We start from the raw sequence: 72,089 nt of genomic DNA on the forward strand, positions 1-72,089 counted from the left end.
ACAAAATTTATTTTTTTCACTGGCTGGCCAAATTCCTTAGGGAAGTTGACTTCTTGCATAGAATGAAAAAAGCAGAGAGGGCAAGACAGAGCTGATAAACTGCTGCTTTCAACAAAAGATAAATGACCACAATGGTCTGGCTTCCACATTCATGAGTGGAGAGTCTGCTTCACCTTAATGAGGAATGCAGTTTTTACATTTCTGTTTTCAGCTTTATTTTCATAGAATCTGATTTTCCTTTTGAACAATTAAGACTTAGATAAAACTAAACATACAAAAAGGATTAATTTCTAGAATTTTCTATTTTTTTTTCCGGTAATCCACAGCACATCTTATTGCGTAATATTTAATTTGAACAGCCATATTCATTGTAATGTTCCAAATTCCATGGGGTAAAAGATTTTAATTTATGTTTTACTTGTAGCCTCCTATAATACATCTTGATTTGCAGGACCACTTTCAGAAAAGATGGTCCAAAAAAGTGGACCAAAATATACAATGTTTCCCAGTAAGGAATCATAACAAGAGAGAAGTTTAGAGTGAATGAGAAGAGTTAAATACTAGTTCAGATCTCAAGACTGGCATTGCATAGTTAACAACCACTTCCATTACTGTAGTAGCTTCCACTTCAGCACATTAACAAGGGAGTCTCTGATATCCCAGGCTCCATTTCACACTCTTTAACACCTCCGTCCAGTCATCATTAGGATTCATTATAGAACAGTTTAAACCTATTCAGAAATTTTCTGTGTTAAAATGATCCATTTTGACTTTGTGGCTTCATTTGAGAACTGACTCCAGATTTGTCTGGACAGCCCCAAGGTAGGCCCAGAGCAAGTTATAAGAATGTGAAAGGAAATACCTGAATTTGCCCTTCATGGTCTTCTCTGGCCATGGGTAGACTCCTTTCCTTTTTTCAAACCAGACCTCCTTTACCATATGCCTGAAAACCTCTTCTCAGCTGCTGCCAAGTGTATGATGTACTTTGGTTCTGTTTCCTTGGGTTTTGCTCAGGTGAGTCCTGCTCTTCAGTCAGGTGAGCACTGTGGGATGTGAGCTTGAGCTCTGTCACCCTACTTTGCTTGATGGTTTTCTGGCCACAACTCCTGCCTCCCAGAGCTGCTGTGTCTGAATTACAAGCTTTCCCCACTGTTTTTCTTTTCTTTTCTTTTTTTCTTTTTTTTCCCCTCAGCCTGAACTCACACATGGTGCACACATTCTTTTTCTCTAATCTGACTTACCAAAAGGTCTATGAGCCTGAAATAGATTAGGCTGAAATGCAAGTTTGTCTCGATAAACCAAGATCAGGTTCATGGACGACTGTGTTCCTAGTTTGAAAAAATGCATAAAAGATGATTGCTCTTGTTCAGGTCCCAGAAGAAATCCAGTCTCCTGGATTACCTTCATGTATTGGCCACTTCTATAATTCTTAAACTTGTATACGAAGAAAACCAGTTAAGTATACAAGGTAAAATATTTACTGAGTTAACAGAAGGGTAAAACTGAATTTGCAGTTTTGTGAGTAGGAAAATAATCCTGTTTTTATTGTTATTACTACTGGGTGACTGAATATATTGGGTTTTAGAGAAATGACAGTTCATATTTAGTGCCTTGTTTGATACTAACATGATTATAGTTAGGACCACTTTATTGTAGTAATGTCAAAAGGGTCTCCTCAGGACAGAACAGGCCTTCCAGCTTAAAATTCTCTGTTGACAAAATATAAGGATAGTATGACTTCTAAAATAAAAAGAGAACCCTATGTGTGAATTGCAATTGTTTTGCCATGCTCCCACACCTCCCTGCTTTTCAGACTAAAGTGTTTGGATATCTGGAGCCATCAAAAAGGGAGTGGGGGGTAAAGTAATTTGGGAAATTAAGTCAATAAGTACCTGAATCCCCACCCTACTGGACTAATAGCTGAATCCTGGGTGGTAATAGAAAAGATTATCTTAAAAAAGTCCAGGGTTGCATTGTTGTCAATCACTGTTCACTATAGCTACAGTTCAAGGAATTATTGTACTGCAGTAAGAATTCAAGTGGATTATAATAGATAATTATAGTGTTTGTAAGTACCATTGTTATAAAATGTTATAATACTTTCTACCCTTCATACTCTGCACATGCATTGCTTTAGGTAATAGATACCAGGAGAACAAAGAATGGAGAAGAGAAAAATGTTGCACATGAAAAACACACACATCTGCACAGAGAATTTTTGCTAAGGTGGAAGCAGGAGAGAGGATTTTTTTCAGCTTAGCATTCTCTCCCGCTAGCCTTCCTTCCTCTCTAAATAGAACAAAAAGGAATAGATAAGAAAAGTTAGTTTGCTTCTCCCAGAGAGAAAAATAAACTTTGACTTGGAAAGATTATGTTTGTCTATGTAAGCCAGCCTGTTTGCAAATTAAACTTTGTTCTTCAGGCTGGATCCACGACTTTCATGTTTCTCTTTCTAGCTGGTATGGAATAAGAGTACACCCAATACTCCTTGTGGGATCTCTAAGCTCAAAAGGCTTCATGTACTTTTCCAGGATAGAATAGTTGCTTTCTTCTCACTTTTAGGTCTTCTGTAATTGAATGCAGATCTCACCAAAAACACTTCTATCTACTTGGACACGACAGCAAATTGTTCTCTAGTCCTGTTCTTCTTCAGTAAAAATGGCTTGAAATAAGGAAGTGATTTATCTATAGTAGATACCTGTAGGGATCTTCCAAGTACTTGCCTTCACACAGAAGACATCTTTATATCAATCATGGTGACACTACCATTATGAAGTAACCCCCTTCAGTTAGCATACCAAAGGGGCTACCCACACGACCTGGTATTTGCTGATGTACTGTCTTCAGGGTACTTTTAGAAAAGATGCCTGTCAAGACAGTAAGCAATACATATACTGTCTCAGAAGCAGAATGAATAGGGAAGAAGTACTTGACTTACCCACAGGCTTCTGTACATTACTTTGTTTGGGAAATCTTTCTTTGTCAGTAGTATGGTGTCCCTAAGCAACTTGCCACAAAAAAAGAAAAAAAAGAAGGAAAACGGATAGGTATGATCCATCTAGCACAGAATGCTTTTAATGAAAGTATTGTGCCTCTAAACGAGTGCTATCCATTATCTACTTTTTTAAACGGATGAAAAATCATGTTGCTCTCACCCAATATGTGCCAAACAAAAGGCATAATAAAAATGGCATTGAAATATATGAGCTCTTTGACAATAGTATTAGTCACATCTTATAACCTGACCTTTCTGCTGGCAGGGACATTCAGTAAGGTGTTATAAGAGGGCAAGCATTTTCAGTAGTAAGAAAATTCATTATATCAGTCATGCACTAAACAAGCATCATTCTCTCCTGACTGACAATTTTTCTTCTCCCCACATTATCTTCGGTGTTTATGTTTGCTCTGAAATGTTAAAGAATATTCCAAAAACTTTCTACGGTGCTGAAAGAATTGCTGAGATGAATACAAACTGGTAATTATACCACATGGCCACTGGTGGTCATACCACCATGGGTCTGTACTTACAGACAGTGCTTGATGAAATTTAAAAGCTCTATCACTCAGATCATAGCTTTAGGAGGCATTGGATTTAAGAAATATACTTCAGGAACACAAACCTCTTTCTCTTGCTGAGATGACTGCAGCAGCTGCAGTTTGTTATTGACCTGTGTTACTTCTAGATAATATTTCCTAAATTAACTGGATGGGTTTGTTGCTGCAAACAACCCAGCCAATCTAAGCCAAGCCAAGGTGATCCACAAAACAGGGGAAAAAGTAGTATGGCAGTGTCCACTTCTGCTTGCATCTTTAATAGGGAGTTAATATGGCTTCTGTAAACTCTCACACCAGGTGCTGGAGGTCCATATTGTGTTTGCACATGTGTGCATGTGAATTTGTAAAACAGAAAGAGAAAACTGAAGTGTGGGGGCGTATCCTGCTATATGAAATACAGAAAAGGTATCCTCAATGATCAGAGGTAGTGATTGAAGACAATGTTCCAGATAGTGTTTTCTGACATCAGAGTCACTATGGTCAGTACAATTTTTTTTGCACAACACTCAAAAAACTGAATAGCACAGGGGTTAGATTCTTTTTACTTGGTTCTCAATGTGTACCTTGAAATATCCTTGATATTATAGCTCCAGTTTATTTGAGTTGGGACTCTAGTCAAATCACATTTCGCTATTTAATTTTGGTTTGGTCTACTAACCATGTATCGTAATGGTCACTCTTTAAGGAATAAAGTAGAAGAGGGATTAGATTAGTTCTTGCCCAAGAATCAAAAATCCTCTTCTGGTTGCATTAAAGATGGATAAAGAGAAGAAAGTTCCACACAGTGCTAGTATTTCAAAGAGCTGATTTTTCAAGAATAAAGAAAAGCACTATTGAAATTCATTGGAAAGTAAACATAAATGTGACTAGAAATGCGAGTTTTAACATTTTTATCACAAAGAAAGATGATAACTGTGAGTAAAAGCCCAGTCTGAGGAAGAAATTAAATGAAAGCAACAATATATATTTTTAACAAACAGACAAAAAAGGAAGTAGGTGGTACCAAAAAGAAAATTAGAAGTTGCTAAGTGTAGGGAATTTATGTGGAAGGAAAAGGTAGCTGTGAAAAAAGGAGAATCAATGACTGGCAGCATTAGCACTGTACAAAGGAGTCTATACATGAGGAAAAAAATTTCTTAAAATAATTCTGGAGAAATGGGTATTAAAATTGTTCATAATGATACAGAAAAAAGGTTTTCAGTAAATGGTTTTTATTTGTGTCACATGGCTATTACCTTTTCTAAACCATACCCAGATAAGACATTAAGCACTACAAAGGGCATCCTGTTTCATATAGGAGCCTTTCACAACTTAAACCTAGAGTTCCTGTACACTAATACATTTGGATACTAAACTCACTGGAGTCAGTTTTTAGTACATTAAAGATGGCAATGAAATTCTGGAATAATTGAAGGATACAGAAGTTGCAGGCATAAATTTATGCAAAGGAAAACGAGAGGGCAAAGGAACAGAAGATAAGGGTGTAGAGGGAATATATTTTCAACTCTGTTCCCAACCATAGCAGCACCTGCAATGGCCCCTGCCTTGTATCAAGCAAGCTAATCCAGCCACATCATAGCAATATTAAGGGTTGAATTGCTTTTCTTGAATATTGTACCAGCATTCAGAAGGAATATAAATAACGGAAAAACTAAATTAGCCTGACATTAATTCTGAGTACCACATAGCCACCAATTCAAAGTACTGTTTCTCTGTCAGCTGACAATCAACTACTACATAGAAAATAAGCCTCGTCAAAAAAGGCCTAATTTTCTTCTTAGAGGATATTAAGAGGGCTTTAGCTGTGCAGTGGGTAATTTCAACATCAGTCATCATATTCCGTGACAGTATATTTTCTAGTTAGAAAATCTCCGCATAAGCTTGAATACTGTTAGTTGTAATTACCAGCTGGATGTGCATGTGGGTAGAATACTTCATAAATAGAATACTGTATAAAACTCAAATAATTTGCTACATGAACAACTTGTAATGAAAATCAGAATGACAGAGCTCTACTGGGACACAAATTTATCAATCAGCAAATTTTCAGATTGCTCAAGCCAGGCAATGTTCTTCAGTTCTTCCAGAGGTTCAGTGTTAACACTAACATAAGTGGACTAACAATTCCTTTAAACACATTTAAAACAACCCATTTAAAATAAACTTCCATTAAGCTACAAAGGAGACTGATATAAGTGTACAGCATAAGATTCAAAGAATTCGTAACATTTCTATAGAATATGAGATGGTCTATTGTAGGTAGGTACCAAAGAGTGGTCGTCTGTATGCAGATATTTCCCCTGTGTACTCAAAAACTGGGGTCTTTCTATCAACCCACAGAGCATAGTTCTTTGCCTTGTAGCTGCAGTGCAGCCTCCCAAATGAGACATAGGGCTGTTCATAATGTCAAGCTGCAAAACCAGGAGAGAAATGCACTTCAAATTTTCTTCTTCCATGAAAGATCCAACTGAACCAGTTAAGCTTGAGTGTGTCTCAAGTGTAATGCAGATTTCTTTGCTTCGAAGAAGTTTATCAGTATTCCTAGAAATTGGTTATAACTATTCTATGGGAAATATCACTATATGCTATTAGAAATTGTAACATGATCAAGGTCGTTTATTCCTCTTCACTATGATTTTTTTTTATCTTTTTCTCTGCATTTGTCTTACTACCTAATTAATTCAGATTTGACTGTCATCAGTGTATCTGTACACATCATGTATACTGCTAGATAGGCATGTTAAAATTATCTCATACACTAATCACAGATGTGGGATTAATTGAGAAATACTAAGTTTTTTGAGAAAGACTGAAAAATCACCTAATAAAGTAACTTGAGTGCAAGTACTGTATGACTTTCTCAAACATGAGTTAAAAATAACATCAAGCACTGTTTTATGCTATTGATTTTAAAATCTTATAGTTTTGTCTTTTACCTATCTAACCACCCAATGACAGAAAATACTGGCATATTATGTGATATTTTTAAACTAAAGGTAGATCTCCAGGCATCATAAAATATGAGCTTAAAATCACCATACCTGTGGCCTAAAGTCGAAGCAATTGATCTCAAAACTATTATCTTCCAGCAGCAGTGGAATTACAGCTGCTCTGAGGTAAGGATAGCATCTAATTCTCCAGCATTAATGCACACATTCTTTATACTACACAGATTACACGGGGCTGTCGGGACTGCAGGAAAACTACAGCAGGCCAGATTTATGCCATGCTAAGTTGTAAACAGAGTGTATGAACTTTCATATATCTCTTTGAATGCCCACCTGTGCACTGTTTTTGGCTGCAAATAAGTCCTTTTATAAAGGAAATAAATGTTCCAGGTGGTATTTCCATCACTTAAATCAACAGTCCTACAATGTAAGTTGGAAAAGTTGCATTAACTTTTGTCAGGTTGTTCAGAAATTCATCATCCTAAACTGAAAAGACTTTAAGTGCTGAACATACCATGCTTCACAACTCAAAGGCCAGCAAAGGATCAGAAATTCTAGCCAGACAGCTGTGAGTTCCCGAAAGGGTGATTTTGCTTTTACAGTGTATTCTCCCTTCCTGTCTGCATTTCAAGCTCTGATGGATGTCTCTGCAGGTTTTGGACCAGGTGGAGCATTAGCTGATATAAACTGATCTGTGTGTTTATAATACTGTTTACAGGTACATGCATATATACATGTATGAAAATAAACTACTTACAAATTTGCCATCAAAAGAAAAGAGAAAAAACAGTTTTCTTCAAAATCTCCAGTGAATTGTGATCTTTATGATGAGAAATAATTAATGACATAAACCTAGGAGAAACCACAAAAACCTAGGAGAAAAAAAGAAAAATTCTTGGCCTTCACAGAATGCTATAACATTTAAAACAAGGTCCCCCTGACATAACTGCAGAGCTGTTGATTTAAAATTCTTATGATTTTGAAGTAATATAATGAGCATCCAAGCTCCACAATGTATGAATGCTTATGCCATGGTACTATCTCTGAGATCCTGCAGTCAGTATCAAGGTTCACATATGAGCAGAATCTTCCAACATTAAAGGTCATAGTAAGAAGAAAGGCAGAAAACCTCTATTTATTGGTAGAGAATATAACCAGAAAGTGTTCAAGATAGCCAAATAATATCAACTATTTGAGAATTTGAAAAAAAAACCCCATCTTTTTTAAAGAGTGAAAATTGAATTTCCCTTTAAGGTAACATTATTTAGGGAAAAAACATCTGTGATTGCCTGAGTGTTGTGTGTGAAACAAAAATGAAGGCATAAGAACCATAGAAGTACTACTGAGAGCTCCAAAATATTTCTATAGCTGTTTTAACAGAGTATTGGTTGACATGAATTAAACGTTTAAGATGCTTACTAGCAAGCAATGAAAACAATCAGATAAGTAATAACCCAACTGCAGGAAAATTCTCCAAAAGCAGTCCTGTTTGAAGACACTGATTGCCGTAATTCATCATCATACAAGACTGGTCATTTCTAATTCAATGTTTAACCTAGTGTGGCTTTCTCTGTCAAAGACTATTCAATTTTTATCCACCTTTTTAGTTATCCCAGTAACTTGACTAAAACATCTCCCTCAGAAGAGAAATCTATCGGTTCTTGAAGAGTTCAAGGGAACTGAGAGTTGACTAGCTCAGATTATTCCACGGAATAATCATTATTAAATTTTTCACTTCTCAGCTAAAGCAAATATTGGCTACCTGTTGGCTTAAATATAGTACTGCACAGACTAGAATTATGGAGTAGGAATATATGTCAGCCACTATTTACTAAGGACATCTATGCAATGAAACTAGGGCATCTGTTGGACTCCAGCTCAAAAGAAGAAAGTTAAGCCTATGTGAAAAGAACAAATGTTTAAAGTGCAATTTAGAAAAAAGCTCATTTCTATTCAAACCTTTGACAAATTCATTCTTGCACAAAGCGCTACTCTCAATAAGCAGAAGATGACTATTTTATCCTATCATCCATGTATGATCAAATTCAGTCTCTGAAACTTACATAGGTAAAGCAGCTGGGTCACTTTTGTACTGATACCAGAGGAAAAGAATTACTAGGTTTCCATACTAGCAGCAGCTTGATGTCCAGGCGATAAATACTGTTAGCAAGCTGCCATTAGTAGTCCCTCTGTTAACTCTAAACCACAACTATCAGCCCCAGAACATAACAAAGTACACTGCTTATGATGAGATGTCACAAAAATTTCACACAAAGACTTCTGCACCAAGATTTGTGCTATTCAGATTCTATTTTTATTACAGAACACTTTGTCTTTCCCTCTTTTGCCTGAAGAAACCAGCAGCATCTCCAGAGATGAATAATCTGGAGGGCCCTATCAATTACAGGAAAGAAAGAGAGGGTAAAGAAAGGGAAAGAAGAGTAGGATTCCTTAAAAAGTTATTTAAGTATAATTTATTGCAAATATCCAGATAGATGTTCTTGGGGTTTCAAGCCCTGAGAAAGTAATATATTCAATTGTCTTCTACCAAAGTCAAAAACTACCTGATATCTGGAGGTAATTTAGACTTGGAAAAGGAAAATCCAATTGATTAAGGATAATTAATTTTAATTAGAGTATTTGCCCTTAATAAAATCAAGTTCAAAAAAAGTTCAAAATATAATTTTAAATGTCAATTGCAGAAAACTAATATTTATTTATGTAATAGGAATTTTCAAAAGAGGTATAATTTGTGATTTGGACATTGTTTTTAACTATTCAGATTCTTCCTTTTTTCTGTATTTCCATTTCTCTTCATGTAACTGTTAGATATGTATAGGGAAATCTTCCTGTAAAGGAAAGTTTTCACTAAAAATATTTCTTCATAGTCTTAAAATGACTGCCAGAAAATAGAACTGGCTTAGAGCCTAGCAAATTCGATGGGACAGTCTCACAGCAGTCTTTCACATATTTGTCACACAAAATATCCTGATACATTTCTTTAATACTTTTATATTGCCTGAAGTTGCACTGGCTTGCTTGTTTATATATATAGTCTTGCTTGGTTGTAATGCAAGGATCTAACTTGAAAGGGCAAGACAAGCCATGAACATTTTACCTGCAGACTGCATGTGTTCCCGACCCATGATTTCTCCATAGTTCTTGATAAAACATTTGGTTTCACATTGCTTCCTTCTTCCAATGCCTATCACCCTGCCTGTTATGAAAGTCCTGCAGAATTAGTCTAGGAAATTCATAGAACCCTTTTGCCATTTGCCAACATTTCTTGTCATTGTCCAATAATTAGACTCAGTATTCACCTGGTATTGTCTCTAAATTGCTGCTTCAGAGCAGTCTTTCCCCTACATTACAGATTTTTGTCACATACGGAGTTAAAAGCTTCTATTAGAGGCTTCTTTACTTCCAGCTTCAGCAGTTCTGTAAAATAATTTAACTTTCTTGTCAATATGCTTATTCCACCAGGGTCGTGCTGAATGCCAGTCTAGCCCCAGGAAGCCTTCAAATTTATTAGGTTTGAAACTGTGTGATCATCAGTGTTCTTAATGCACTTTTTAATTTAAGATAGAGTAGGCAAGACTCGGCTAACACATTTGGTATTGCTTTGTGTTAATTGAAGCACAATTACAACTTACAACACAAAAAAGGAAGCCATAAAAGCCAGCTGATGTTTAAAAAGGACAATGACAAACACCAGGCACGCCTAGTCACTCATTATGGGCAGCTGAAAGAGTATGACCTTAAAACCCTTTGAAAGCAAAAGTGAAAAAGAGAGAGATGACAATTTGTGCTCTAATGCTTATACTTCTTGTTTACACAAATCCGTCTGAAAGTGAATAAAATGAAATTTGAAAGTAATAGTATAGCAATATTTTTCCATTAAAAGAAACACTCCAGGGCTCTTTCCTTATCAGATAATTTGCCAAGACCAGTATGTAACAGTAACACAATTAGTGCTTGAGACTGATCTCAGTGAGTCTCACAGACTTTGAACAATGACAGAAAAGAAAGACACAGCTTCCTCAAATATTTCATCTATGTTTCATCTTCACTGTTCCATAGGGAAAACATTTTGACCACACTTTGCACACTTCATTCTAGAGTTTCTACCAGTTATGGTCTGTACTTCTGCAGCATTGCTGAGAGTTTTATTCTACTATCACATACATGATGTTTGCCTCTCACATTTTCTCAAATGAGAAACTTGTGCAAAATCTCTCTGCTGCATTTAAACAGCTCTGTGACTGCTTTTTCTTAACACTGGCTAAAGGATAACAGCCATAGCATCAGACACAGCAAAGGTCAGATTCAGATAGCCAGAAGGGCCTCCTGAATCTACATCAGTGACTTTATTCTCCCCGTCAGCATTTCAGGATCACCAAAGGCCATGTCCAAACAATTTCACTGTCCAAGACTGGAGCTGCATAACTAAATTTGGACAAAGTTCACTATATAAGCTTAAGGGTGCCTTATCAACTTCCACTAATACTAAGGGTTGAACTCTATACTAACAGATTGTTTTGAATATCCTCAGAGGGAAAAAAAAAGTCTCTGTCCCTTTTTTCAGACAAATCTTTGTATTAAGTAATGGCACCACTCCATCAGCTCTACCTATGTTACACAAACGATTAAATCTAGTAGATATTTTCAGAGCTTGCCTAACAACAGAAGTTCTCTACAAAATGCAGTGACAGCCACCATTTTCTGTTCAATCCAGCAAAAAGTGAGTGGTGAAAAGACAGTGATGTCAGTCATGCTTCAGACCAGCTAATAGCAAGTTAGTGGTGTTGGTAAGAATTAAATTTAATATGAGTCTAGCACAAAATCTAATAGATGTTTTTGTAAGTTTCAGTATTGGAAAGGTAACAGTGAAGCTTTTCCCAGAATTATGGGTGGTTTTCTTCACAATTTTAAGAAAGGGTGAAACTGTGAAAACAAAACAAAACAAAAACCACGAACACAGTGTGCCAGACTTTTTGAGTACCATTTCATTTTTAAAATAACTTATGTATATGCTACTATTCACAAATAGAATCACAGAATCATAGAATAGTTTGGGTTGGAAGGGACCTTTAAAGGTCATCTAGTCCAACCCCCCTGCAATGAGCAGGGACATCTTCAACTAGATCAGGTTGCCCAGAGCCCCGTCCAACCTGACCTTGAATGTTTCCAGGGATGGGGCATCTACAACCTCTCTGGACAACTTGTTCTAGTGTTTCACCACTCTCATTGTAAAAATGTCTTCCTTGTATCTAGTCTAAATCTACCTTCTTTTAGTTTAAAACCATTTCCCCTTGTCCTATTGCAACAGGCCCTGATAAAAAGTTTGTCCCCATATCTCTTATAAGCCCCCTTTAAGTACTGAAAGGCTGCAATAAGGTCTTCCCGGAGCCTTCTCTTCTCTAAGCTGAATAATCCCAACTCTCTCAGCCTTTCTTCATAGGAGAAGCATTCCATCCCTCTGATCGTTTTTGTGGCCCTCCTCTGGACCTGCTCCAACAGGTCCATGTCTTTCCTGTGCTGAGGGCTCCAGAGCTGGACGCAGTACTCCAGGTGGGGTCTCACCAGAGCAGAGTAGAGGGGCAGAATCACCTCCCGTGACCTGCTGGCCACTCCTCTTTTGATGTAGCCCAGGATATGGTTGGCTTTCTGGGCTGCAAGCGCACATTGTCTGCTCACGTCCAGCTTTTCATCCGCCAGTACCCCGAAGTCCTTCTCCACAGGGCTGCTCTCAATCCCTTCATCCCCCAGTCTATATTGATAAAAGGGGTTGCCCTGACCCAGGTGCAGAATCCTCATGAGGTTCACAGGGGCCCACTTCTTGAGCTTGTCCAGGTCCCTCTGGATGGCATCCTGTCCCTCAGGCATGTCAACCGCACCACTCAGCTTGGTGTTGTCTGCAAACTTGCTGAGGGTGCACTCGATCCCACTGTCTATGTCATTGATGAAGATATTAAACAGTACTGGTCCCTATACAGACCCCTAAGGGACAATGAGAATACTCACACCTTGACTCAAGAGAGATTAGCATACTTGAAGAATTACCATACAGCACCTAATCTGGCACGTCTGGCCCTTGCAAGTTAGATCCTAGCACTACATCCAAGCGAAGTTATATACAGCCAGTGATACAGTGCAGCTTCAGGCATACAAGACTGCATGTGTGTATTAAAGCAATACTACATTCAAGCTGATGAGTATTCCTCCCAGCAGCTATTTTGCACAGTAATATCATCAGAGTCCTCTTTACAAAAGAGAACGTTACTATCCTATGCTCCGTTACACACTATAGAAAAACTCAAAAAGTCTCTTACTCCTGTAATACAGAGCTCATTTCTGTTGCAAATATAGATGTGCTCAAAATATTTACATGAAGCATGAGGTACAGTGGGATAAAATTTTTAACAGATCTTCCCTAACGTTGAAAACCATATGCAGGGCAAAGTAGAATAAGTAACTATGAGCCATACATTTGGCAGATCTCTGCACACACTGAGACCTGTCACACAGGGAAAGACTGTGCATTTCAAAATGCTCACTAACTTTAAAGCAGAAGTGATGGCCAAACATAGTTGACACTGACTCTTCCTAAATGATGAGTAGGAAACTGGAAAGATTTCTTCACATTTTTAAGTCCTGCAGGAAGAAATGAAGCGTCTGAGAAATTTTGCTGTTCTGTTTGCATAGCTACAAGAAAGAAAGGGCATTACAGTTATGGACATGTAGTGTCACAATTTGATTGACAGATCCTCAGATTTAGTCATTATTTAATCCCATCTAATACATAAACTTTTTACTTATAATCTAGAGACATATCAGAAAAACCCTGAAGTCTGTTGTGACAAACTCAGTGTAGCTTCCCACATTATTTATAAGATCTTATTTACAAAGCTTGTAAAAAACTTAGCAGCCTTTGAAATAAATTTAATGGCATAGCATTGAAGAGTAGAAAATTAAAATACAGAATTACAGTATACAAGTTTAATTATCTTATCTGGATGTATTTTAAACAATTCTATCTGATCAAGTTAAGCAATGAAAAAGTCGCTTATGCTAAACTGAGACCTATACTGTTATAGTTCTTAATATGACCATTTGTATTTCTTTGGCTCATATATGCCCACAACAGAAAACTTGTCTGAATTGAAAGAAACCCCAAAGCCTAGACATCTTCCAAGTCTTGTTCAGCTATATATCAATCTTAACAACTATTTTGAAAAAATAATGTAGCCAACCCTAGTATTAGTTTCTGTCAAACACAACGGTGTTAAGAGTAATGAGGTTTTTGTCAGACTATTTTAGTGTAGGAGGCTTGACAAAACTTACATGTGAAGGCATTTTTTTCAGCTTGACAATAGAATTTCTGTCAATCTAGACAGTGGGAATAGAACTTCTTGTCAGGCAATAGAAAATAGCTCTGAGATAAGAACATTCAAAAGCCATACAGAAGATATTTGTTTGAGCTCTGTTCAGATTCTGGCCTTGATTGACACAGTTCTCACCATCTGGGTGTCCTGGTCCACCAATTGGCTACTGCAGGTCAGAGTTCTGCCAAACCTTTTACAGTCTAGGTAGTAACTATGCACTGGATAATGGAATTTAACCTAGGTTTTACTAGCTCAGTTGTGTGCCATTACCAAACTATGCAGAGTATTCACTGGGCCAAAAGACTGAAAAACTCTCAACACTACTCTCATACATGTCAAAATATTCAACAGTCTATGTGTTGTCTCAGGGTTTACGAGACCAAATTCAAGTTTATATCAAACAAAACAGGAATAAGCAATTTGAATTTCTAAGATATCTTCTACATGCCAGAGGAATACCCCAGATCAGAACATTTGCTCTCATAAATAGAGTAGGATAGGATAGGATAGAATAGAATAGAATAGAATAGGACTATTTCAGTTGGAAGGGACCTATAATGATCATCTAGTCCAACTGCCTGACCACTTCAAGGCTGACCAAAAGCTAAAGCATGCTGTTAAGGGCATTGTCCAAATGCCTCTTAAACACTGATAGGCTTGGCGCATCAACCACCTCTCTAGGAAGCCTGTTCCAGTTTTTGACCACCCTCTCGGTAAAGAAATGCTTCCTTTGAACCATTCCCATGCATCCTATCACTAGATACGAGGGAGAAGAGATCAGCACCTCCCCCTCCACTTCCCCTCCTCGGGAAGCTGTAGAGAGCAATGAGGTCGCCCCTCAGCTTCCTTTTCTCCAAACTAGACAAGCCCAAAGGCCTTAGCTGCTCCTCATAGGACATTCCTTCCAGTCCTTTCACCAGCTTTGTTGCCCTCCTCTGGATGCATATGAGTACCTTCACATCCTTCTTAAATTGTGGGGTCCAGCACTGCACATAGTATTCAAGGTGAGGCTGCACCAATGCTGAATACAGCAGGACAATCACCTCTTTTGACCTGCTGGTTATGCTGTGTCTGATGCACCCCAGGATGCAGTTTTCCCTCTTGGCTGCCAGGGCACACTGCTGACTCCTATTGAGCCTGCTGTCAGCCAGCACCCCCAGCACCAACCAGCATCTCTTTCTGCAGGGCTGCTCTCCAGCCACTCCTCTCCCAGTTTATACTTGTGCCCAGCATTACTCTGTCCTAGGTGCAGAATCTGGCATTTTTACTTGTTAAATTTCATCCCATTAATCATAGCCCAATGCTCCAATCTATCTAGATCCCTCTGCAAGGCCTCCCGTCCCTCAAAAGAGTCGACAGCACCTCCCAGTTTGGTATCATTAGCAACCTTGCTAATGGTACATTCAACTCCTGCATCCAGATCATTGATAAATATACTGAACAGAACTGGCCCTAGAATTGAACCCTGAGGAACACTGCTGGTGACCAGTCACCAGCCAGATGTAGCCCCATTCACTGCAACACTTTGAGCTCTGCCATTCAGCCAGTTCTTCACCCAGCACACCGTGAACCCGCTCATCCCACAATTAGACAACTTGTCCAGAATGGTGCTGTGAGGGACAGTATCAAAAGCCTTACTAAAATCCAGAAAAACTACATCCACCACCTTCCCTTCATCCACTAGGCGGGTGACCTTATCATAGAAGGATATCAAATTAGTTAAACAGGACTTTCCTTTTGTGAACCTATGATGACTGTGCCTGATGATTGCATTATTCTTTAAATGCCTTTCAGTAATACTCAGTATGATCTTCTCCATAATTTTTCCAGGAAATGAGGTTAGACTAACAGGTCTGTAGTTCCCTGGGTCTTCCCTCACACCCTTTTTGTAGATTGGATAACATTGGCTAGCTTCCAGTCAGCAGGGACCTCCCTAGACTCCCAAGACCTTTGGCAGATGATCGAGAGGGGTCCTGCCATAACATCCACTAGGTCCTTCAGGGCTCTGGGATGAATCCCTTCAGGCCCATGTACTTGTGAACATTCAGCTGATACAGCTGGTCCTTTACAATTTCAGTGTCCACAAATGGAAAGTCACTGTTCCCATACTCATGGTCCTCTGACTCAGGGGACCAGGCAGACCAAGGTTTATCAGTATTATTAAAGTCTGAAGCAGAAAACACATTGAATGCCTCCACTTTTTCTTCATCCCTCTTAGTCAGATGACCATCTTCAACAAGTATCAGTCCAATGTTTTCTTTAGACCTCCTCTTGCTATTAACATACTTTAAAAAGCCCTTCTTGTTATCTGAAACAATACTGGCCAATTTCAACTCTAATTGAGCTTTGGCCTTTTGTGTCTTCTCCCTGCATAAACGAACCACAGCTCTGTACTTTTCCTGTGAATCCTGACGTCGCTTCCAGAGATCATACTATTTCTTTTTCCTCTTGAGCTCCACAAGGAGTTCCCTGTTCAGCCAAGGTGGTCTTCTGCCCCACTTGCTTGACTTATGACACAGTGGAATTGCCTGCTCCTGTGCTTCTAAAAGGTGGTTCTTAAAGACTGACCAGCACTCATGGACTCCTAAGCCCTCAAAAGCAGATTCCCAGGGTACTCTGCTAAATGGCTCCCTGAATAGCTTAAAGTTTGCTCTCCTGAAGTCCAGGGTAGCAACTCTGCTGTCCTTTTTCCTCATTACACTGAAAATTTTAAACTCAACCATTTCATGATCACTGTGGCCAAGACAGCCACCTACCATCACATCTCCCGCAATTCCTTCTCTATTCACAAATAGCAAGTCTAGGAGGGCATCTTTCCTAGTTGGCTCACTGAGTACCTGCGACAAGAAGTTATCTCCTACAAACGTCAAGAATTTCCAAGACCTGCTAGTCACAGCAGTATGATATTCCCAGTTGATGTCTGGGAAGCTGAAATCTCCCACAAGGACAAGGGCTACTGATCCAGAAATTTCTCCTAATTGCCTATAGAATAACTCATCAGTGCTTAAAATCTCTCTCCTTTTCTTGAAAATGCCTTCAGTCTACCTTCATTCAGAAGAGCAGTTTTGTAGAGTCTGAATATTTCTCAATACTTAGGAAAACCCTTCTGCTGCCCTTCTTCTTCTGAGGAAGATTCTACACGAGCAATAAAATACCATCTGGTTTTCCTAGCTACTTTTCGCTACTCATATCAGTCAGCTTGCAATCTATTGATTAGGATATTTGTTTATACTTTTTTTTTCTGAGGGGATTGACCTCTGGAACTCTTCCTACCTAGAATTTTCTGTTATAGAAAACAAAATAACACTGCACTTTTCATCTATACTCTCTAATTCTGAGACATATGGGAATGCTGAGATGATAAACAAGAGGATTACTGTGCATTTATCCCTACCTACTGATACATCTTCATGTTCTCATTTTTGTTTATTGTAAACCTTTACAATAGTCCCCTTGAGAGATACTATTTCTGTTTTCTTCAGCTTGAACATGTATACAGTGTTATAACAATTTATTTCAGTAGAATAACTCTTGATTTACACAAGTGTGAGAAGATAATCAAGTCTATAAAATAAGCATTACCATCAAAAAAGAAATTATCTATCACTTTCTAATGCTAACATGGAAGTGTCTTGCAGCACTCTAAAGTATGATCAATTCATCCTGTTATAGTCTAGTATTGCCATAACTTATACATTGAGTTCTATAACTTTATTGATTATAGCTAACCAGAGAATTATTTTCTGCAGAATCACTTATTCACTTTTAGGTTTTTTAAATTGGTCTTAGTTCCATAACAGAAGGATGCCTAAGATTATTAGTACTTTAAAAATAGTCTAAATAAAAATTAGTCTTCCCATTTAAAAACTACTAAAATATGATTTCTGCATGGTATATATCCTGTTGTATGTTTTCATGGACAGTATACTCTTATCATTATCATCAATGACATTAGATGATTTCTGCAAGTCCCAGAGCTTGAAGTAAGTTTCTGTGCAATACAGTTTTTTCCACAAAATAGTCACTGTCAGATTTTTACTTGATAATCATGACAAAACTCAGAATAGTCTGCTTTACATGCAGCTAAATCTTTCTGAAGCTAAATACAGACAATACTATTTAAGCACCCTTAATATTACTTCATTTTAGTGGAAGACTAACCTTGCAAGCTACAAGTGAGGCAAGCTGGGTTTTAATGTCCTGTATAGCATTCCAATCTAGACAGCTAATGCAAAATTCAGGTTAATGTGCATCAAAAATGGATCTCTTGCAGGTCTAGTAAAAGCTGATTATGGAGATACAGAAATTTCCTAAATCTGGCAGCGTAAACAGATGAAACCATGTAAAGAATCAGGGCAATTGTTCGTGTTCTTCTCCAGACCAGTTATTAGATGGTTCTAATAACTGTCAGGCTTTAAATTTGATCTTCAGTTATTTTGTATGATTAAGATGCTTAAACGTGACTATTGGAGTATAGATTTCTGTGCATTAACACAATTATATCTACAGAGTTTTTTTGTTTGCTTGCTTTGATTGTTTTGGGTTTTTTTTTCACAAACAACAGACTTTGTAGGACTATGCATACATTACATGTTGATTCCAAATAGCCACATTGTTTTGAATTTAGACAACATATAAATCTTTACTTAAACATTTACCTAAAAATTTAAAGGTTTACATAATGTCTTTACCAATATTATTTTTTTTTTCTAATGCAGAATAATCTCCATAGCAGAACTAAACAGTTTGCAATAACTAACTCACACAGTAAAAATGAAGGGATCTTAAAATTTCTGAACTCTGTCCAAGTTGACTAACTAGTCAACTTCAACCAGGATCAATGAGACTTACCGGCATTGCACAATGGAATATTATGCAGAGAGCAAAAGCTAGTGAAGACCACCAAAATTTAAAAAGTTCCATTGATACAGAACTGGATTCAAACAAGCACAAATGATCACAGTCTGACTATGTCGCTTTCAGGACAGCAGCTAATATCTGTACAGAGTGTTGCATTTGCAAAACCATTGTCTTTGTTCAGCACTGCTTCTGATAACTTAATATAGTTACTGTATGCAGTAATATCCCAGCACTCTGTGGATGGGATGTTCATAGATGAATCATTTATCAAAAATAGTCTTGTATTATCCAGTTCCTCTGGAGCATTCCCCCAAATGTATTTAGTAGGGCAAACCTTTCGTTATCAATAGCCTGTCACTCTTCAGGCAATAAAGGTTTACTACATTGTAATTAAGAAAAAAACCCCACCACCTCTAGTACATTACAAGTGTATTACCAATGTGGGTCCTACCTTTTATTTACCACTTTACTATAAAATTAATAATTTTCTTTTGTGGAAAGGTTCTTCATCTCGGTTCAGGTGTATTCTCTCCTTTGAATTCTTTACAAGATCGCTGTGGTGGGTAATGAATGTTATTCTTCCCAATCCCTTCTACTTGCCTTGTTTGTCCAGTTTGCCTCACCATGTATTTCAACACTCTCCTAAGAGAAACTGCACACTCTTCATCCGGTATCACCATTTTGCATGCACTGTAGTCCTTTAAAGTAGCAGATTTTAAAATGTACAGCTTTGTCACAGCTAAGAGACTCTTATTTCTTTTTAGGCTGTTGATACTGTTCTGAGGGTGTATACAACCTATCGAATATATTACTTATCATAGTAAAATGAGAATGATTTAGACATGATTTCACCTGGTGAAATCATTGTAATTATTGCTAGTGAAAGCCACGAATAAATGTTTCCATTTCCGTATTTAACAATCTCTGAAATGTGATTTTATGTCACACAGCCAGTTTTCTGTCAGAAATTAAAAAGAAACATGCTAATGTGAGTCACTTTTGAGTAGTAGTAACAGACTTTAGAGATCTCATTTTTTCTTTCTGTACCTGGACTGCTCTGAATAGAACCTGGTTTAAACCACAGTTTTAGATTGCACAAATCTGATATAAATGGAGAAGAATAAGAAAATCAGAGTCTTACTGTTTCATTATGTACGTTTTATTTTTTTAAATAAAAAACAGTGACATTCTCACCAAAAATATTTTTTAAATGCCAATGCATTGATAATATTTACATGGAATAATGCCAAATAATGGAGTTTAAGATGCTTGCAATGTCTCTATTGGAATTTTTTTTTTGCATTTTATTTCCCTTTAGTTATTGTTATGACTATCTTTACATGAAAATATAATACAATTACAAAAGCCAGTGTCAGGTTTCCGAAATTGTAAGGTTACAAATTACTCTCCCATTTGACCTCTTTGACTGACACGACACCAAAAAGTACCTTACACTATCCAGTCATTAAATGGGTCATCAAGGTAATAGTGCAACATTGCAGGAACTGATTGGTTATTGTGTTGCGGGGCCAGTTTCGGGAGCAATCTGTGACCAATTTCTGTAGAGGCCAAGGTTTCAAATTTTGAACTCCGCTGGTTAAACAGAGTTGCTGCTGTGAGTCTTTATGAAGGTTGAGTAAGTAGAATCTGCTGATCTGCTAGTTGTTCCAAAAGATTGTACTCCTGTTGTGAGAATACTTCTCCCCTTTATGCGTGACTGGCCTTCTAGTGGGATCCTGCTGTGAGGTGTGAATGTGGCCATTGTGAATTGATTGCCAGCGTAACTCCAAGCAACTGGTATAGTAGCCAAGCTTTTGCAATTATGGGCAACGATGTGGAATTATGTAGTCTGTTTTCAAACTACCCACACTGTTTCAAAAAAAGCACATAACTGATTACCTGGTTTCCTAACTAACTTTTGTTATGGTAGACATCAAATAGGCCTCATTAGCCGAATGTATTTATGGAAAGGATTTTTATACATTTCAGACAAAATCCGTACCTAGGGAGTAATGATTTTCTTCTAGAATTTTTTTCTGTGAAACACGTAGAGGAGAATGAGAATGCTCTACTTCAAACACATTTCTTTGGAATATTTCATATGAAATATGTACACCTGGCCAGTTTTTTCTCTTTGAGATAGTGATAAAAAGCTTCTGTTTGATAATTTTCATTGCAGCTAACCCTCAAAAAATAACCACACAATCCGACTAAGAATTAATACTCCTTAATACATTCATTCAGTGATACCTCCTTTGTTATAGTCCCTAGATACCATAGTTTCATTTCTGGAAGACCTGAATGTCGTTGGTTGTACAGAATGCAGGAATACCCTCCAGCTCCTTCCTTGGCAGAGTGAATGATGGTCACGGTTTACAGTTGTGGAGTGTTCTTGCATAGAAAATTATATTCTCAATTATATGTATCTGAGCTTTTCATTCCTGTTGCAAAATGCAGGTAGCTTCAAGAGAATTACTGTTTTACAAAATTATAAAGTACAATTATGTTTGTGACAAAAAAGAACTTCTATTTGCTTGGGTCTTTTTTCATTCACATATCTTTTTTTCTTCTGTTTGGAGCAGAAAAATACATCTTAAAGATGTATAATACCTTAGTTAAAATGAGAAATAGAACCCTTCTGTAGGAATAAGACAGAAGACTGAAAAACAAGTTTGTGAAGGATAAGAAATACCAGCATAAATTTATGAAGTAATGAACATGTCTGCTTGTGTGATTCGTATGTATCCCTCATGAATGGAAAGTGTTAACCGATTTCCAGGGAAGGAAGGCACACGTTGAGCAACTTAATTGCTTAAGGGGTGAATCCACAGATCTAAATCTGCTTTTAATACTTTGAAGTAATAGACACAAAATCAGATTAATCAGGCTCAGGTCCTGCAGGATGTAGAAACTCTGAAATGAACAAAAAAGCTTCCTATGAATGCAGGTGTTAGATACCGGTGAGGGCCAGACTGAAACAAAAGCTGTAGCAACAGTCTTTCACAACAAGCCCTGGCACTGAAGAATGGAGTCAGAGAGCCTAGGTGAATTATAATAGAAGAATGAGAGAATATATTGGAGAAACTATGTAAAAGACCAGAAACACACATTTTGTCTGAGCTTGTGACATCATCTCATACTATTTAACACACACAGATAGTGTGAGAGAGCTCTTACTTTAAAGACACTGTAAAAACTATATTACTCTATTTGTATCTTCACTTTTTAGTATAAGACTTTCTGCAGCTCCCAAAGATATAATTTTATAGGGTGGTACCTTTACTTACTTACTACAGGGAACTGGTGGATGTAGTATTCCCGGCTTGCTGGGAGAGGGATATAACCCAACAGAGTCCAACATCCATTCCTTTATCTTCTACTTAAAATGCAAGAGTCACAATTTTTTGGTCCTGTGATCAGCCTTAACTGCTCCCTTCTGTAAGGAGATCAGAAGTACTGTGGTCAGTTTTATTTCATACCTGCACACTGTAAAGCTTGTGTATCCAGTAATGACTATGCCAATCTTTAGGAGAAGTTGGAGAAATTTGACCAAACTTGTGTCACTCTGTATCTATACACAATTCATCTGTTCTAAGGAAGCCACCAAGTATTATAGTTTACCTGGAGATTTTAACTTGTCCTTTTGGACCTGTCTTTGGCATGTCAGCAAGTTTTCCAGAAGAGCACCAGAGAATTTTTCCTCTTCGTTGTCACTGAACTTATTGTCTAAGAGGAATTAGAGACTTTTGTACCTGCTTTGCTCCAACTTTACTTTCAAAGTCATTGAAACAGTCAGAAAATCATAACTCATTGTGCTCGGAACTTTGACTAGAAAACCTATGTTCCTGTAATGTATAACTGAAACCTATCCTTTTGTGGGACGTAATTTTGACATACAGAATGGAGATTTATATGTAAATCATGACATGACTATTTAGCTGACCTCTTTTGTGTCATTTCATTATGGATCTCTATATCATGACCTTTCCAGTTTTAAACCATGTGTGTGTTCTCTTTACTTTTTTATCTTTCTCTGTTTTTTAGAATATGTCAAATTTCAGGTTGATCCTTATCTGAGTTATCTTATGGTTTATCTTTAAGTCACCACTCAAAGCTCAATGCAATTATCTATTTCTCTCTGTTTTGGATTCTTTTTACATGGAAATCTTTCTTTATGCTGATAACATGACTGTGCTTATTTCTCATGCATGTGATATCTACATTCCTGGGAAGAATTAAAGGGCCTGCTTGCCTCCCAGTTTGGCTATGAGCTGTAGAATGGAATTGAAATGACTCTCAGGTTTTGGAAGTTTTGCTGCAACTGCATGGAGCTTAAGGTCAGAATTAAAAGGAATTGTAGAAGAGCTGGAGGGAAGATCTAACCTTCTTTATCATTTTATCAGGTAAAATGAAATTTTATCAATTTAATCAATTTTAACTATCTCACATAGATTTCTGCATTTACCGGTTCCTGTACTCAGCTTCCAAGCTCTGTTCACATTCTGCTTACCAGAACTGCACTTTCTGGGAACATTGTGGTGAGTTTGGACACTTGATTTCTTGAGCATATCAAAGTTTGGTGATTTTATTTACATGAATAGGTTTTATGGGTATTTTTCATGGCTTCATTATTGCTTTATTCTTTCTGATTCAGAGTTGCATTTCATGCTCTTACCAGGTGTCAGGATTCATTCTGAAGACAGCAGTTGGTGGTAGCAAATTCTATACGTGTAACATAATTTGATTGTTAATAGACTGTGAGATCATTAACTAAGTTATTTACAGGATTATTGATAAAAATGTGTTTATGTTTCCCTCTCTTCTGGCCTATTAAATTTAGGAAAATAACCATCATTTTCAGAAAGGAGTGTTTGAGAGTACAAGGGACTAATGAGTGTCTTTCATATGTTTTCATAGTTTGCCTTACATTTCCAAATATTGTATATTCTGTTTATTGTTGCCTTGTGAATCCTAAACACAAAACTTCAAATTCTGTCATTAATTCTCCTGAATTAGGTTAAACTATTTCATATTGTAAATCATCAGGGTGGTACTGACACCTTTGATTTTCAGTGCCCATTTACTCCAGTTGAGTTAATGGAACAGGTATGGTCCTTCCAGCTCCAGTGGTAGAGTTCTGAGCTTTGATAATGAGAACCAGTGTAATGATATCTTTTAAAGAGCAAAATTACAGTTAAGTAAATTTCTCTTTCAGGTGTATTATAGAAATCTCCTGAGTTTGGGCAACACTGTCATTAAATATGCAGATATGTAACTATGGTGCCACCTTTTCCTTCAAATTGAGTTTCAGAGATAACTGAACAACTTTTAAAGCTTCAATACTGTGTCACTCAATTTCAGAAATGAAAATTTCAAAGGAGTTCAACAATGAATGTCAAAATCTTCTGAACCCAAATAGAAGAGTTTTAATTTTATCAAAGTACACTGAATTCAATAATCTTTTTTTTTTTTTTTTTTAAATAAAGTCTATTTTCTTCCTTTAATTCATAGCTTATCACCGTCATTCCTTACATATACATCTCTGTGCTGGGAGTTCCTTCCTTTAATTAATTCAATGCATCTATCTTTAGTTATTTCTCTTACAAAGCCAAGGACTGTGTTAATGACTCTTCTAAAGCAATGTGTCAGTTTTTAAAGTCCATTAACTTTCTATGACTTTCTGCATACTAACACTCATTATTACATTATTTCCCCTGATCTTGAAATCCAATTTAAATTCCAACCATGAAATTTCAGTGATGGAACATGTTTTTTAATTGCTCTATCTTTCTACACTCAGTACAGAACTGAGATAAGAAGTTGCAAGTTATATTTTTAAGGTCTCTTTCACACATTTTCAATGACAAATGATCAACATGAGACAAATTTGGTAGTTATGAGACTCATAGCTTTCAGCAAATAAAGGTTCTTATAGAATTTGTTATTTCAGATATATTGCTACTGACATCTTCTTGCAATTATTTCTTTAACATCTTACCCAGTTCCAAAGGCTATGGGTTGGAAGCCCAACAGATCTTCCAAAATTATTCCCTTATGTCATATTTTGTCTCTGGTCCGGAGAGAATAAATGTCATCTTCCTTTGCAAGCTTTCTTTAGGAATGCCACTTTTATTCTTGTCACGTCAGGACTGCATGTGTATACCATGAGATTTATCATGCAAAGGGCAAGAAGGAAAATCTCAATTAGCTTAAGATCCTTATTTCAAGGTCTAGCTGATGATGGCTTTGATAAGCTTCAGCCTCTATATAAGGACGTGATCTGGCCGCAGAACAACTCTCTTCTAGGTTTTGACCAGAAAGAAAACCAAAGATTGTGAGCCAGCTAAGAGCTGAAGTGTGACAGTGTGTCCTCCAACCTATTTTAACTGATAACCAGAATGACAGGGTACACGCAACATGTGCTTGCAGGTGAGTTTAGATGCAACTGATGAAGTGCGTTAGTTGGCACTTAAATTCCACATAAGTTCTTCTAGTCTTCAACAGAAACAGCTTACACAACTATTAAAATTCCACAGAAAACTAAAGTAAAGCACTGAACAAAACTCACCAAAATAGTCTGCAGGAAATACCCAGGCCATGTGGAAGTCTTAGTCCCAGTGGTTTTAATTAGAGCAGGACTGAGTGAGGTATTCTCAGTTTTGAGCTACAAATTTGTTATTTATCGTCATTTCCTGATGAACAGTCACTGCAACCTAACAGTATTTCAAAGCTTAGCAGCAATTGCTTCATTTTAACCTGAGTGATTGCTGAACTGAAACCATTTCCATACTGAAACCATATTCTAATATGAAAAAGTAGTTTGAGGAAATCTGCATTTTGTTTGTTTGTTTTTAGTAAAAAGCAATACGTTTCCAGTTATTTTAAAAATAAAGCTTAATTGAAGTGGATGTGGATCTAGTTGTAGGGAGATACCTCTAGTATGTTGGTTTCACTATGTTCAGGACCTTTATTTAATTTTTTTTGAAGTGAATCTTAGCCAATGATAGATACAACTTTGATGTTAATGAAAGAGGCCAAAGCTCCCCCTTTGAGTTACGCTACATCAAGTTTTCCCTTTGGGTCACATAATGGTGGCAGTTTATTCCTTTCTGCTCTGCTTTAAATCATGTGACTGTCACTACGAAAGGATGTCATATACCTCAGTGTACCAGTAAGAAGTGCTACATCTTTTCCTGGCATGGAAGGAATTAGGTAGAATCTGCAGCATTGCACCATATTAAGGAAAGTGCTAGTGCCATAGAAAGAGAGTTAAAATCATAACATCATGGAAATTGGTAAGTTCCCAACATTTTCCTAGTAAAACTGTTTTTGTTACATTCACTTTCAAACCATCTCTAAAACAAGTGCAGAGCTGCTGCCGAAGTTGTCTCCAGTTTCATTAAGATCTAGTTTTATTACACTGATGTGCCAGGAGCAATAATATCTGCCAAAATAGTGCTCTTAGTTAAATCTATGCTTGAACTACAATTGCCCTGAAATTAAAACTGGAAAACAAAAACAAGCCTGTAATTAATATGTCAGATCTTATTAGATCTTGAAAACTGGCTGTACTTCATTTCAAGGCTGGCAAAAATGATGAACATTATCTGTATGCAGATAAATACCCATGACACTTTTGTTTCTCATATGGTTTTGGTATAATGATACATTTCACTTTTTGCCAGGGATATAAGCAGGGCAACTAATCAGATTTGGCATCAGTATTTAACTGGTCTTGTATGCACTTTTTTTAAAATAAACCCCTCCATTCCATTTAAATGATTGCAGCTTATACTGTTTTTCTCTATTTAGAAGGTATAATTTTAGATTTTCCTTTGGTTGTACATTAAATCTACAGCTTCTATAATAAAAGTAAAAAAGCAGTGCAAACTGCTTAGTCCAAGTAGTAGTACTAACTTTTGATTGACTACTACGTGAATGGTCAGAAATTATCAGATGTCTTTATTTGCTGTCAGATGGACAATTAGATTATCTTCTGGATACCACTTTAGTATATTGGTTCTACTCTGTCCTTAAAAACATGCCATCATTTTTTTTAAATTGCAATAGGTTCACATTTCATGATGCATTAATTATAAAAACATCCATATAAGAGTCTGAAGAGGGCCTCTGCACTCATATTGTTGCTCCATGTTGGGTCTGTGAGGGACACTAGCAGAGCATCTCAGTGCAACCTGTCAATATCTCTGAATAAAACTGTTCATCTGGTCTTCAACTCAGGGATCCCTTAGTTATAATCCATTTCTGGTTTTCTTTTTTAAATCATTCTATACTAATTCAAGTAAACTTTTGCAATTTAAAGGACCTTTGAGGAAATTCTGAAAACCATGGGGTCAGTACAGAAGAAATATATCTTCTACTTCCTCTTAGAAGAGGAAAAGTTATTCACCTATCAAGACAAACAAAAACGCTTTGAATATATGGTAACAATTATGCTAAAATTTGCATTAAATTTCCAGTCTCATGCAAGGAATCCTTTACAAAGAGAGGTAACCTACATGACAGTATGGCACTTATATACTGTACATTAAAACAGATAATGTTAACTTGGATCAAATGCCTTGCTAACTTGATATGTGTTAACCTGATATAGGAGTTGAACTAGTTTATTTATTATTAACTTGAGCATTTGCTGAATATGAAGCAATACTTTATACTAATAAAATAATTTTTTTCATGTTCACTTTTCAAAATTCATCTGAGTTCACAAATTAGTAAACAACTGGTCTAGAATATGATTGCTAAAGTTACTCTGATTTATATATCTTGTTTGCTAAGACTGAATGGGTTAACCCTGTTCAGTTTTAGAACTTTCTTGTCTGAACTAAATAAAATATTTTACTTAAAATATCTACACTTTCACTGAGTTTCATGATATATACAAGGTTATACAAAAATGAAAAATATTTTACATATATGTGAGATCTATAAGGAAATACACAGTGTGTATATTAAGACAACATATTTTACAGACATCTTAGAACAACAGAATAATGTTAATCTTAAAGTTTTACTGGGACAAAAGAAGTTCTATTGATATAAAGAGGTATTAGAGAGCTTTTACTTCACTTAAAGACTAAAATATTTCCTTAATAAGGTTGCTGTAAACCCCCAGCATCCATAACTGTAGGTGTCAAAAACTGAGGAATTAGAACAATCTTGAGAAAAGTAATTTGTTTTACAAACTTAAAAATGGTACACATAAACTTAAAAAAAAAATTATTAAAATTTTATAAACTGAAAGAATGAATATTTTCTGATCTTATATTTAATTTGATCCAATCTGATATTAAAAGTGACAATTCTGGAACATTTATTACTGCCATTTAACCAGAAATGGACATTACCTCTCTTCCTTAAAAGAATTATTTATGCTTATTGAATAATGAAAAACAAAAATGTTAATAGAATTGTGACTATGTTTAAAGATCAATCAAGATTTCCACTACACCTATCAACTATGCTTTGCCTTTATGTAAGCATAAGACCACATATAAATTAAACTCAAGTATTAAAACCAAACAAATACCATCGGCCACCCCCTAAACTAACAGAAGTATAAAGACCACTCCTTCTATATCATATCTATTTTCTACTATGATACCCCAAGAAAGATTCCCACTGATGATGAATACTACTGCTCAAAATAACTCTTCTGAAAAAGCTTCCATCCACCCCAAATCCTGCATTTACTAGTTGAGACATCAAAAATAAAAAGATGTTTCTAACTGTAGTCTGATATTCAAGACACATTTTTATTTCTACAGGATAACAGCAAGAGAGTGTTGCTAGTTTTTCAGGTTATCTTTTCAGTGACTATCATGATCCCCTAGCTTATCAGAGACATATGGGGAAACTTTTTCTTCCTTTTTGCCCATAGTATAATTCCTCAAAAACATACTAATAATGCTAATAAAATTTAAGTAACCTTTAAGCCACTTGCTTCTCTGTTTTGAGAGGAATCTTCCAAGAATCATCCTGTTGTATGTGTACATTGATACTACCATGGCTGAGAGACTAGTGGTGCTTTCAGGACACAGCTGTTTCTCAGTGGATGAAGCTCAAAACTTTGGCAAGAGTTGATGTCTGAAGGGGGCATTCAGAAGACCTATCAACCATTACTTTATTTTATTCTAATGAAGCATTCTGATCCCACAGTATTAATGCAATCCATTGCTGTAACTATACCTAGCCACCTTTCTGCTAGACAGATAAAAACATCACTAAATCATTTATTCATCTATGGCTATTTGGGAGATTGTTCCCTGTTTTATTAAATCTGGGCAATCAACACCACAATGGCTTTGAAGCAAAACTATTCCAGTAGACTGCAATCAGATAAGAAGAATGCCATGCCAGTAACACTTCCAGAACTCAGCAGCCTGCTTCCTTAACCAGAGCACAACTGACATAAATCAATTTTAAATGTCTCAAATCTGCCGAAATTTTTGTCTTACCTTTTTAGTGCTGTTTTATATGATCCCTCAGGACTACCTAGTCCCTAACTAGCAAGTGCCCTAGATATTTCATGTGATAAAATAGATCTAGATGACATTTGAAATTCACTAGCTAGCATCTTCCACAAGCTTACAAATAAACTGTTTATTTTATTTTCTGAAAATGAAAATTTACTTTCTGATATGAGTCACAAACAGCAAATGGGTGATTTCTTCGCACTTACTTTGGGAAACCCTTCTAATTTCTGGAAGGTCAGACAAGAACCAAGCTTATTTTTTCCATCAATAGTAAATTTATCTATCTTAGCTATTTGAAATCACCCTTCTGAATGAAAGCACTTGTCATTTACATAATACCAAAACAACTGGACCTTCATCTTGGACAATTTCTATCAGGAAGTTCTATATTTTGTTAAGATCTAGGGTCTTGTAAATCAAAGGCTAGAGTTTCTGTCAAGTCATACTTTCCCTTAGCAGGAGGTTAGTTTCCAAAAACAGCTGTGTTACTTGAGACGTGTAAATTGCAGATCAATGAAGTGAAAGGCTCACCTCAGCTGGAAATGATATTTCACTCCCAAAAAGTCATTATGGGTTGTGATGTGACAAGGCATGCCCTTCACTTCACTGACATGCATAACATATGGCACGAAATGCCACAACCTGTTCAAGTTTAGGATATACAACTCGTGCAGCCACATAGCCATATTTTGTTTCACAGAAGCGTTAATTTGATACTTTTAAGCAGGAGGGAACTAATAAGAAAGTGTTTCAACGGCACTTGCATTCTCTCATGACTGATTCCTACCTATAAACATAATTAAAAGACCAAAACCAAAATACGTATACCTCTCTCTCCCCAAGAGCCTGCAATGGAGTGAATGGAAAGATGCACTGTACTAAAAAGGAAAATATCTCTATATGCACTTTTCCTGGGGTAGAAATGAATTTGAATTAGCTAAAAACTATTAGGCATCTTACTGCTGTCTGTAAGTCAGAGGTGGTGCACATTGTTATGCATTCTACCTTCTACTGGGTAGAACAATTTCTACTGGGCAGCCTATGACTCACATAGCCTTTTGAGCAGGAAGATATGGTATTTGGGAGTGATAGGCAGCGAGTATACCAGTACTTGTTTATTGAATTTAAAGACAGCTCTATAGGAGAGAGGGATTGAATTTACTAAATCAACCAAAAAATTAGTTTCAGTTAAGATGAACTAGGCACAGTCAAGAATTTATATTTAGATCAATAGAATGATCATCTGACTGAATATATTTCAAACTGTTATAAATTTTTACATTGATATGCAATGTAAATTTTCAATGTTTTAAAAGTAATAAAAATTGACAGTATCTGTTTGCACCATTTTAGTGACTAAGTGTGGTGATTCTGAAGGATTGTATTAAGTTCTCACTAATTTGCATAAGTATGCCCTTACAGTTTTCTAAGTTAATATATATACAAATTAATGAAACCAAAAAAAAGCCAACCAGTGAAGTATACAATGCATAACTTCCATGGCTGAATTTTGAGGGAACAAATGTAACAGCTGTAAATTAATTGAATGGTGGAGGCTGAGTTTACTAATTCAAGCTTTAAATAAACTAGCTATTTCACCTCTTTTGGCCTGTAAAAGTTACCAAGAAATTTCAGAAAAACAGGTTTTCTTAAAGGAATGCTTATCGTTCCTGCTTCCTGATTGACAAAAGTATGACATTCATTCTGAAAATCCTAATGCCTACAAAACTTATATTAGCTTCAATGGAAACCGTGCAGGTATATGAGTGTGGGACTCGCATCCCATAAAGGGATCTATCATAGCACTGTTTGATACCTTTGGTGATAACTGAAATGTTAGCTGCTATAATTAAGGAAAACTGATCCATAGATATTTTAAAACCTTCTACATTCAATTCATGTTGAGAACAGAAGTTTTAAGACTAATTTTCTTGTTGTTTCTAATCAAACCTTTACACATATCCCTACATATATACACTAATATAAAATGTTACTCATTTTCTGTGTGTGAGAGGAAAGCCATCAGAATTTTCCTCTATTTTTCATTTATTTGGACATTCGTAAGAGCAGAATTACTTTCTCTGAGCGTAGGCAAGAACATTCACCTATAATCCTGTGAAAGTGGACCACAGCTGTACTATAATGTAGAAACTCTGCTAGGGTCAAAGTTGCAATGTCTCTGGATTTTTCAGATTATAACTCTGAAAGCCCCCCCATCCCAAGTGAAGGTTTATCAGAACAATTGGCCTTAGAATAAACATATAAAACATTAATTACACTTCTATTTTTCACTTGGCTATCACCTTTCTTGTACCAAATCTTTTCAGAAGAAAAGGAATACGTTCTAAACAAGTTCACACTTCTTTACAGCAGTCTCATTAAAAAAGAAGAAAAGAGAGGTGTTTTCAGTAATGGTACTTAAGTCTGGGCTAAAACTATCAATTATTGAAATTCATTAATTAAGCAAAATATTTGCTGAAAGTTGCTGCACACCTCTCTCAGTTTGAAGATTTTTCTATCAAAACACAGTCTCATTAAAATTTTACATGCTAATCAGTATGTTTACAATTTCATTTTATGAGACTATAATTTTGCACTGAGGTTTTGAATTCTTTTCATTATAATTTTATGCCAATTAACTCAGAGGGGAAAAATGTAATTTACAGGTTTGCATAATTACCCAGATGTTAAGATGTAGCACAAGTTAGGAACAGAAACAAAGACTTTTTAAGCTTATGATTTTAACAAGAAAATAGCTCACTTTAGTTTCTTCTTGGCTGCTAATTTGGCAAATCTATTTTTGGAGGTAACATACAGTGTTCTGACTTTGATTCAAATCTGGACATTGTTTTAATGTTCTAGTTTTCAGTACAACAGCTTTAAAAGGAAGACTTGAGACAAGGACAAAAATCTGGGGTTTTAAAACACACATTGAATATTGACCTTTCTACCAGAGGTAGGTAAACATCATTATGTTCAGTGGGGAATCTTGAAGGAAAAGAAATTTCTCAATTCACAAACTTTTGGTTACTTCTGTATCCTATATAATTAACTACGTCTGCTAAAATGCCTTTTTGGATCTATTTATCATGTAATTTTTCATCCCTTTTTCTAACACCTTCTCTTTTCTGACAAAAAGTTTCTAGAAAAATTCTGGTTGACTATATTCACTGTGCACCATATGTGCTTTCTGGGCTTCATCCAAAAAAACAGTGGTGAAGAAAGATAACTCATACTGTGCACAAGGGTGACTCATGAATACCTGTTAATATTTTACCTTAAAGCAATGGATATATATGATCTGAAGAAGAACAGAACTCCATCTAGGTAGCACAGAAGCTCATCCATGCTGGTAAAGGCATCTCTTTAGATCACCCATCATTTAAGAAATTTCCAAACTTAATATCAGTTTGGTATATGATTTCTCATCTGTCTCATAAAAAATAAATACAGTAGAAATTTAAAATAGAATTATATGGATTTTTTTCTCTCAGCTGGACAGTACAAGTTATTTTTAGTATGTTTTATGCAGGTAAATTATTGTCTGCTGTAGGGTATTTCTATAATCAATACAAAAATGAATTATAGAAAGGTTAAAAATCTCATGTTTCAGGCTTCAAAAAAATTTTGTGAGGAATCTGTGAGGAACTAGGACTTCTTCTAGGGCATGTTTTGGGGAAGAGGCAGCAGATCACTTAAAAGTTCGTATATTTTTATTGAACACCAAGTGCTCACCATTCTTGAAGACAATATATTGGAATACATGGACCACCATCATGGAGGCTCTCTGGTAAGCAGCAGAAGACTTAGAAAAATTACTTTAGAGTATAGATAAGATTGGAGGAAATAGAATGACAAAAATATTTTCCAAAAAGAAGCCAACTTCTTTTTGCGTGCATTTTACACGCAACTGGTATAAAAGGGAAGTCAAGATTTATACCAGTAGGAACTTAGATTTAGGGAAAAAGAGTCTTTTAAAATCAATCCACAGATAAGTGCATTTTCTTCTAAAAGATAAATTCTTCTCTTACCTGGCCTAATATAGGATACCAAAAGCTTTGTAAGAGGAGATAGGTAATTTTCCATTTTTTTAATTTCTTCTGCATCACTTGCAGGAAAAAAAAAACATCCCACAATGGGTTTATCTATTTTCCCTTACTTCAGCATTTATATAAAAGCTAAACTACATGTATGGATTGTTGTGTTTTTTCCTCTAGATTATTAGATCTTCCATTACATCTCCTGCTGATGTACTCCCAATTTTGGAAGTGGGCAGTCTGCAATCATAATTGAAAGCATCACTACTGTTTCTGTATCACTAAAGTACCAGCATTATTCATGAAACTTTTAAAAATCCTTGTGCATTCAATGAAAATTTTATCTATGTAATAAAGAGGTTAAGCTGACTCTCTGATGAAGCTCATAAAATACAGTAGAAACATGACAACATACTAAGGGATTTAGCTGGATTTCTCCACACGTTCCTTCTCTTTTAATAGTTTTCATTCTGATCCTTCTTGCTATTCTCAAATTGGATGCTTATATCTTCATAATGAAACTATAACAAACTTTGCCCTGTGCAATGGGTAGATTATGTAGAAACGTTGGGGCTTAAAATTTGACATGTTTGAATACTTTAAGGGAAAAAATATAATGAAGACATGGAAGTGTGCATTTTAAATATCATGAGATAATATCTCTATAGTGTAATAATAGAAATGATGAGGGTTCTAATTCTTAATTGTTGATATCAGTATGTGTGGGGAAAGGTGGTAGTGAAAGGGTTTTCTAATATGAAAATATACATTTGCATGTCACCTTTGAGAAGGCCCTTTTGAATGTTTGAAAACAAAAACTACAATGTCATAATCCTGGAAAATTTTTATCAGTTTCTCTAATATACTCTATCATGTTATCCTGTTAAAGCCATTGTATACAGACTGCTTCTTTTAAAGAGCAAGATAAACACGCTCACTAGAAGCTAGTTCTTCACATCAGCAGCTAAAAGTCTCTTGAAGTACTTCAGGGAGATAAGTAGATTTTAGTTTGTATCTGGATTTTTGTCTTCAAGTTCCAGACTGACCAAAAAAATGGGCATTGTAAGCACCAATTGTTATGTAAAGATAAATACGTGGTAAAAATAAAGGCACATATTTCAATAATAATGCTCATTTTAAATAATGTAGATGAATTAAACTGGCTGCCATTCTTCCAAATTAAAGAAGTTGAAAAACCAACCACAAACACCTTTAATCTGGGGTCTCCCAGCATCAGCCCTGACTTTTTCCAATGATTCTCATCATTGCATGGATATTTGATCCATGGTGACTATGTCTAAAATCTGCAATGCAAGCAAACCCCAGAAGCTGCAGATTTGATTCTCTCTACATATCTTTTTTTTTTCTTCACAAAATGGTAGATTATGAAAACTTTTTCTTTCCCTGAAGAAACTTTTAAGGTGATTGTCACTGTGTTTTTTATTCTCAGTGGTTCATAAGCCAAAATGGACTATCTCTACAAATATACCTTAGGTTGGATATGTCATAAATGTGTGAGTAAGGTTCCTGCTGCTCAGTCTTACTGCTATCTCACAGATAAAGCTCGCTGAGGAATTCTTTGGATTTGTGATACCGACATGAAAAAAGGAAATGAGATGGAAAACATTAATAAAACAATAACTCTAGAAGACTGATCCAGTGATGAACTGTCAACACAGACAGCTCCCACTCTTGAAGTCTATGTGACAGTTTTAGTATGACGAAACATGGTAAAAAGGCAAAGCAACAAAAGGAGGTAATTTCATCCAAAAATACTACTTGAAAATAATCCTCCCGATATGTCATCCAAATATAAACAATGCAGGTTTTTTATTATCCTTCATAGTAGCAATGCAGGTATCCAATTTATTATCCAATCCAGGTATCCAAACTCAATGAGTTTCCCCATCTTTCAGAAAACGTCTTTCCTGTCTTTCAGCCTCCTTAACTGCCTTATTCCTCCTTCCAAGTTAGTATTTTTTTCCTAATGTGTTAGAGAAAAGTTACATTTGGGACCTTATCACAGATTCTGAGAAAATTCAGGCTATTTTAGATGGAAAACTTATTCAGGTAAAAGTAATCTGCCACAGAGATGGAGGTAGCATTTCAGGATGGGTACTGGGAAGTTCCAAATAAACTCTTCAGACCTGTAATTCTATTTTTTCTACTTGATTTCTAGGTTACTCTCCTCCTACTGTAACACAGGAGCATATGTTGAGAGCCTTCTTGCAGAAATGTTGACGTGACTAAGCTTTTACTGTTCAAAACAGCATATCTAAAGTTATACACTAATTTTTAACTTTTTCATACAATTTTTTCAAAATTAAAAAAAAAAGGTTAAAACCCCATTCTGAAAGATATTTTTGTTCCACTAAAAATAATTGCAGTTTATTGCAACTATTTTTAAAAAGACTTTTTTCTTAATATTGGGTCAATTTCTAAAAGTAATTCCCCAAAAACATGCACAAGCAAAACTCAAAAAAGTACCTTTAGATGGATATCTGCAACTAGCTATGTAGAAATCACACATTTCTCCCTCCCTAAGAGAAAATATGGGACATAGACCATATACAATAGTGGCTGGACAAATAAAATGCAAATTAGGCCATCAATTTTTTAGCTAGTTTCTTATATTGTCTTAGATTTTTCTAAGATTTTATTCCATTTACTTCAGTGACCACTGAACAAGATGTTTTCCTACAGATAAAATGAACATCTTCATAAAATAATTGCTTCAGGAATTGCTCCCTTTTCAATAGGACAATACTACTTTACGTAAACAAATTTAATTATATAAAAATAGAAATATACTACACATAGCTAATGTATCTGTTTCTGCATTACTAATATTCAATGTCACTCATTTTCTAGTTTAAACGTTTGCACTTCCGTAATTAAAAACTCTTTGTAATTTTTACTTCTTAAGCTGTGATGTCTACAGACATGCTGCAGTAAACAATAGATGTTCCTACTGTTGCTGAAGTGACAGTTACTTTTTTTTTCTTTTTTTTTTTTTGCTTCAGAAGGTAACCAAGTGGAGTGGCACAAAATAAGTCAGAACACATCAATTGAATTGACATCAGCTGCAAGGTATAAACAAATTGATTGAATCCCTGATATTTGGTTTTCAAATTCTGTTGAAGAAGATTAAATTAGACTATTATTCAGATAAATCTCCTGTTTGACCTCTGACTTAGAATCGAGCACAATCATTGAATAGGTCTGCAGTGGAGGAAAACCATGGAGTTTTATTAGCAAAATTTGTACTTCCAGGTCATTTTTACTTCACATTTTTTCCAAAACAACAGAAAAATATCCTTTCTGTCTAACACTCTTTTCTGATGAAAGACTTTAATTTTATTGGGATTTCTTTGGACTTACAGGACACAAACTGAACTTTACTGTGTGCAAGTCATTGCATAAATGACTTTTAAGTGCACCAAAATATACAGGGAATATTTATTCTTCTATTATTACATGAAGTGTCAAATTTATTAGTAATTGCAGAATTGTAATAATCACAGAGCTAAACAGATACAATGCGATCCACCTAATTTGCTTTTACAATAAACATTTCCTTAATGAAGATTTCAGTAAACTTTTTAATAGGAGTATTGATTTGGAATCTCCAATCCTTTATTTATGAGTTGTGTAACTACTGTATAACTAAAACAACAGAACTGCTTTCCTCTGAAGTATGACTATTTTTGTCCATCCAAATATTTGAAAACATTTACATTAACAAAAAAGCAGATGTGTTTGAAGACAGATGGGTCAGACAAACACATCTAAATTACAGTCTGGATCCATTTTAACAGTCAGAACTGAACAACAACTAAAAAACATTGCTTGATGTCTTGTTTGAAAAAAAGTTGTTGATTTCAGCTTTATTTTAGTAAATGACAGATTACATCATAAGTTTACTAACAAAACAAGGACTCTCAGTTAAAGCTATGAAACACACAGGAATAGAAACAGGTGTCCGTTTCAGCCCTGGAAATGATCCTTCTAAAAGACATAGTGGTTGTACTCTTATTGCCTCTTTGAACCTAATTTGTCACCAAGAATGCACTTTATCCTAAGCCTCTCAATATTGATTGTTAGACACCATATAACAATCTTAACCTTTTCTCCCATTTATCTTCCTGAAGATTTTAACTCCCTTTTAATCTTGTTTTACATTTGTACTTTTATCTCTTTTCATATTAACAGAAGATACCATTTCTTGCTCTGAAATAGAGAACTAAGATGAGTTTATAAGCTCCTTTATCTAGAAACTGTGCCCTAGTTTATCCCAATTCTATATCAGAATAAGAACAAGGCAGAGGACACACACTAAACTCTATCCTCTTTGGAAAGAAAACTTGAGTGCACAAGCTAGACAGGAATCAGGGCATACTCTATCAAAGCCCTTAATTTCTTGATTGCAAATATATGATATCACGGTACTTTACAGTATGGACCTGCTATTTACACAGCTGATATTGTTCTCAACTGTAATTATCCAACTGTGAAGCAGGGTAATGAGAATATTTATCTCGATAATAACATTCTATTTAAACATTTTAAAAATTATCAAAAGAGTGTACTATATGGTGGTTTAGATATTTTTCCTTCAAAAAGCTATTAAATACAATATTTTTCCCATACAATAGGTCATTTTAAATACAAATATATTTGCCGTATTACAATTAGTTATTCAAGAATATCATGGTCCTACAGTAAAGAAGTTGACCTACATAATATCCTACTGTATTCAATGGCAAGGATAGTTTAATTCCAGATCATTATCAATTAGTTAACTTTTCTCATCTGTTTGAATGTGCACCTATAATAAATTACTAACATCAGACAGCTAGTAAAAATTTACCTTTTGAGGAGTATTAACTCTATCTTCTGATATACATTTTCCAGCTGTGATCTTACAGATTTTATTTCATTCCAAGAAACTGAGCAGTAATACCATATATAAATGATTTAAAGATTATAAGTACACCAGGTTATTTTAGATCATTCTAATAAAAGATGTAAGATAGACCATTGTATATGAAACATATCAAATCAATGAAAGACTTCTCTTCAATAAACTGTGTGATATTCTACTGACATGCAACTGGGAAAAAATAATAATTTAAAATGCTTGCAAGCCCCCAAGCGTTGTATTAAGGCAAGGATCCATGGAATTACAGCCTTAACCACCTTACTTAAATTTTTAGTAGAACAACGGAAAAATAAGCAAACCTGTAAGCTCATGTATGATAATAAACTGGGCAGTTATCAGCACCTTAGAAACATCAAAGTGTCAAACTAACCTCATTTATGACAGCAGAAGAACAGACTTAGGATTGGAAGAAGTAGTTGAAAGGTAGATCTTGACTAAGAGACAATAAAAATGAGCTTCTTATGAAGTTGTCATGTGATGCACAAAAAGATGGTCATGATATTATAAGACAGTATAAGACTAATTGACAAGTCATGTACAAAGAACTGTTATCATTTAATACATTGCCAGCCAGGAAGAATGCATCAAGTGAGGTTTGGAGGATTCTCATTAATATGTTCAGCAATGAAACACCTACTGAAAAATTGCTGAAAAAATAATTATTTTCTATGTCGAAACAGGATAGACCAAAAGGAAAGGACTAAATAGGAGGAAGAAACACTTTGACTAGATAATGGGAAAAAAGAATTGCAACTGTAATTATGATTAATCATGAGACTAAATTGGAAAAGGATGTAGTACATGTAGCATCAAGGAAACAACTGCCAGTAGTGGTGAACGTATGTTTTCTTGTATTAGGCAGAGAAAATAGACTAGATGACTTGCTGAGGATTCTTTTAGACCATTATTCTGTTAAAGGATTCCAGACCACATCTGGGAAAATAATTAGTAATGTTCATATTTTTATGCACAAGGGTAGTGTTACTAAATCTAGTTAGAATGACTGTTGTGCCACCAGTCAATGCATATTCTTGCTTTTGCAGGGCTTATACCTCACTGGATAAATTAATTGTTCATTTTCTAAAATTATGCTCCCCTTGGTTAGACCAATGGCCTGTCTGACCTGCCTCTCATAACAGCAGGAAGAGATGCTATTTGGAGAAAGGCTGCAAATCAACCACTTTCTGCAATCTGTTCCCCTCTTCTTTCCCCAGCAACCAAAGTTAGTGTACATGAGAGTACAACCCCAACAAGTCCTTTTAGTTCCTAACTGTGAACCTTTTGTCCAGGAACGTGTCTAATCTCTTTGTGAGCCTGCTAATATTTTCTGTCTCCACACCCTCCTGTGGCAGCACATTTCAGAAGATCACCACCTGCTGTGTAAAGAAGTACGTCATTGAGCCTGTTTTGAACTAACCTCCTGTGAGTTTCATTGCATGCCCCTGCTTCTGGTACTGTTGTATTTAGCAAACCTTTAGTGATCCTTCCTTTAGTGAAGGATCTGTCTTCAGCTGATCCTCTACCTGCATGATTTTGCAAACCCCCATCATATCCTGCCAGCTTTTTCCTTACCAAATGGAATAGTCCCAGTCTCTTAACCTCACTTCATTAGGCAGCCCCTCCATCACCTCAACCATTTGAGCTGCCTATCTCTGCAGCTTTTTTCACTCCCCTGCACACTTCTGAGATGGGGAAACCATGACTGCAGACATTACTCAGGAGGTGGTGCACCATGGTTACACACAGTCACAAAATTATGCCCTCTGTCTTGCTCTCAATATCTTTTCTGGTGATGTCCAGGATTTTGTTGGCTTTCTGGGCTGCTCTGACACATCAAGCCAGTGATTTCAGAGAGTTGTCAATGAGAATTTAAAGATCTCCTTCCTGATTGTACCTGCCAGTTCCAAGTTCAGCGTGGTTGAGGCTGAGGTTTTGTTTTCCCTGCAGATTCCCTTATGTTTGCCTTTATGAAGCTCATCTGCCACCTTTCTACCTGCTGTCTCAGTTTTGTGGGGTTCTTCTGCAGTTCTTTGACATTGACACATTTGACAACCTAAAAGAGCTTTGTGGCATCTGTGACTGTTCTCCAGGTTACTGGTGAAGTCATTGAACAAAGCTTGTACTCACAGTCATCTTTAAGGAACCATCCTGGAGAGAGACCATTATATGGTCAATCCTTTGCATCCCATCCTTTAACCAACTTGATTCCACTGAAGGATCTTTCTCCAATCCCCTGGCAGATTTGTCCCTTTTGTAACTTTTACTATCGAATCTTCTCAAATGCTTCTGAAAATCCAAATACTTTATGCCCACTGAATCCCCTTCATAAACTTTTCACTGACACCTCTTGTTGGCACCACACACTCTAGCAGAAGCTATACTGATTCTAAAGCTTTTGTTTATTATAGATTCTTCTGTTATACCAGTAACAAAAATCAGCCACCAATCTCTAGTTTCCAGAATCCCGTCCTTGGCAGTTTTTGTTGAGTTAACGTTGTCAATCTCAAAGTCCTCTGGTGGTGGCTGTTTGTAATGCTAGGTCATGCACTTTGGCTAGCAGACCAGCAGCTTCATATTTGAGACATTTCAGGACTCTTGACTGAACGCCATCTGGTTGTGATGATTTCTTGACATCTGACTCACCTAGGTGACATAATAGTTCCTGTGTATTTTTTTTTATCTGATCCAGCTTCTCTGACCTCTCTGTCACAGAGAAAGAATAGGTCAGTTGTTGGACCCTGCCTCTCACCTTCAGCCAAGATCAAGTCTGAAACAAAGAATTTATTGATATTTTTAGATACGGCCTCATCACCTGGTGTAAGCTCTTAACACCAAACATTCACACCAATTTCCTAGCTGTCTTTCTGCTTTTGATGTATTTAAAGTACTGTTTTGCTGTCACTTTGAGCATGCTTTGCAAAGTTTTAGGTCTGACCTTTCTGGTTTAGGTCTCTAAATTTCCTCTTTACATTTGACCTGCCATTTTTATCTGTATTCCTTTTCTTCCTATTTGAGCAAGCTTTCCATTTTTTAGAGGTCAAACTATTAGCTGCAACAGTCTCCTTAACTTTCCCAGGAAGACATGCAAGGAACTCTTGGACCATTTTGGTTTCTTTTTGTGTTATGGCACACATTCTTACTGGGCTTCTAATACGGCATTTATAGCAGCCTTCATGATGCATGCAGACTTTTTTAACAACTCCATTTTGTCTTTGAAAATTTCTCTTTCTTTACAGTTCCCTTTCTTGAAATCAGGTATCAATTTGCTTGATTTATTTGTCTTGCTCTCTCCCACTGCACTCTTAAAAATAATTGCACTGTGGTTTCTATTACAGAGCAGCTCTCCCACTGATCCTTCTTGGACCAGGTCCTTTGCATCTCTCAGGCCAAAAATTCCAATAGTCTCTTTTTCTATGAGCTCTAAGACAAGTTGTTGCAGTAAACAGTCATTTACTGAGTCTGAATTTTTTATCTCTGCATCACACCCTCATAAGGCATTGACTGAGTCTACTGAAATAGCTGAAATCTCCCACTATCACTCTTTTTCTGATACTTGTACCTTGTCCAATCTCATTTCACATTTTCTGATCATTATTTTCATCCTGATAGGAAGCAGATAGTGCAACCCTCAGACAGCTTTTACTATTAGGAACTGAGGCGTCCACCCAAAAGGTCACCTGAGTGCTTCTCCTTTCTTCCAACACCATGCCACAGCTTATATAATCCTTGGCTGACAGTATGTCCCACTGGATTCTTTAAAAGTTGGTATTCTGGTACCACTGTACCTGATTGACTGTCCTTCTTCCACCAGGTCTCTCAGTTGTCTGTTATTACTGGGTTGTCTTTTGGTGCCTGTATTGGGTGTAGGTGGCAAGGTGTTTGCAGTGAGGGGGCTGCAGGGCAGCCTCTGTGAGAAGAGGCCAGGGGCTGCTGCGTGCTGGACACAGCTGGTTCCAGCCAGCTCCAATGGGCCTACCACAGGGCACAGCTGAGCCCAGCAGCAAAAATGGTGGTGCCTCAAGGAAACATATTTAAGAAAGGGCAAAACACTGTACAACAGAGAGGACTGAAGGAAAAAAAGTGTGAGAGACAGCTCTGTGAACACCAAGGCCAGAGAAGAAGGAGGGGAGGAAGTGCTCCAGTCACTGGAGCAGAGATTCCCCTGAAACCCGTGGAAGAGACCACGCTGTGGAGCAGGCATCCACACTGAAGCTTTTAGATGGAAAGTATGCACAGCTGCCTTTGTTTATTTTCAGCTTCTGCCTAAGTTCTGATGAAGTGAGGAAAAAAACAATTAGTATCTGGCACAATATGCAAGATTTGGAGTACTTTTCTGTGACTTTGAAGTACTTCTCTGAATTTGGGAGACTCAAGTGGTTTTGAAGAGAGAGTGCAATCTGGATTTTTCACATTGCATGTGAGTACTCTGATGGTCTTTTTCAAGACAGAATCTTCTTTTTTTCTTACAGTGAGGAGGGAAAGCAAGAGGAAGAGTTTTAAAGGTCCAATCTGAAAAAAGAAATAAACTACCAACAAGCCCCAGAGTTTGGAAAATATTCACACACAGCTCTACTAGTCAGCCAGTAGCCACAGAAGCAACATATATAACAGTCAAGAAAAGACTAAAGTCAACAAAATAGCATTATCATTATTCACGAGCCATAGACACATTGAAAGAGGCAGGAACAAAAAACCAGACTCTGCAAGTTTTACTATTGTTAGACAGACCTTGGTGGTGCTTGACCCACTGAAGGGTTGCTACTCAAACTTTTAACTTGCACGTTATACTTGACAGAGTACTAGTTACTACTATGGAGGAAGACATATTTTGCAAAGAAATAAATTGAAAATTTGAGCAAGATTTGGAAGAGGCAGTTTGAGGTAGAATGGATGTTGTCTGACCAGATTGGAAGTCACTTCCATTCAGTTTCAATGGAAATTCAGGGGTTTTTTTTCATAGAACTTAAATACCACTAGGGTGTATAAACAAAACAAAAGCAAATATAAGTACAAATGAATTTTGTAATCAATGTAAAGTAAAAGTAAAATATCAACAGCATATGTTTTGGGGGTGGAAGGAACATGCAGGAATTTGTGAGTGATACTGCACACTCCAAAACTGCTGGAAGGATGAAGTCTCAGATCAGAAAATTCACTTTGTTAAATATTCTCAGAAAATGGCAATAATTTCTTCAGAGGACTATCTTTAGCACTAACCTGATATTACAATGGAGTGAAATACCTAAAATTTTCATTGCCAAGTGAGAGAACCTTTACCAATAGCTATAAATTAGGTAAACTCTTCAATGTAACCAGGTATATATTTAAGAAAACATATATGCAGACCAATCCAGAACTGATTACATCCAGAATTGTAAGATAATGTGGTATGCTTTAAAAATGGATAGGTAGGGTAAGAATAGTGTTTAAAGATATATACAGCTTGAGCATTTTTGAGTCTTCCTCTTCTAAGCGAGAGGTTAAGACATGCTTAATTATAAGAAGAAATCATTTTAAGAAAGTAAAAACTAAGAGGATTCTTTTTCAAGGTGTCTGAAAAAGGAAAAGTTTTTTTTTTAAAGTCTAGATCAATACTGCCCTTCTCTTGAAGCCAACTTTATTACTCTTTTTCACTTTATAACTTCCATTTATACTGAGTCCTTTGAGTCCTAAACTGCTTTTTCTGCATGTCTAGCTGCTTGTTATAAAACCTTTCTCTGTCAGTACTTTGACAGCACATCAACCAACAAATCTCACTTGTGACAAACTCTAATGATTGAAGCACATATCTTGATTCCTCTCAGTACCTCAATACATTTCTGATTCAATACAGACTTTACTGTTATTAGCTCATCTTGCCTTTTACTGTCTTTTTTCATCCATCAAGCACAAAATACATGTCACTCCTACAATCATCAGATTTGAAAAGCTGGGGGGGACAAGAATAGCAATATTAACTTTAGTTTCTAGACTACCTTTTCAATATGCTTGCTTGGAAAGTACTAAATTGTTTCAGATTGGTCAGTCTTCCACCAGAAAATCTTTATGCTAGTTTTATTATCACTTGAGAAAACTATGAGATTATAATTTGCTTATAAAATGAACTATCATTAGAGCTGTACTTTATCCAAATATTGGAACAACTAGCATAACAATTCTGTATTTATAGATGTACTTATATACCTATTGTGGTAGATTTTACAGCTCATTGGGGTCAACATTTCTTTGACAGTACAATTGCATCAAACATGACAGTTATCACAACTCTAACTTAAAGAAGGTCATATTCAGAGTTTTTTCAGTGCAAGTAATTACACTGGACATTTAGCCATTCTATTGTTCATTGAGTTTTTTTCTGTTCTAATATTATGTTGACACTGAACTGTATGTAGGCATGTTAGTTCTGTTCTGTACTGCCATATAAGCACGGAACTAACATTGAACAGGTTTTGGATGGACAGAATATTTCCACATGAATGTTTGTTTTTTCAAGGAAGGAATAGATGTTGAAGGATGGTTGTGAGTTTAAGCTTTTAATAGCTATTCTCAATGTCTATTTGATTTGAATAGTTGAGCTGGACAAAAATGAGTGGTAGTGAGTCTACCAGGACAAACCTAGTATACTATAAATATTTTTGTCAGAAACTGAACCTAAGAGAAGGAACGAAAGGTGAGGGGCACATCATTCAGAGGTTTTGGCTTGCAGACCAAGTGAGAACTGGACAAATGGATGGAATCCATGATCCACATCACCAAATTATATGAAGAAATTAATGAACTTTGTGCACTCCTTCTCTGTAGTTAAATTATTCACAATAAATCCAAACTGAGAAATATTAATTTTAAATTTAGAGACAAGAATTTAATTAAATTAGTTAAAAATTAACTTTGTCTTGTTCTGTTTTGTTTCAAGCAACAGTTAAAAAGGAAATAGAGTCTTCATTCACAGTTGTAGAATTTGTTAACTGTAGTGATGTTTTGTTAACAATGTGCCCTTGTGGCAAAGCAGGCCAACAGCCTCCTATACTGCATTAGGGAGAGCATTGCCAGCAGGTCAAGGGACACGTTCCTTCCCTCTACTCAATACTGGTGAGACATGTCTGGAGGGCTGCATCCAGGTCTAGGCTGCCCAGTACAAGAGAGACAGGGACATACTGGAGTAAGTCCAGTGAAGGGCCACTGAAATGATTAATGGACTGGAGCATCTTCCATACAAGAAGAAGCTGAGAGAGCTGGAACTGTTTTATCTGGAGAAGAAAAGGTTCAGGCGGTCTTCTTAGTGTCTTTAAATAACTGAGCAACTTCCCCTACCTGATCTGTCTTCAAGCAGGGAAGTTGGACTAGGTGATTCCCCAGGGATCCCTCCCAAACTCAGCCATTCTGTGATTCTGTATAGACACCATCTTCCAAATACAGTTGTGAGTTAAAAAGTATATTTGTAATTGTATTATAATGTGGACTTGAAACAAGTTTTTCTCTATACAGTGAGATGATAGTGGACATAAAAAAGTTTAGGTCTATCACAGAATTCTTTGAATATAATTACCTCCCAAAATATATTAATTGTGTGTATATGTATATATATGTATATGTATGTAATTATATATATGTATTAATTGGAAGAGTAGAAAACAAAAAATTAGAAGCGTTAATCTATTTTTGTCACCAGACTTCCTGTGTACAAAACAAATGGGCAGTCAGATAATGTTAGTGCCAATAAGCTTCACATTGAAAGGAAAAGCAAATTGAATAACATAGTTTGTACGGTGGAGCAGGTCACTAAAACACCACCGATGAATTTTATCTTTTGCTTGCAAAGTTCAAGATCAACACCATCATTTATTTGTCTGACATCCTAATAGAGCTTCTGTTGGGGGAATTCTTCAAGATAATGTATCATGTGCACTCTAAAGCAGTGAGTCTGCAATACAGTTTTCTAAGATAGACCTCTGTATCCTGCAAAATAGTAGTGATCCATTAACATCAGTCATATGCTGCGCACATGCAGGGTTCTACACTGAAGAATACAATACTGGACTAGTGCCATGAGATTTCTTATTCTACAGTTTTTAGAGGAGACATTGTTTGTGTATTTTAAACGTGGCCTATATTTAATCTGCTCTTCTGGAAAAATCCAATATTTAGGATTGTTGGCAAAACAAATGATCTCCAAATCTCCATGAAGACAAACAGATATAGGGGAAATTTATTGAATGAAATACCACTCAACTTCTCTGATTGCAGAAAAATATAAAGAACCTCAAAAGCAGAAGAACTTCAGACATCCTAAATATGGTAATTCTGTTGTCAAAAGTGGACTAAAGTTATTTACACTCTCTCCTCTCCATTTATAAGCTACTAGCAGATTAATCCTGTCTTGTGCACATACATACTAGGTTTACTTTTTTTTCTTTTAGTGTCTTTTATCATTGTGCCCCACACTGGCCCATTGAAACCTGCAAGCTGGGACTGGAACATGGTGGTGGTATGAAAGCATGCACAGATTTTTCTTGAGGTTTGGATACACACTATGAAGACCAAGTGGCTTATACTGGAAGACCGTGATATTTTGTATATCAAAAAAACCCAACTCTTACGTATAATCAATGTATGGTTTGTATCTACACCATCATAGCTACTAAGTTGCTAATAAATTAATGATTATTAGATTTTCCTAGATAAAATAAAGGTTGCAAACATAAATACTCAGGAACAATATTGCTAATTCATGTTTCAGGGCTTTAGCTTGGATGAATTTCAAAACCAATATTCACACAATTTCTAGTCAGTAAAAGCCTGTCAGCCAAATTTCTAATACAGTTAATACTGCTTGCCAGAGGTTCACCCTACTGTCTCCACCTCTTAGTTGTTGTTACTATAATTCTGCTTTCATGGGGGTCTAGCTGCAAAGAGAACTGCATTTCAAAGCTAGCTTACACACTGGTATAGATAATTTGAAAAAAGCTTTTTGATCCCTTCAGGGTGAAAGCTGCTACATAAGAAGTTGGGCGTTTTTTTGATATTTGCAACAACAGCACTGTGGGCTTTGAAATTTAATACCTATTTTAACAAAGTGTGTTGATACATATTTCTCAAAGAGACTGGAATAACATTAAAAAAGTTGTTCCAACATCTCAGGTATATTGTATGCATCTTACAGCATTCCACTGAAGATTTACAAATTGCCCGTGAAAAGAGATTTGGAAGAATTATATTCAGGTAACATGAAACTTCTGTCTTACACTGGAAAAATTAAGGATGGAGCTATGCTGCTTATTTAACTTATGTTGTAGTATAGTGCTTTTGTTCTTTTTTTAATGATTTAAACCATGGATCAAGTATGTGACATATTTTAAATGGCTTTTACTGGTTCATACCCAAACCGTTAAAGCTGTTTATACATTTATAATACATATGCAGAAGATTAGAAAGAGTTTAGAGCTTAAGTTCATAGGCTTTGTAGTATTAAAGAAGGGAAACACTCTGTTTGCACTGATATGACAGTCTATAACAGCATAATTTTTCCATTCTCCTTCAATGAACTAAAATGTATTGATCTACCTGGAAAGAAACCACTACCTTTCCAGCAGTTTCCCTCTGCCAGAACTGTCCAGCATTCAAATTGTCATTTATTTATTTTTTTCTGTTTATCAGAATAAGGCTGAAAATGCATATAAGAAAGCATCCTCTCATATATACTCTGGTTTGTATCTGTACCACTGAAAGATGTCTAAAATATACTTTAGGGTTAATGTTGCCTCAATATGCAAGTTACAGGCTGTCAAGAGGAAGCTCACAACCCAGCACATTGTAGAAGAGGATGGAAACACAGCTACTGTGAAGTTGTTCAGAGTTTCCATCAACATCAGAGAAGTTTAAGCTTGTGACATGAAAGCAGTATTCCCCAAGAGAAAGTAGTGGACAAATGCAAAAACCAGATGAAGCTTACTCAGGAGAAAGCATACTGAGAAAGAAGGGCATGCTTCACCATTTTCACTGAGTCATTGCAACATCAAAAGCCATGCACCAGAGTGCATAGCCAAACATCATCTAGACAGTAGCAGGCCAGGAAGAAGAATCTATTATTAGTTCCCAAACACAGCACAGATGATAATTAAGCACTTCTGAAATCAACTGACTCTTCTAGACCATTGCAAAAGGATTTTCAATGAGGATCTCTAAAAACAAAGTGCAGACAGGTATAAAAATAAGATTCTGACCTGCAGTAGTAGCTTGTATCATGAAGGTTATCTCAAACTGTAACAGAAAGTGGGACTCTGTTCTTTTTATCTGTTGCCCTGGATGCATTTGTCCCTGAGGTGAAACAGGAAGGCATTCATGCCAAATGTTAAAGCAAAGCATGCTTGTGCATAAAATATAAGCCAAACAATTCCATGAGAGGACAACCTTTTTGCCAGGTTTTTCAAGTCATGTTGGCAGGGTCAAGATCTGCAGAATGTAAGTTAGCACTTTGATTTTACTTTGAGTTATTAACCTGTGGGTGGATTTAAAATATATTGAATACCTTCTCAAATGTTCCATAGCAACACTTTTATATTAAAAAAAAGCAAGAGAGACTATTTGATTTGTGATATCAGCACTGTCATCTTTATCTCATTTTCTTCCCAATATAAATATAAGCTATAAAAAGAAGTAGTTTATTTTTTTATACATCTACTGATTCCATTCTAATGTGCTTATCTAAACCTTTGGTCCAAAAGCTCTCAAATCATCACAGAAAGCAGATAGATGTATCATTTAAAGAAGGTTGCTCAAGAAGTAATTGCAGTAAGGTGTTGGGAAACAACAGAAGAGATTAATCATTTGATTTATTTTTATACTATGAGATAATTTACTTTTTTTCTATCACAGGGAGATGCTGGTTCTTTTCTATTTCATGTAAATACTAACATTTTAAATAGCATCTATACATCCAGAAACACCTTCTGTTATACATAGACGATCAGATATTTGTGTGTGTATTTATATATGGGTACATGGGAGAAAGACACCTCATACTTCTCCTACTAAAGTATATGGAAATCTGTGATTAGCATGTCCCATATTCACACAGGAAGCTTAATAATCTTGAAATGTGCGCCTTTACTAGATAAGAGAGGAAAGAAGGATCGGATTGCTGCTGTTGTTTTTATGGTTGTTTCAATGGATGGCCTGGAGCTCATTTGTTAATGACCATGCAAATATTCAGCACATTTGTAAAGATTTAAATTATTTTTCCTCATGCATATTTATGTATGCATGTGTATTTTGGAACTCATTAAATCAGTTCACAAAAGATTCTGTAACAAGCATCCCACTTCCAGCATTGTCCTGGAAATACATTTAGTAAAGGCAAAATTCAGGAAGATACTTATACATCCCTAACTTTAAACATATAAACAATCACTTTTACTTCCCACCGCACACCTGGACTAACATCCTCAAAATCAGACTTGGACTTGGGTGCATTTCTGGATTCTTACACAGTTAGGACTAAGTTCTACCACTTCATAAAACTGAAGCTTCATATTACAAAAAAGTAGATAAAGCATTGTGGGTTAACCCTTAGCTAAGCACCCACACTGCTGCTCGCTCACCCACTGCCACCCCAGTGGGATGGGGGATAGAACAATAAGAGCAAATGTGAGAAAAGATGAGGGTTGAGATAAAGACAGTTTAATAAGTGAAGGAAAGAGAAAAAAAGAAAGTGATGCAAAGGCAATCACTCACCACCTCCCACAAGCAGACTGATACCCAGCCAGTCTCTGAACAAGGGCCACCTTGGAAGTCAAAACCCCTCACCCCTTCTTCCTTTACCCATTTTTATTGCTGAGCAAGACATTAGATGGTGTGGAATATCTCTTCATCCAGCTTGGGTCAGCTGTCCCAGCTGTGTGCACTCCCAACTTCTTTCCCACCCCCAGTCTACTCACTGTGGGGGAAGGGGGGTGCAGAGTGGGAAAAAGACACACGTTGGCGTGTTATCAACACTGTTTTAGGCACAGATCCAAAGCACAGCACCTTATGGGCTGCTATGAAGAGAGTTAACTCCATTCCAGCCAGACCCAGTACATACAGTAGCAGATTATTATCTTATTTTTCTGGAAAGTTTTGCCTGCAAAAAACAATTATTGAGTGCATTTCTGTGCAAGAATTTCTCATAAATGCATTGACAACCAACTTCTCTGGCAAAGTATTTTTTAAGCTACTTCCTCTGAAACCAAGATTTTCTGAAAATTCATTAACATGATCTGCTTACAGGAAAAACACCGTTTTCTTGACTTATTTTGCTCACAAATAAGATGAAGTGGGTGGGTTTTTTATTTTTTAATGCAAAACAGTCTGTAGTGAGGCTAAGCAGTGGCTGTCAACTGGGAAACATAAGAATACAGAAGAAATTATATTAAGAAATACTCATGATAGCTAAACTAAATATGTAGTTCTTCCATGTCAGCTATGTTGGGACAGAATCATATATAAGACAGCACTGTCACTTCCAATGGCATCACAGAGTCTATATGTTCCTGCAAAGTCCAGTAGGTTAAACATATACTGTTAGACATTGGGGAGGTTTTCAGTTCATATGTATGCATGTGAGCACATCTACCTGGCAACCTCATGTTAGGGTGACATATAGGAGCTGGTTTCCATGGACAGTCAGGGGACAAAAACTCCATTGTTTTCCTCCAGCATGCTCCATCAGATAAGTATAAACCCATGCAGACAGGAATTTCTTATGTATTCCATTTTCAAAAAAAAGATACAAGCCATCCCATTTGTCGTGGTTTAGCCCCAGCCGGCAACTAAGCACCACGCAGCTGCTCGCTCACTCCCCCCCGGTGGGATGGGGGAGAGAATCAGAAGAGTAAAAGTGAGAAAACTCGAGGGTTGAGATAAAGACAGTTTAATAGGGAAAGCAAAACCCGTGCACGCAAGCAAAGTGAAGCAAGGAATTCCTTCACTACTTCCCATGGGCAGGCAGGTGTTCAGCCATCTCCAGGAAAGCAGGGCTCCATCACGCGTAGTGGTTACTTGGGAAGACAAACACCATCACTCCGAATGTCCCCCCTTCCTTCTTCTTCCCCAGCTTTATATACTGAGCATGACGTCATGTGGTATGGAATAGCCCTTTGGTCAATTTGGATCAACTATCCTGGCTGTGTCCCCTCCCAGCTTCTTCTGCACCTGGCAGAGCACAGGAAGCTGAAAAGTCCTTGACTAGTGCAGCAACAACTAAAACATCTCTGTATTATCAACACTGTTTTCAGCACAAATCCAAAACATAGCCCCATACCAGCCACTATAAAGAAAATTAACTCTATCTCAGCTGAAACCAGGACACCGTTATAAGTAAGCACAGGAGAAACTGAACCCATCCTGTATTGTAGGAAGGAAAGAATACAGGCTTGTAATAAGCCATTAGGACATAACTGTCTACTGTTTCTATTCACAGAAATTTTATAAAGTCAAACATCTCTTACAAAGGGGCAAGGAATTCAGCAAGGGCAGGACAGCAACAGAGTGTGGGGAAGAGAAAGGATACTGATGCAGGAAAAAAATGAATGAAAGATGGGGGAGAACGTTACAAAGATACCTTCTTTTTTAGCATAAGAAGCACTTCAGGGTGCTCTCAGCAGTTCTAACTCCTTCTCTGGGCATATTCACATTCTCCACACTTGGGAGGACTTCACACTGAAAACATATTTGATGCACCCATGCAACATGTCTTCCAGTGTCGTCTCCTCCAAAAGGAGGATTGTTTGCATACACCAAATATTTGGTGGCCAAACCAGTATATGGTAAATTGGAATGATCTGAGAGTCCACTCCAAGAGTGTGCTAATCTGTACAAACAAAACACAAATGTAGGCACAACCCAGACTCTGCCTATGACTTTTGAAATGCTGTCTTAGGTTGATAATACTTAAATGTTGAGCAGAAGACCAAAAAAAGGGGGGAAAAGACCACTCAGCTACTCAGATTGAATCAGTAAATGATACACGTGTACATCATTATTTTAGATTTCTGTGACTTAATCATCAATTAAACAGATCAATGGATGAAAAACTGGGGGGTTTTGCCACCATGCTGCTTCTAAGTCCTTCCTAAAAATAAGTGAAAAAAGATTCATGGAAGAGGAGTACTCTGAAAACCTCCCCTTCATCACTGCATTTTTTAAAGTTTTGTGTTAACTTTGTAAATCAATCTGGATAAATATCTTTATCCATTACATCAGTTCTGCAAATATATATTTAAGGCCTATTTCTGAGAGGTATAGAATTTCTCAATAGCAGTCTGTGTCTTTATAATAATACAATATAAAGTGAAGCAAGAACTGTAACATCCCTTCAGATTTAGAAAAGAAATATTAAAATTAATTTAACTTTTATTCATTTTTGTAATTGTAATCTTTTACAGTTATTAAATGTAACATTAATTGAGGTAGTTTAATCAAAACACATTAAGAAAATTATGAAGTGCAAAAAGTAATTAAGATGAAAAGTATTTTGATATTTAGGCCTATATTTATGTATGTGAATACAGAAGATTATTCTGGTCATAGGTGAAAATACTTTACTTAAGAATATGCAATACCTATCTTATTTTGGTATAAAAAATAAAAAAGAAAAAGAAAAAAATTGAGAAAGTCTTCAGAAAAGCTGAAGAGAAAAGAAAGGGAAGAGAAATTGTATAAATGAACTGTTGGGAGGACTAAGATACATGGCAGAATTAATTCCATAAGAAGCAAGCTGCTTAAAAGCAGAAGATGCCAAGGCAAACTGAGTAATGAAATGAGATACTAAATTTACATTGGATAATGTCTCAGACACTGAATAGTCCTATTGAACACCACATGACTAACTGAAAAATAAAGTGCTATGCAGCATGGTCACAAGGTAGTGATAAATTACACATAAAAGACAGCACTGAAAAATTTAGTGCATTTCAAAGGTCAGCTTTCAGCACTATTCTCTACAAAACCCCTGCTAAATTATAGAAGCATTTGCAGAGCAAGTTGTGTGATTCCCAGCAGCCCTAAGAAGGAATGCACACTAAGCTTATATTTTCTTCACAAAATATTTAGGCACCAAGGAATCTGTACTAAACATGAGTATCTAACATGGTGTCTCAGATACTCCACAGTAATACAGTACCGCAGTTGAATCTCAAGTCCTTTTTCAAAGCATTTTAGGAAAATCATAAACTCTTAAGTTTAATAGTCTTATGAAGCTGAATAAATGATATGTAGTTCCTTAGCAGATTTATCAAGTCTCATCTTAAAAAGAAAAAAGTGCAATTTTACCAGCAATTTTTGCAAAGATATTAACTGAAATCATCTTTCATAAATTATGAATTAGAATTCCATTACCTTCTTCAGTGATGAGTTGTAATGGTGTCTCAGGCATCTGGTGATCAAAATATTTTCGTCTGTTCTTTCCAAATGAGCACCTGATTTAGAGCAGACACTTATATGATTTTTTTCTAAATGTAATACTTTATTTCTTATACTAGTACTATTTTCTTTCCCTTCTTCCTATATAATATTCTTGCAGTCCTCTGTGTTGCTAAAATGCCAAAGAGTTTTGCATCATCAACAGATTTCATCATCACATTCCTACTTTTAATACTAATGGGACAATACTGGAAAGATTCACATTGATTTTAACATGCTTTGGCTCATTCTCCAAAGATACAAAAACTATATGGTGAATGTGACACAGTACGTTTTACTACTATTTGTTTCTCATTACCACTGTTCATTTGCCATCCATTTTGGCTTCTCTTGTTCAAAGAAGACATAGAAAATCTTCTAAAAAAATAATAATTCAGTACAGTACATGTAGTTATGCCATGTTTAGTTAAATGATGCTTTGTTGTTACCAGTTTAAATTATTTTTAAAAAAATTATTTTTGTTACTTTGCTTTGTGGACCATCATGTAGCACTTGCAAACTCATTTTGAAGGTTCAAGTAATATTTTGCATCATTGTAAAAATTGAATAAGAGTGATTAAATGCTTCATATTCATCTTTAAATATTCTAAAAGGTTCTTTTCAAATAAATTAATGTTAAAATATAAAAAGAAGAAAAAGTGTTAAAGGAAATAGCTAGGCTCTCTTAAATTCTTGATAAATTCAAAAGGAGCAAAGAAATGCTTCTAATTAATATTCAACTACTATTTAAGCAGAAAGCTGAATTATGGTACAGCTAGTCTCAAAGGAGCAGCCTAGTTTACTCTCACTATTGCAACTCTTTCAAAAAAAACAAATGAAGTGGAGCAGCCTTTGTCGTTAACTTAGAAAACTTCTTCCTCCAATATATTTAAATACAAATAATATGCACAAAGAGAAAGATAACTAAGATAAAACACCCTAAAGATAACCACACTATCCGGCTGTTTAAATCTTTGGATTACCTTTGAAACAAACTGTAATTGATCGGATCCTTTAGAACCTCTCTAATTAAAAGACTGTCGCCAAATATATTGCATTTCCAATAATATATACTGATAATAGCAAAGGGACCTGATAAATATGATGCACAGTTAATCTTTAAGGTTGTCTTCTTTTTGATACACCTTGTTATAATATGTTTTTTCTTCTTACTTTTCAACTTAGTTTGAAATATTATCCAAAAACTACTGCAAAATTGAAGTATTGAATTTTTCATGACAACAACAGATATGATAAAAGTGCCAAAATCAGAAATACACCAAATTTTTCAGAAGTCTAACATTCAGTGGCAGTGGGATTGACAATGTTTTGTCAGACTGAAAGAAAGGCAGCTCAGATCTCAGTTAAGTTTCATACTCCAAATATCCCATGCTGAGCATCAGTTCATTCTGTGCAAGCACTTTTTCCTTAGATCAATACTGCTCCTCCTGCCTATTTATTGTGTCAGTTTATACCTGTTGTTTCTCACCCTGCTACCATGCACCACTCTGAAGAGCCTTGCTCTGTCTTCTTGATAACTACCTGTGGGTTCTGTGGGGCTGCTGTTAAGTTCCCCTGAAGCCATCTCTTCTCCAGGCTTAACAATCCCAGCTCCCTCAGCCTCTCTTCACAAGGCACGTGCTCCAGTCCTCATCAGCCTGGGGACCCTTCCCTGACCTTGCTGAAGTTTATAAGCATCTTTCTTCTGTCGAGGGACCCAAAAATGGGTGCAGGACTCTAGATGTAGTTTCACAAGTGCTGAGGACAGGAGGACAATCATTCTCCTGGACCTCCTAGATGTGCTCCTGTTATTACACATCAGGAGGTTCTTGGCCTGCTTTGCTGCCAGGACACAATGCTTGCTTATGCCCAGCTTTCCATCTACCAGCACCCCCAGGTCCTTCTCAGCAGAGATGCTCCCCTGCCAGTCAGGTCCCAGCCTCTGTCATTGTTCCAGAGATGTTTCAGTGCTGTGACCACATGCAGAGCTCTAGTTCCTCCTGTTTGTTTCCCAGGCTGCATGCATTTGTGTACATACACTTGGGGTGGGTGTCCTTTCACCCTATCATTCTTGTGTTCTTATTCCCATCAACATGCATCCTTGGCTGTCCACCCCTGCCTCCCAGTTTCTCACTTAACTGTGTGTTGCAGTATCTCTACCTTGATGTTATTGGTTTAGAGCTCTCCTCAACAGGTTGGCCACTCTGCTGCTGGCAAAGATGCTTTTGTCCTACTTTGTCAGTTGGATCCCATCAGTCCTTAGAAACCTTCAATCCTCAGAGATCCTGTGGTCACAAAAAGCAAATCTGTGCCAATGACATCAGTTGTGCAACCAGGTATTGACCTCCAGGATATACCCACTCCTAGTCCAGACTTTCTACTTCAGCAGCAGGATGAAGGAGACACCAGATAGGTTGCATGCCCTTCGCTCTTATCCCCAAAGCCAAATAGTCAGTCTTGATGTGGCCATTTTCCCCGGCAGTGCTGTGTGGATGGACAGCAGAGGGTAATAGTCCGAAGACTAGACAAGCCTTGGCAGTGTCCCTATAACTTCTTGAGTGCCTGGCAAGTAGCAAACTTCTCTAGACAGCAAGTCAGCTAATGGGTCATCCAGCTCCCTGAGAAGGGAACCTCTCTCTGCCATCACTTGCCACCTCTTCTTGGTGCTGATATAGCTCAGGCTCAGCTGTGATGGCTCCCCAGACAGAATTTTCTCCCCATCATCTGTTACCAGGGCACCAAACCTGTTCTGCAGTGGCAGATCTGCAGGGGAGAAGGAATCTGCCTCATGTTGCAAGAAGTTACAAGCTTCCAGCCTTCCCCAGCCTGGGACTTTCCATTTGTCATTCAATCAAGGACAGGCTCTGGCTGTTTCTATGTCTTCTTTTCAGGCTTTTGCCTCTGCAGGGTCTCTGTGAACATCCTGTCAATCCTATGAACATCTTTTTTGCCATTTTCCCTGATGCTGTGCAGTCTGCTGATCTCCTCCCACAGTTCCTACAAATCTGCCACCAGTGCACACCTCTTGCAAGCAAGGAGCTCATCTTCCCTGACCCCAGCCCCAGCAAGAAGTCCCAGGTGCTCTCTGCAGCCTCTGCAGACCTAGAAAGCTGCCTTCTCCCTCCTCAACTCTGTCTGAAATGAGGCTTCTGCTGTACCAGGAATAGCTGCTCTGGTCAGTGCCAGAAACCCTGCCCTGTGCCACGTCACCTCCATGGTTGAGCACTTGCACAGTCTTCAGCAGGGCTTCCAGCCCCCTCCCACGCACCCGTGCTCTGGGCTTGCACTTCTATAACGTCCTCCCTACCACCAGCTGAATGGATGCTTGATGCTCCCTTTTCAAGTGTCAGCAGAAAGCAAAAGGTCAAAGCACCTTTTTTCAGAAGTAGCTGCAAGAGTTCATTCAAAACGGCTAGAATTTTTGAGAAGTAAAAGCCTCTGCTAGCTCCCCTTCCGGAGCAGCAGCAGCCACCCTCCCCAAGCTTCCTAGAAGAGCAATTCCCTAACCACCTTGCCATCATACATGTTATCTTGCCCTGTGATTCTTTTTTTAGGTGAAATTTTTCTTTTGCCTAGGTTTTCGGGTCTAAATACAGATTCTCTGATCTTTGCTTCTCTCTACTTGAAAGGAAACCTACTGAGTGACAAAAACATCCACCATAAAATTTAGAGTACAGTCCGTTTGTGGTTAACGTAGGCTCAGTAGCGTTTTCACTACCAGATATTTATCCCACTGTGTATTCTTTTGATGTGGCTTTCACTGCAAACTGATATTTCCTGGAAGAAGAAATGCCTTTTTTTAGATTGAATTAAAAGGCACTAAAAGTATACATTTAAAAAGACAATTATTCCATTTCTGTAGAAAACTAACATTTAAAAGACAGTGAAAAATGAAGTATTCATTTTTTTTTTTAAGTTACACAGCTGTATTACTGAAGGAAAAACAAAGTGACAGAGGTTCTCAGCAAAGTGTAGCAGCAGTACAGCACTTGGAGACTTTCAGCAAAGAACCCCCTAAACCTGGCTGTTTTCATCTGTTTTCAGTGTTTCACTATGATAGCAAAACTCTGAAACAGACTGAAGGGATGTGGGGGAAGCAAGAAGGAGGCCTTAGAAATTTAGCCTCAAATGCAAATTCCTTTCTAAGTACAAAGAGCTAATCCCATAAAATAAGCACACGTTTTTATGTACCATCAATTACATGAAATGCAAGGTAGTAGTTCATTTCAGGAAATGTACCTCACAGAAATGAGTGCAAATACAGGTAAGCAAAACAGCATCAACCAGGCAAACAGGCAAAACTAAGGATCTCAATGGAAAAATTGAACACTCCACCAGAATGGACTTAACCCAGTATGAAAGCACTGAAAGCTACATACATAGGCCTATTCAAAGCCTGGAAAATAGATGTAAGTAAATGAAGATGCAATTTTCTACTATCTCATCAGGAAAAAAGGTAAAAATAAATGAGCCATTTTTAGCAGAAATAATGCCTGAAATACTAGAACAAGGACAAAAACATTAATTAATGTACTTCCAGAGAAAAGTGACTGTAGAGAGATTGAATCCAAGTTTAAATAACTAAGTTAAGTATCTAGCACCCAATGCACCTTCAGGGATATTAAAAAATACTTTGATAAAGACATGCATAATCTTTAAGATGGATGAATCTGAGACTTTGGTCTGGAAACCATGTCAGATGCATTAGGAAACTTTTGATTTCTGAGGAGTTCTACCCAGACCCTGAGAAAGCAAGATTTTAAAGAAATATTTTATATTAAGTTGAAAAAAATAAAGTAAAATAAGGTAGGTCAATAAAATAAACATAAAGGCGTAAGTATGACGTATTAAAAATACTGTTTTTCATTAGGTGAACTAAACAGCAGTGAAACTTCAGCTGGGATGGGATTGTGATATGAAAGTGGTAATAGGATCTGAGAAAATTAAGAAAATCAAATGTGTGATCACATATGTTGCCAGCAATGATGTAGAGGCTCAATTTGAAAAAAAAAATGCATGAAACATATCAGATAATAAATCCCATATCTGAGGACAGCAATAAGCTCTAGGTCCTAAATAAATTATTAGGATGAAAGTTAAATTACAAGTCAAGAAGGAAGTTTGTTTTCAACTAATTTGAGACCATGACCTAAAGTGTTCTGCTGGGGATAAAAATGTGTAACATTTCATTAAATAGCATTCAGAACCTTACGAATACAGCAGTATAATATGGCATAATGGTTAATAATACATATTTTGGCACAAAAGGGGAACTTAAAAAGTAAAATAATATATTAGAGTACGCTATTCTCTTTCAAGAGGATTCCTCAGGAAATAATATGAGGGGATCATGTTGCAAAAAGAGGTGATAAAGCACTTTTCAGAACAAACATTTACTTAAAATACAGTGGAAAAAATGCCCTTTATACTCCACTGTGAGAAAGTTTTGAAGTTGTTGAGTACATACATGAAACATTTGAAAAATAATAATCTCAATAAATACTTTTCTTGCAAAACCTCAAAAGAACTCATTTTCAGTAGTAAATCTACTACAATTGCCCTTTCCTTAAGTATTAAACCAAATACTTATTGTCACCCATTCTGTCGTATTTTAGTGACAAAATCAGAAGTGCTTAGTCATGAGTATCTAACATGATTTTTATATATTATTCCCTTTTTAATTTATGGCCATTTAATAATGACTTATGTAGAAAAGTACACGGTCCATTTTTTGTATGAAATACTTCGTCACAGAGGAAGAAGCAATGTCATAAAAAGAAATTAACAGATACAATAAGAGCAGCAAGTCAGAAGAGGCTGGGACTAAATTTTTTATTTTCAGTGTTCTCAATACAAGTAAATGGGTTTTCAAAGCAGTAGCTAGATCATTTAAAATGGCTTGATTTTCCAGTGTCTTGAAGGAAGATTTGATGAGAAACCTAGCTTTCTAAACAGCACATGACACTGAGAATATATTTATTTAAGAAGATTATTAAATCTCATAATACCAATTACCTTTAAGAAGACTTTCATTTAATTTTCTTAATTCAAATCACTATTAGGTAATAAAAGTCTTTTCAAAATTGTACTCAAATGTGTAGCTGAGTTGAACTCAAAAAGGTTCACAGGGATTCATAAGTTTATAAATCAAAATGTTCGAGAAACTGATGTTTAAATGGATTTGATTTTCATTTGGACTCATCTGAAAACTTACACGTAAGGTCAGCAGACAAAGATAGGAGATATAAAGGGTAAGGTCTGGGATAATTTGTACTCACAATATCTCTTACAGTTAAAATGGCTGAAACAAAATAAAAACCACTTATGTCTTCAAAGACAACTTTTTTTTTTCTCGAGGGAATCTCATTACGAGATAATGGCTCAGTCAGTCTTTTACACAGCTACCCCCACACATTCAAAGAGAAATGGTTTTAGGCCTAATGAGATTGAATCTAGAGTAAAATTATTTCCCTTTTTTCAAAACACATACTTCATAATGTCTCTATACAAAAAGCAAAAAAGATTTTCAAATCATACAAATGAAGGAAAAGGTTCATATATTTACTCATCTAAATTCAGTATTTATATAAGTTTGGTATCGTCCCCCACCACGTTAAAATGCAATTCTACCGCAAAATGCATAGAGGAGAAAAAATGACAATACCCTTTTCATTTTAAATTTGGGTTCTTCACAGTTAGACTACATCAGAGATCTAATTTGTTTATTTTTAACAGGTTTTTATCTCACTATGGGAAAAAAAGTTTCTGTAAAAAGAGATACTAGCAATCTTCATTCCTATAACAACTCATTGCATTACTTGTCAGAGAATGAAAGTATGCAAATTAAAAAGTCACGCAAATAGTATTGCAAAAGTAGAAATGAGTTTCTCAAAGTAGAAGAATGTACCAAAAACAGATTCTGAAAATTACAGGGAGAAATCAGACAAGGCAAACAAAATGACTTGTCATCACTGTGAACCTAGCTGTACTTTATCAGTGTGTCAGAATGGAGTACTAAAGAAACAACAAGAAAAAAATAAAACAAACAATGCATAAACATGAAGTTTATATTATTGTTTCATGGTTACTAGAAAAAAATCTTTTTGTAAACCTCCATGTTGGTAACAATTGGGAAATTCTCTTTGGACTGCTGCATATATAAGTATGTAGTATACGGAATTACATTTCCCAGCCATGGATATTCCAGAATTTATATTCCGTGCTGGAATTTGTTGAATCAGGCATGACTTACCACCACATGACTTCTATGTGTTTTCTAAATAATAACATTCATCAAGAGCCACCGCTGGCTCCATTTCTAAATCAAGGAGTGCTGCAATGGCCACAACCTGCTTAAACATGGGGTTTTTAAACTGCTTAATGAATTCAGAACATAGGAAGATAAGGATTTGAAGGCACTCGCCATGGGCAACTTCAAAAACCACATCATGTGTCACCCTTTCACTTAGACCCATTGTATCAGCTGATGAAACAGAGACTCCTAGCACAACATGCTGTCATTTATATTGGGTAAGAGCTAAAGCACTGCTAGGTAGAAACCATCTCCTGTCATACATGGAATTGTGGTTTAAAGTGTTCAGTTACTGATATTTTCATCATTTCTTCTCTTCTGTATTCGTATATGGCAGTTGCTATCTGGGAATACAGACTATATATATCAGGCTGCATAGTGTATTTCCCAATAACTGATTAGCAGGAACAAGCAGATGTACACTCTGGACTCTATCAATCCTATCTGGAATCTGTCTGGATCCTATCAATCTTTCTCAATACTTCATAGTCACACTTTTTTGAGTAGGGTTACCCAAACAGTTCAGTGTTAATCCTTGTGCAGTATCGGGCCTTTAGAAGCTGACCTGTTGTTAAATATATGAGACATTTATAAATATAGGAAGTATATTATAAATTACGTAATGTGCATAAACTCCTAATGTTTTCATATGGTGATTTTTACTGTTAGTATTTTGCAATAACCTTCAAGAATTTAGTTTTATGTGAAAGCATCTTCATCCCTCTCATAGATATTGGCATGTAATACCTTTGTTCAGCAGATTTGGCAACAACTGCAAGCATCCTTGTGCTGAAAAGTTGCTTCAAATCTGGCAGTACAGAATGTGTAGATAACAGTTCCTTGTCTGGCACATAATACAGCAAAAGTTTCTTGCTTGGTTAAGTGCCTCTAGTGCAGTACTAACCTAATTAATGGACACAAACACCTGGATACACCCACATTTAAACAGGGAAAGCAGTCAATCCGTTACACATATTAAAGTATAACATGCTTTCCTGTTTTCTTGAAACACAGAAGTGGAAAGATATAAAATATAAGAATCACACATGTAATGCCTTTATAAAATTTATGTGACTACATATAATATTTTATTTAAGGTACATAATATAGTTATACTGCGTGTACATATTAACAATCAGAAAAATAATTCAAATGATTGCAATGTATGCACTATGTTTCTGCATCATAACTATCTAGTTATCTTCTTTTTCAAAAATCTGTAATTATAACTCTATTATGCTGAAAAATTCTTAGTATCTTAAGATATATTTAGATATTTTAAAATGCCTAGAAAGAAGTATTTTTTATCTATTCTGATACCTGCATACAAATCAAAATAGGAATTTTCCTCCTAATTCTAGCCTCAAAGTTATAACTTCCAGTTGAATTCAAATGTATCTTCCACAAAAATATCAAAAGGGACTTTTTGCATTCTCACTCTCCAAAGTTAATGGAAGCTTTGGAAGCTGTGTCTAAGGAAAAAAAATATTCTTCTTTCTTTTTGGTATAGTTTAACCCTATTAAATAAATCTTCTGATGCTGGTTTACTTTTATTCATGCTAGAATAAATCTAGTGTCACTCCAATTAAGGTGATCTAAATTAGACTAAACTTGTGAAGGGATAAAAAATAGTCTCTCACTTTTAACATATCCCAAATAACAGTAGAAGGTCTTTGTCTCCTATCTATTGAAGGTTTTCAGTGAAATTGGGTTTAAAACTGTTTCCATCAGCTTTAGTGCAGTTGTCTGGCGAGAAGTTAACCTGACTGAATTCAGTGTAGGATTAAACATAAAGTGAAGATTAAGGATGTGAATATTTTGTAGGATGAAATTCAAATGGGGAACAATTAAGGTCCCACATGGTTGAGCATTTATTTCTTAAAAATGAGTAGGAAGAGGAAGTGCCAGTAACCTCATCCATGCAGAATTATCTAACCAAACATGAAGCTTTCAATTCTGACCTTACAGTAAGGTCACTTTTCATTTGACAAAAATACAGCTGCACAGGACCAAAGCCATTTTTTTCATCTTTGTACTTTAACATACATGACCTTTTCACAAGACTGTACAGAGGCATCACTATAATCCCAAAGATGAACTTACTCAACAGCTTTTATGACTGCTGAGGGCACAAGGGTGACTAGTAGGTCCTAAAATCTGAAATATTATCATTAAAATATATATTTAAACCCCCCTAATCATTAAAAAGCCAAATTTATTTTTGTGGAAGAAATGGATTACAGGAGTAATGTCATCATTTTTCATACAGCAAATAGCTAAGAAAGAATTTTCAACAATGACTAGCAGATATATTGTACATTGTTCCTTCTTTGCAATAAGACAGAAGAACCTCAGAAATAAGATTCCTGAAATATAACACAGACCTTTGTCATTTTATCCATCAGAGGAGAATTAATTCCCAAGAGGAGTCTGCCAAGCTTCTTACCAAAAATATCCATACAATTTATGCTTCAATCATGGCCAAATTCTTTCAATTACATGACTAACCGGAACCTCAGCAAACTCTCCAGTGGACTATTCCAATTTCATTCCTTTCATGCCAGTAGATGACAGGTTGTTGTTGAAATTGATCTCTTTTATGAGGTTCATAATGTACTCTTCAAATTACTGTGCAAGTTCAGATTTTCTTCTTTTCTCAAAGGTCTTAAGAAAGGTTAACAACATCAACCAATACAGTCTTGGTTAAAGTAGTACTACTTAAATGAATAGCTTTCACTAAATTTGGTTTGGGTCTTAAATTAGCACTTGGCAAGGCCAGATTCTGTCAGCCTTACTTTTCTGCTTATTTTCTTAGGTGGGCAGTGATCTCATCAATGATTTTTTAGAAACATCTCAAGAAACAAGATGCTGCTTCGCTGTACGTAAGCCTGGCAGAATCTGACTTCCAAAACTCCAAACAACTGCATTTCTAAATTATCAGAACCTCGCAAGATCTATCCATAAAAAAAGAAAGAGTATATTCTGTACTACTGCCCCAATAAAATGGTCTCAAGAGATCAGTTCAGATTCAGTTTTTCAGTTATTTTTTTTACGTTTTCCCACCAGGTTACCCTTATATTCATTTAGACAGTTTGTATAAAGACTTTACACTAGTGTTATTTTCATTAGAGGATTCTCTTGTCATTATCTGTAGTAATTTATTTGGTAAATTATCTGGTGCTATCACTTGGACTGCTGCTGGTCCTCCAGCTAATATACTTTACATCTAGTCTGGATTTTTCTACACTAGAGCTGCAATCACTACAGATGCACTTTAAAACTCTTTTAAAATATATAGATATATACGTATGCTCACACTTCCAAATAAAACTTGTTGGTTTATAAAACCTTATTTAATACCTTCACAGGTAGAGTGAATGTAATTTTTTAAACTGCAGTAAAGTTTCTTAAAAGCAGAATCCTCATCAATACTAATTGGAACCAAGCTAACAGTCAAATCTATTTAGAACTCTCTTTTAAGCTGCTTCAAACATTGCCAACCTTTAGCACTTGTGCTGGATTTCTTCATGACTGATGTTGGCCTAGGGTGTGTGTTTTGGGAAAGCTTCAGTGAAAATTGTTCAACTATCTTTGACATGTGAGTCAAGGAAAAATGCATCGTTTGGCCAATGTAATAAAGTTGGCAACCTTTTCTTTGTAGAACTGCAATGCCTCCAAGCTTTGGAGGAGAAAGTTGACATTTGGCATGGTAGCTTCTATATTAGATATCTTCCTTCTTTGATCTTCATGAACTTGACCAAAAAATGGCCAAACTATAAGAACTCAAAATATTGAAGACTGCACAGTCATGAGCTATTTCATTGATTCTATCCACTGATGTGCCTACAAAATCATTTAACATGTCAACGCTTGTCACAGATCATGGCACTTACTAAAATGTCATTTACTAAACTGTGCCTCCACTTTCTTCAAAAAGCAATTGAGTATGCTCCAGCCCTAAGCTGAAAGTGCTAAGAATCTGATATGTGTTTAAGAGGTATTTAAGTGCCCTGGCTTGGAAAAGGGCACAAGAACTGAGTCTGTGACACCTAATTAGCCTCTCTTCTTAATGATGCAGAGGAAATTGCATAGTGATACAGAGGAGACAAACAGAGAAGTAGAAAACAAAATTTTGGATGTGAATCAGCTAAGAGAGAATGTGAGAACGAGAAATAAGATCTTTTAAAGCAAGAAGATAGGATTAGGAAAAAAGGAGGGACATTCCAGACAAGAAAAAGGAAACATGAGTTGCTGGGAGAAAGAACACAAACTAGGAAAAGCACAAAGCAGACATAGATCAGACAGACATAGACAGACATAGATCATCATAGGACATATTCTAAGAATGCCTGGATGAGCGGAAAGGAACTATGAATACAGGCATGCACTCATGATAGCAGCTAAACTTTCACCTGTAGAAAATGACCATGTGTTAGTTCATAGAAGCAGCAGGGATCTAGACACCTGCCTTTAAAGTCATGAATTACTGTTTATCATTCTATTGCCTCTTTAATGATTTTTTTTTCATTCTTTGAGAAATGAAAGTGGCCCTTTATCAACAGGTTATCAGATACATTAATGGTTTCAAATCATATCAGCTGGGAAGAAGTTAATACAGAGTGGCTTATCTCATGGTTGGATCATTTACTTTCCAGATCATGAAGTTATTCTTTAGCTAATTCCAGAATGTCTTTCATGATTTGCACTTTCCTGTATTTTTTTACCCAACAGATGCCCAGTTCATTGTTATACCCCTTGAGCAAATTATCTTGTGGTCCTGAGATCTTTAATACTTGGCCCAGTATTTTTGTTTGTTTGTTTTCCTTTTGCTCTCTTCAGTCCTCAGGGTCCGTAGTAGATGTTTATTACAGTTTCTCTTTCATCTTCACTATTATTCTGTCTGTACATGGAATACGTTGCTGACATTTCACACTTCTGGAACTTTTGAAGAACGGTGGCTGAAAAACATTAGGATGAGAGATCTGGGAAAAAGGAGCTGTTAGCCTCTGCACAGTTAGTGGAGACTAGAAAAGACACACAAACTGCCCCGAAGAGAAAGAAAATACTTTTTCCTTCAGCTTAGAAGGCATCACTGGCATACTTTCCTCACTAGCGATTTTCTCTTTACTACTCAAAAATAGGCTATTCTTCGAAGCTTATTTTAAACCTGATTCTTCTGTATTTATTCTTATCAACTACTAAGCAATAGTAGTATTCCCATAGCAACTATTGAGTCATGGGAACGGTATCTGTGAAACTGCATACCTGCTGCTCAATAAATGAAAAGGTCTCACAGGTAATTCTCTTGAATATACCAAAATTCACCTGCAGTTTGAATAACTATGATGGTAAGACAAGACTTTCTTTTCTGGGTCATCTTCAGTCCTTAGAAACCAGCTTTCCTTAATCTAGCCCCCTAAAAAAATCTAATTGTATTATAACAATTTTATTGACAAACTTAACCAAGTAATGTGATGCTTCATTCTCTTACTGTTCAATATAACAGATCTCTTAGGAGACACCTCAGTCTGCAATTAATCTTGTAACAAAAAAGGGACCAAGCACAGCAGTATTGTCCACTGAAACACTTGTTCTTGCAACAAGAACACCGTTCCTCCCCTTGTTTCTGGGAACCCACTATCTGAAGCTCATGCAGTCTTACTGCAGTCTCTTAGGTTTTGACTGAGGAAACACAGTTCGACCTTCAGGTGGATTTTTCAAAAGAATGTAATGTTGTTGAGCACATATGTTGAACTAAATACTTTTGTTCTTTTCTGAGTCCATGGATCCCTTTTAATCAAAGGTATGAAGACAATATTCCTAATCTTACAATTAATGAGAATACAGATTGACAACATTTTAATTTGACTTCTTTCATTTTTTGTTCCTAAATCAAGCAACCTCAGTCATCATGCAAAAGTTTTCTTGTATTACAAATGCAAAATTTGCTGCACCCAGTCCATGAATGTAGATATATTGTATAAAATGATGCAAATTCAAAATGTGATCCTCATTTCAGAATCGTACATCTAGACCTCAGAATGCCCTAGAAATTTTATAATATGTGAAGAAGAGTGCAATATATTCTTTACACATCCAGGTAGCTATGCTGGTCAGAAAACATGTGGTCATGTTCTTGGTTAATCTCTATTTTTTCTTAACCTCTCAGAACTGCTGTACTTCTTCAAAGGAGAAAAAGAAGCATGCCTGCTAAAATCATTGTTTATTATTCTGCCTTATCTTTAGAGGGGACATAGGTGCAGTAGTGAAAACATAATCCTTGGTCCATCATGTTGATGTACCATTAAGAAACTGACAGGCTCCATGACACCAGGCCTAGCTCTTCAGTATTTTGTCTGTATCTTTGCAATTTTTTAAAAGGAAATCTAAATTGCACCTTCAAGAACGATGTAAGTATTTTGGCCATACCTCCACGATGCAACAGAACAAGGTCCAGAAAAGCAAAAAAGCATACACCTGAATTGGCAAGATCGCCTAGCAGTGTATGACCTTATTGCCTTGATAGTATAACCAAGTTCATGCAACCTTCTCTGTGTGATAATAAACCTTACTATCTCATTACGGGGAAATTCTAGTTGTTCCTGCACCCATAGTTTATGCATGCTTTTAAAAACCACATGACATTCAGTGACATCTATGCTCTTTATACAGAGCACAGCTATGAGAACACGGCTTTGGTTTCTGAATCACTAATGGGTCATTTATCTTATGTAACTTTAGCTATTTAAAAGTTAGGCTTTTCATTTAGAGATACTTAAAATCAGCAGAAGGAGGGAGATAGGCACCCCACAAGGGAAATTAATCCCATTTATCAATCTTTTCCAGGATGAGTGATTACGTAGCTGCCTATTTCTCTTGACTTGTCACTAGATGACAATTTACTCTAGTCACCTACCTTCTAAATGGCTGGTTAGGTTAAATGCATCATCCCACCCATAAACCCTACTGAAAACCTGAAGTGTAGCACACAATCTCTGTGCATACTGAGAAATGGTTAAGCATGGCAATTTCTATACTTTTTTTTCCTAAACCAGTCTTTTTAAATGGTATCTCTCTTTACTCTCCTAGGAAAATCTATGCAAAGAAACTACAGTAAATACTGGTTTTGATGAACAAGCTTTTCCACTACAAAGACAAAAAAAAAAGTAGGTGCATATTTCACTCCTGGAAAAGGTTAGCAAACTATTTTGTAAAGTGGTTTCCTTGGGGCCCTCCAAAACAACAGGGCCAGTTCTATGCAGAAACAATGCACAGAAGATATAAGGGGACTGGAGTCTTTTGAACCAGCAGCTGTGCTACCTGCAGCTCTCCATAACAAGCAGACCAACTCCATGTGGAAACAGAGTGAGCACAAGATATAAAAAGATCAAAATTGTTTGAACCAGCAGCTGTGCTACCTGCAGCAGTTAATCTTTCCTGGCAATCTGTTAGAGACACACATTCCTCAGGCTAAGAGGACTAAGAGGCTTTTGCTGACTGCTGTTCCTCTGAGAGAAGCCAAGTACAATTTTCGCTTCATATTACTGGAACACTTACATTGTGGACTCATATATATTGGGGGGGAAAAAAAGTCACCTTCATTTGCTTTGTTGGAAAGGTCAATTCTGATCAGTTTCTTTGAATAAGATCATGTTAGCAGCTCATTTCTTAACCCAATTTTGGTTAACTAAATGCTGAAATCTTTTACTATGAAGAAGCTGACATCATGTAAGTTAAAATGTATTTAATAATAATAATAATAATGTCAAGCATGGGCAAAAAAGTATATTCTCATTTGGACCCAATGTCTGCAGTGAAGACAAAATAGGTTTTTGTACTATTATCAGTTAAAATTGAAGTTCATTTTCCCTTTAAAAGATTTTTATTTTTTCTCTTTAAAGAACTGTTTCTTTGTTACTCTTATTGGACAAGTAATTTTAATAAAACAGTACTTTGGTCCTTCAAAACCTGTCCTCTTCCCTTCTAAGACTTATATTTCTAAGTATGTTCTCTCTCACACTATAAGTGACATCTTTTACATTATGGATAATGACCTAATACCTCAGAATAGTTTCCATTTGTAGCTTTTCTTTTTCACAGTTGTACAGTTTTATCAAATATTTTGTTAGTTAGGAAAGGAATATTTTGTATTTGATTTACATTCCAGAAGTTATCTGTTCAGTGGAATTATGAAGTAGCTGTTTGGCCATACTTCTTTCAACACCTTTTGAGACATGGAATAGGGAAAAAGAGACCATTTCCCCCCATGTTGAAAAAACAAGATAATTTTGCATATGTAATTGTCCAAACACACACAAAAAATCTAGGGCTTTGGGAGCCAACACAGAGTTACTTAATCTGCTGATCTATAGCCAGGCTTTCAACTTTCAGTCATCCTCAGTCAGCCCTCAGATGCGCTGGGAAGCTCTGCTGCTGCTTGCCTTTTATGTTCCTTCCGACAGAAGTGGGGTAAATGAGGGAGGAAATGGTGTAACAGTGAGCAACGCACTTTTGTGTGCCAATGAAACATCCTGTCCATCTGTGTTTTGTACCTACCTTTATGCCTGATTCTGAACAAGTATAAGAATGTACAGATGTCTGCAGGCATCAGGGAGGCCATGTATAGTGTAAGATGTACGTTAGACTGCCTGAGCAGGTTTCCTGTAGTATGTGCTGTCAGGAAGGTAAAAAGAAAGGTAATTTTTGGTTTTCATAATAAAATATGTGAAAGCTGCTCTAGAAAACTAATGCTCAGAAAGACTGAAAAGGAAGAGAACATTCTATTCCAATGATGGCATATTAATTTGCTTTCAAGTTAAAAAATACTTTCTTACTTAAGAAGAACCACTATGAACTTTACACAAGGGTGTTGCCAACTAAACTTTGAAGATGTAATGGCTCCTTCTGTAGCTCCTAAACAATGATTTTGAATAGTCTATCAAGTTAAATGGAAATCTACTAATAACAAATTCTCTATTTCTGATTACCTCTGTATCCCATATTTCACTTTCTTCACATAACAGTCTCAAAGGCTTTCCCAGTGCTACAAAACCAAACAACTTTACCAGCATAACACCAAAAAAACCCACTTGTTCTAAGTTCTCTTTTTGTAACTTTGTAAGTGCACATCTTCCATAATTTTTCAATCTTCAAAGAGTACACAGCTGTAGTTGCTAATATTTCTGACAAAAGCTGTTAAAAAATTAATTTGAGATTTATATGTATATAGTAAGGCTTATTAGCAAATATATCTGTCTTTTTCTAATTAGAGATGAAGAAAACTCAGAAGTTATAAGCTAAAGGCCTTCTCTAAGCTTTGTTCAAGGAAGGAACTTGATTAATGAAGAGATGGCTTTCAACCCTTTCAACCTGATGAAATCTGTGTTCATTTTGTGTTTTAACAGTGTTCTAAATTATTCTAGTCTAAATTAAGACTATTACACAACCTGTATTTTCTGGAGCATGAGGTTCAGACATGCTCTATATACTGAAAAAAGCCAGAAGAAATGCTAAAGGTCTGCACCATATGGAAGTATACCAAATGCTATTACAGGACATTTTTATATCTCTGCACTGAAAATAGAGATCTATGTTTGGTGTTTAGAAGTTAAGTTCTATATGGATAATAACTTTATAATTGAAGGGCCTTTGGGATATTTTCACTGAGATGGATTAAGGATAAAGCAGAAGAAAGTTATTCATAAGATTTGAAGAAAAAACATACGTTTTCAAAACACCATCCAGTCCTCAAGAATTCAGATGCATTCTCACATCCTGTGAGAGCTCTTGTTCTTCTGATTCATTGTATTGAATATCTCAGTTTCTTCAACTTCTTTCAGAAGATTGTGTCTCCCATTTCTCCGTGTACATTAATATTCCCTGCAAATACACTAAGTCCACAGTAACTATCATTTAGGGAAACTGAAAACTTCTCAAAACTAACAAACTAATATGTACGAAAAAGCCTGTGGAATGTGTCTAAAGAAGGTGACTCTCACACAGCTTCTAGCTATGCTGTGGAATTCCACTTCAGAGGATACTATGGATGATAAAACTTCGTATGTATTCAAAGGAAGATTCATGGAAGGGAAATTCATTGAGGGTTACTAAACACACAGAAACACTAGATCAGGAAGTTTCTGGCTAACAAATGGTTACAGGGTGGAAAAATATATTTCTCAAAAAGCATCATTCCTAATACAAACAGCATCCTCACACCAGTGGATTGTTAGTTCAACATAGAAGTGGTTTCTTGGAAAGTCCTAGTCGTATCATTCAGTTGCTAGGGGATCGTTCTAAATTATTCTTGCAACAATATCAGAACACAGAATTATATAAGACTACAAATGTGACAAAAATATTTAGTAGCACTGGCATTCAGTAAGTGTTCCCAACAGAAGTAGAATGAGAAGGCCCTGGGTGTCCCAGTGAACAACAGGCTGAACACAAGCCAACTGTGCGGTGTGGCAAAGGAGGACAAAAGTATCTTGGGCTGCATTAGGTAGAGCATTGCCAGCAGTTCAAGGGAGGTGACCCTTCCCCTCTACTGAGCCCTGGTGAGACACATCTGGAGTACTGGGTCCAGACCTGCGTCTGGACCAATAAAAAAGACATGGATTTACTACAGTGAGCTCAGCAAAGGGCCATGATTAAGGAACTGGAGAATCTGTTGTGTGAGGAGAGGCTGAGAGAGCTGGGACTGTTTAGTCTGGAGAAGAGAAGACTCAGGGCAATCTTATTAATGTGTATAAACACCCAATGGGAGGGAGCAAATAAAGATGGATCCAGAGTCTTCTCAGTGGTGACTGCTAACAGAACAAGAGGAAATGAGCAAAAATTGAAACATAGGAAATTGCATCTGAACATAGGAGAGCACTGGTTTTACTGTAAGCATGGTCAAACTTTGGAACAGGTTGTTCAGAAAGGTTGTGGAGTATCGGCCCCTGGACATATTCAAAACTCAACCAGACACAGTCTTGAACAGACTGTTCTAGCTGACCTTTATTTGAGCAGGGGAGTTGGACTAAATGATCTCCAGAGGTGCCTTTCAACCTCAATCATTCTGTTAATCTGAGGCTACGATCTATAAGTAAAAGCAAATCAGTGCTTAAGACATTTCATT

The sequence above is a fragment of the Ciconia boyciana genome, chromosome 5 (genome assembly GCF_034638445.1).
Source record: "Ciconia boyciana chromosome 5, ASM3463844v1, whole genome shotgun sequence".
Taxonomy (NCBI): Eukaryota; Metazoa; Chordata; class Aves; order Ciconiiformes; family Ciconiidae; genus Ciconia; species Ciconia boyciana.